The 61,961-nt window shown below is 56.4% G+C and overlaps 14 protein-coding genes across 14 annotated transcripts; 5 read left to right on the forward strand and 9 right to left on the reverse strand.

Moving 5' to 3' along the window:
* Positions 1 to 1,172: 1,172 nt before the first annotated feature.
* MYCTH_2294164 (uncharacterized protein) lies at positions 1,173 to 3,215 on the reverse strand. Its single transcript, XM_003658370.1, has 3 exons — positions 3,020 to 3,215; positions 2,526 to 2,879; positions 1,173 to 2,464 (listed from the first exon to the last, which is right to left on the reverse strand). The coding sequence occupies exons 1-3, from the start codon at positions 3,040 to 3,042 to the stop codon at positions 1,318 to 1,320; spliced, it is 1,524 nt and encodes a 507-aa protein (XP_003658418.1). The 5' UTR covers positions 3,043 to 3,215; the 3' UTR covers positions 1,173 to 1,317.
* A 55-nt stretch (positions 3,216 to 3,270) lies between these two features.
* On the forward strand, positions 3,271 to 4,196 carry MYCTH_2294165 (uncharacterized protein). Its single transcript, XM_003658371.1, has one exon. The coding sequence runs from the start codon at positions 3,459 to 3,461 to the stop codon at positions 3,837 to 3,839; it is 381 nt and encodes a 126-aa protein (XP_003658419.1). The 5' UTR covers positions 3,271 to 3,458; the 3' UTR covers positions 3,840 to 4,196.
* A 760-nt stretch (positions 4,197 to 4,956) lies between these two features.
* Positions 4,957 to 6,219, reverse strand: MYCTH_43356 (glycoside hydrolase family 5 protein; the record flags this gene model as incomplete). Its single annotated transcript, XM_003658372.1, has 1 exon — positions 4,957 to 6,219. One exon carries the CDS (start codon positions 6,217 to 6,219, stop codon positions 4,957 to 4,959), a length of 1,263 nt encoding a protein of 420 aa, XP_003658420.1.
* A 2,115-nt stretch (positions 6,220 to 8,334) lies between these two features.
* MYCTH_2294168 (uncharacterized protein) lies at positions 8,335 to 10,454 on the reverse strand. Its single transcript, XM_003658373.1, has 5 exons — positions 10,280 to 10,454; positions 9,973 to 10,211; positions 9,143 to 9,913; positions 8,942 to 9,086; positions 8,335 to 8,875 (listed from the first exon to the last, which is right to left on the reverse strand). Exons 2-5 carry the CDS (start codon positions 10,114 to 10,116, stop codon positions 8,601 to 8,603), a joined length of 1,335 nt encoding a protein of 444 aa, XP_003658421.1. The 5' UTR covers positions 10,117 to 10,211; positions 10,280 to 10,454; the 3' UTR covers positions 8,335 to 8,600.
* Positions 10,455 to 17,841: 7,387 nt separating this feature from the next.
* On the reverse strand, positions 17,842 to 18,693 carry MYCTH_2122013 (uncharacterized protein; the record flags this gene model as incomplete). The annotated part of the gene is made up of 4 exons (XM_003658374.1): positions 17,842 to 18,002; positions 18,079 to 18,180; positions 18,495 to 18,546; positions 18,652 to 18,693. 4 exons carry the CDS (start codon positions 18,691 to 18,693, stop codon positions 17,842 to 17,844), a joined length of 357 nt encoding a protein of 118 aa, XP_003658422.1.
* Positions 18,694 to 25,451: 6,758 nt separating this feature from the next.
* Positions 25,452 to 26,754, reverse strand: MYCTH_2294173 (uncharacterized protein). Its single transcript, XM_003658375.1, has 3 exons — positions 26,523 to 26,754; positions 26,251 to 26,420; positions 25,452 to 26,192 (listed from the first exon to the last, which is right to left on the reverse strand). Exons 1-3 carry the CDS (start codon positions 26,652 to 26,654, stop codon positions 25,748 to 25,750), a joined length of 747 nt encoding a protein of 248 aa, XP_003658423.1. The 5' UTR covers positions 26,655 to 26,754; the 3' UTR covers positions 25,452 to 25,747.
* Positions 26,755 to 29,901: 3,147 nt separating this feature from the next.
* On the reverse strand, positions 29,902 to 33,186 carry MYCTH_2294181 (uncharacterized protein). Its single transcript, XM_003658376.1, has 7 exons — positions 33,035 to 33,186; positions 32,406 to 32,964; positions 31,703 to 32,337; positions 30,773 to 31,651; positions 30,668 to 30,710; positions 30,458 to 30,613; positions 29,902 to 30,394 (listed from the first exon to the last, which is right to left on the reverse strand). Exons 2-7 carry the CDS (start codon positions 32,596 to 32,598, stop codon positions 30,291 to 30,293), a joined length of 2,010 nt encoding a protein of 669 aa, XP_003658424.1. The 5' UTR covers positions 32,599 to 32,964; positions 33,035 to 33,186; the 3' UTR covers positions 29,902 to 30,290.
* Positions 33,187 to 38,433: 5,247 nt separating this feature from the next.
* MYCTH_2294188 (uncharacterized protein) lies at positions 38,434 to 40,529 on the forward strand. The gene has a single exon (XM_003658377.1). The coding sequence runs from the start codon at positions 38,668 to 38,670 to the stop codon at positions 40,459 to 40,461; it is 1,794 nt and encodes a 597-aa protein (XP_003658425.1). The 5' UTR covers positions 38,434 to 38,667; the 3' UTR covers positions 40,462 to 40,529.
* A 382-nt stretch (positions 40,530 to 40,911) lies between these two features.
* On the reverse strand, positions 40,912 to 43,062 carry MYCTH_2294189 (uncharacterized protein). Its single transcript, XM_003658378.1, has 2 exons — positions 42,052 to 43,062; positions 40,912 to 41,970 (listed from the first exon to the last, which is right to left on the reverse strand). Exons 1-2 carry the CDS (start codon positions 42,878 to 42,880, stop codon positions 41,060 to 41,062), a joined length of 1,740 nt encoding a protein of 579 aa, XP_003658426.1. The 5' UTR covers positions 42,881 to 43,062; the 3' UTR covers positions 40,912 to 41,059.
* Positions 43,063 to 43,428: 366 nt separating this feature from the next.
* MYCTH_2294191 (uncharacterized protein) lies at positions 43,429 to 45,658 on the forward strand. Its single transcript, XM_003658379.1, has 2 exons — positions 43,429 to 44,749; positions 44,942 to 45,658. Exons 1-2 carry the CDS (start codon positions 44,268 to 44,270, stop codon positions 45,606 to 45,608), a joined length of 1,149 nt encoding a protein of 382 aa, XP_003658427.1. The 5' UTR covers positions 43,429 to 44,267; the 3' UTR covers positions 45,609 to 45,658.
* Positions 45,659 to 45,775: 117 nt separating this feature from the next.
* MYCTH_2294192 (uncharacterized protein) lies at positions 45,776 to 46,570 on the reverse strand. The gene is made up of 2 exons (XM_003658380.1): positions 46,357 to 46,570; positions 45,776 to 46,231 (listed from the first exon to the last, which is right to left on the reverse strand). The coding sequence occupies exons 1-2, from the start codon at positions 46,392 to 46,394 to the stop codon at positions 45,943 to 45,945; spliced, it is 327 nt and encodes a 108-aa protein (XP_003658428.1). The 5' UTR covers positions 46,395 to 46,570; the 3' UTR covers positions 45,776 to 45,942.
* A 562-nt stretch (positions 46,571 to 47,132) lies between these two features.
* Positions 47,133 to 49,706, forward strand: MYCTH_2294193 (uncharacterized protein). Its single transcript, XM_003658381.1, has 3 exons — positions 47,133 to 47,272; positions 47,443 to 47,745; positions 47,822 to 49,706. The coding sequence occupies exons 1-3, from the start codon at positions 47,215 to 47,217 to the stop codon at positions 49,453 to 49,455; spliced, it is 1,995 nt and encodes a 664-aa protein (XP_003658429.1). The 5' UTR covers positions 47,133 to 47,214; the 3' UTR covers positions 49,456 to 49,706.
* Positions 49,707 to 54,438: 4,732 nt separating this feature from the next.
* MYCTH_2051994 (uncharacterized protein) lies at positions 54,439 to 56,205 on the forward strand (the record flags this gene model as incomplete). Its single annotated transcript, XM_003658382.1, has 2 exons — positions 54,439 to 55,896; positions 55,975 to 56,205. 2 exons carry the CDS (start codon positions 54,439 to 54,441, stop codon positions 56,203 to 56,205), a joined length of 1,689 nt encoding a protein of 562 aa, XP_003658430.1.
* A 1,152-nt stretch (positions 56,206 to 57,357) lies between these two features.
* Positions 57,358 to 60,533, reverse strand: MYCTH_2294197 (uncharacterized protein). The gene is made up of 4 exons (XM_003658383.1): positions 60,068 to 60,533; positions 59,867 to 60,012; positions 59,261 to 59,804; positions 57,358 to 59,201 (listed from the first exon to the last, which is right to left on the reverse strand). Exons 1-4 carry the CDS (start codon positions 60,339 to 60,341, stop codon positions 57,487 to 57,489), a joined length of 2,679 nt encoding a protein of 892 aa, XP_003658431.1. The 5' UTR covers positions 60,342 to 60,533; the 3' UTR covers positions 57,358 to 57,486.
* Positions 60,534 to 61,961: the final 1,428 nt, after the last annotated feature.

The raw sequence follows: 61,961 nt of genomic DNA on the forward strand, positions 1-61,961 counted from the left end.
CCAGGAGATACCGAGTACTCCGCGCGGAGGAGGTATAATACTAGGCTCCCTTGTTGGCAAGCTGCTCATCGAAACCAATGCGCGCCCCAAGGAAATTGCGCCTTCTCCGGCTTGGAGACGGCCCGCCCTCCTGTCATCATCAAGCGATTCGAGAGAATGCGCTTATTTTGGGCGCCGTGCTTGTGCCAGAGTTGCCAGAAACTCGACCCCAAACTGACGGGCTGCAAGCTGCTGAGAGGGGACCGTATACTAAGACCATACATATATGTACCTGCTATCCTGATACGACGACAGCTCGCTGATATAAGAGAGAGCTTTTTTTTTTTTTCTCCCTCTGCTGCCTCCCTAGTTCCCAGACTCCTCGGCATTCGCGAGCCTGCTGCTGGATTGACGGCATCATATTATTATAGAGTGAGGGAGATAAAAGATTGATCGAAGTACCTGGAGAGGATATGGAGGCAGGACATATATATATATATAAGAAAGTTGTAGGCAGGGAAGAGAAGGGAAGGGAAGGGAAAGAAAGAAAGGATGGGAGGGCGGTCGTATATTTCTAAAATGCGGCTCAGGAAGCCTCACTTCGGGACGAGCAAGGTTGGTCTTGCAAAGGACGGCTAGCATCCCAACATCGTAAGAGAGACAGCGGCAATGATGTAGTAAAGGAAGGCAGCTTTTTGATGGGCTCGTCAAGTGCGTTATATGGTAATTACTATCTTTGAGGTATATCAGACATTGTCATGTGTTTGGCAGCCTCGACTTAGATAGTCAGGGGTTTCAGCCTCGAACTCCAGGAACCTGATTGCTTTCCTTCTAGGTGAGTGGTGGTAGAGAATACCTCCTCAATCACACTAACTTCCTCGCCGTTCTTCGAAAGAATTGAAGCGAAAAGAAGCAAACTCATCCTTGACCAGCGCCAGCAGCCGATGCATGTTCTACCGTACCGTACTAGATGTTCCTTCCTGTCTGCCTCCCTGCTTGCTTCACGCTTCCCCATCTCACCTAGTCCTCTGACCCCAGGAAAAGACATGAGTGTAAAGGAAGCTGAGCAGATAGGCTGTGAGGGAGACGAGCGTCACTCACCACCGCGTCCATCTGGCGGGCATCAATGAACCTTCCGCGGAACCGAAAATTTGATCGAACTGCTCCCTCCTCAAGAGATGAAAGAACCAAGCGCCAACCCCCCCCCAGGGTTCATCCTGCAAGCAGCCAGATTCCCGACGATCCCTTCCCGTGGTGGTCACGCGCAGCCGTATCCCCACGATACGAGCACGACACGCGGCCGCTGTGAACAAAAAGGGCAGGTAGTTCAACGCCGCCTCAAAAGATCAACAGAGCCTCGTCATCCTTTCCTCTGGCAACATCATACATGAGGATCGTGTGGTCCTTGTAGTGCAATATGAGCCGGTACACGGTCGATGCCGACGGCACGGACGCCTCGGTCTCCGGCCTCAGCTCGAGCGCCTGACTGCGCCGAGACGGCGCCGGCGACATGGCGACTCCAATCAGGGTGCACGCGGGACGTAACTTCTTGTCCTCCTCTTCCTTGCGAGGCAGGACGCACTCCACTCGGAACCCATGCCGTACGGTTGCCATGTGCAGCCGCCTGGCCGTCCTTGTCAGCGTCAACAGAGCGACGCGCCCCGTGGGCGAGCCGGCCACGACCAGGCTCAGTTCGGGCACGTGGATGAGCATGCTGAGGCGCTCCGAGTACGCCGGGTGGAGGTCCCATGGCGCGCCGGCGCCTCCAAAGTGGTTGCTGTGGGTGATCAGATACTTGCACTCGACGCAGGGTGCTTCGCGGTCGAAGGGCTGGAGCTCGACGTCAGTCGGCGAGGTCCGGAGTAGGCAAAAGCCCTTGACGACATGGCTGGGCAGGTCAGCCTTGGCGAAGTCAACGTGTTTCGTCCTGCGCTGCCTGTCGCTGTACTGCCCGTTGAAGTACGCATGCGCGGCGAGGTTATCGCCTAGCGGTGGCGTCTCACCGAAGCTGGGGATGATGGATCGGCTCATCTGGGTATCACCGGATAAGTCGTGAAAGCAGGAATCAGGAATCCCCACAGGCTGGGTGATGGTCAACCACCTGTCGGGCTCCTGGCCTGCGGCCACAGAATGCAGCGGCCCTTCCCCTTCGGCTTCCCGAGGGTCTGTCATGCAGATACCTTCGTCGTCTTCGGAATCGCTCACCCAAGCGTCCGTGAAATCGTCCTCTTGGCACTCGGATTTCGCGGCATGCGTCCTGGCATAGTCGAGCCGAGTGTGTCGCTGCCGAAATATGTTGTCCGGGTTCGGTGAGAACCCCTTGACGTAGTACAGGCTGCAGGTGACGTCGAGCCACAGCCGGCTGGTTGACTCGGACTTGGTGACGGGAATCACCTCCCCAGCAGGAAGGCCGAGCGCTTCACGGACCGTCTTCACGGGCTGGAAGCTGCTGTAGGGCAGGACCAGGACACCCCAGCCCCTCACACTGCAATGAAATATGTCAGCATAGCTTCAGGCCGAGCAGCCTGGCGGAGAAGCACGCATACCCGTGAGCCATCTGAGGTTCCCTCGTATAAGCGTCGGGCCACCGGATAGGCTGCGTGCCGACATTCCATATGTCGAGGATCCACACGGTGCCGATAATGTCAACAGCAACCACCTTGTCTGCGTTGCCGGTCTCGTCATCCAGGAAGCAGATGTTGGGAATGTTGTTACCCCCTCGGCCAGTTGGGAGAATGATCCGCCACGTCCTCGACCTTTGCTGAAGGTGTTTCTGCAGCTGGAGCGCGGGCAGGCCGGAGGTGGTCCTCGGGGAAGGCTCTTGGACAAGGAGCGCGAAGAGGTCTGTGGTGCGTGTCTTGAGAGCAAAGGCGAAGACGGTCACTTCGTGAAGGTTCGAGCTGACGGCAATCAGCCGTGACTTGGAGTGGATGGCAAGACCCCATGCCGACTTGCCCACGTTCTCGTGAAAGAAGGGTTTCGGGTGTGTCCACTGGCGGGAAGACGACGCGCCTTGGCTGCGCCCCTGGCTGCTGCTTACCTTGATGAAGCGGACGATGGCATGAGTGTAGTATGCAACCACGTCGCCGTCATCATACGCCATCAAGACGATCTCCAGATCCCCAAGATTTCCGACGATTATGTGGTTGATCTGATGCGGGAAGCGGCGATCCAAGGCTCCGCCGCACTGCTGGCCTAGCTTTGACTGCCGCGGGTGAAGGATCAACGACGGAGAAGGAAGGATCTTGGGCGCAGCTCTCCGGGGCTGGTAGACATAGATTCGATCTTGGTATGCCGCGAAATAGAGCTGTATGATCGCCCCGCCGGCCTCCCCCCCCCCACCCGGGAAGAAAACGCATCAGCATATCCAATCGCCATTTGTCTTCCGACGGGACATGGGAGGGTCTTACATTGTACCGTTGTGAGAGAGCCGTGAGATTGTTCCTCGTGGTCGCGATTCTTGGGAAGCCGTGCTGGGCATGGTTCGGGTCGGTCTCGAGTCCTTCCCCGGGGCCGGTGTCCCATTCGAAGGCATCCGCCATCGCGTCTTCGCTTTCGTCGATGAATTGCTCGTCATCTTCCTCGTCCACGTCGGACTCATCGTCTTCTTCAAACCCCATGTCGGCTTCATGGGGCACCTCGGAGACGAAGATTTTGAGGTCGTCGAGAACATCGGCGCCGAACTAGCCCAAGCAGCGAGGAGGGTCAGCCAACCGGGCCCACAGAGACGAGAGCGATGCGTATCGAGTCGTTGGTTCAAGATGTCGAAAGCAGAAAAACAACAGCTTGGTCCATCACCAAAGCTCGGAATGTTGAGAATTGACACACTACCAGAGGCATCCTCGATGTCTCTCGTGTGAGGCGGCGCAACAGACTTACCCTGCTCTCAGCAGTCTGGACAAAGCAGGTCGGGCTGACATAGAGTTCGTTGTGGATTTCACTGCCGGCTGCGGCTCCCGAATTCATCGTCATGTTCCGTTGACCGATCCGCGGGCGACCAGGAGAGCGCGGGACATCGTTCGCAGCAAGGCGGCGGCGAGGGCGATGGGCAGTGGTTCTTGGTGGCGATCACAAAGGTATTAATTATTATTTATCGATTGGGACCCGAGCGCGGGACCAAGCTAGTACCTAGCTTGAGCTCGCCAGCGTTGGTGCGAGCTACCCTAGGTAAAGGGTGCCTCGTTTTTTAACTATGAACGTTTGTTGGGCGGTCGGCGTGTTTGGAAGAAGTTAGGAGAGGGGGGATCAGTGAGCTCATCGCATGGTCAGGCAGGCAATAGGGAGTTATCGATAGGCGGGGAAGTGGGACTGCTTGGGCTCTGACCATGCACCTTGCTGGACAACCTAGGCCAAACACGCGATTGCGGGGGTTGTCTGCCTACATTACGTACCTCAGGTAGTTAGCTAGTTCATGTGCATTTGCGTATATGTATATACACACGAACCATATCGAACAAGTCACTATTAAACGGTTTTTTTTTTCAAATGGAAGTCTTGGATAAATTTAACCGTGCTTCACCATCAGCCATAATATAGGAGCTCCGACTTGGGCCGAGCTGCGAATGATATAAGGGAGCAACACGTGAAGACTGAGAAGAAGTTGGCATTCGACCAAAGTGATGAATGAATCTGATGAAAGATGTAACACTCCGAAGTGCGCAAGGTAGTGTTGGGATCGTATTCTCGCTGTATCCAGAAGACAAAACAGAAAAAGCAGCCTGATTGAAACGAAGAGCCTTTATCCAATATCCAATACGCCATCCCGTGTGTCCGATTTCATGGGGAGACCTGTCCCTATTTCAAACCCAACGACGCCTGTATCCTGTTGACCCGGCAAAGAGAGATCATTGAAGCGACAAACAGCACTGGACGAGAAAAGACAGAGAAGGGCGGAAAATTTAAAGCCGTGTTGTTGACCTGACCCAACTCCTGAGCGCCTTGCCCCATTATGCTCCTTTTTGCCATCTCCTCCTCCCTTCAGGTGGTGGTGCCAGCTCGCATCAGCTCGGTCAGGTCCTTCAGCCGGTAGTCCAGCACCGGGGTGACCCAGTCGTCCTCGAGGAGGGCGTACGTCTCCGTCTCGTTATGCCGGGGCTTGCGCGGGTTGAGGGCCCAGTAGCCGAAGTCGGCGTCGATGGTCTTGAGGTAGCGGAGCAGGTTGTTCCAGTAGTTGGCGTCGCCGCGGCCGGGCGAGCGGGGCGCGCCGAACTCGCCCACCCAGACGGGCGCCACGTCCCCCTCGACCAGGTAGGCCCAGTTCTTGCGCGCCGACTGGACGAAGCTCGGGTACGACCGGGTCGCGTACCGGCCCCCCCAGCTGCCCCAGCCGCTCCACGAGTAGACGTGGGCCGAGTAGACGACGCGGTCGGGGAGGTCGAGCACGACGGGCCGCGTGGCGACGCCCGTCAGGTCGTTCTGCGACTCGGTGCCGCCCACGATGATGAGCCAGTCCGGGTTCATGCGGAGCAGCCGGTTGCCGGCCCTCTCGGCGGCCGCCGCCCAGCGCGCCCAGGGCATGGTGCCCCAGAGGCCCCGGACCTCGTTGCGCAGGTCGGCGCCGATGACGAGCGGGTTGTCGGCCAGCCTGGCCATGACGGTCTCCCAGTGCTCGATCCACTGGTCCTCCGTCTGGCGGACGCGGCACAGGGCGGCCGGCAGGTGGTCGTTGGCCCAGCCGGCGTCGCAGGGGTCGGCGCCGCAGCACCAGGTCGCGCTCGTGATGTGGTTGTTGACCACGACGGCGACGCCCTCGGCCGTCAGCGCCTCGACGACGGCGACGTAGACGTCTAGGGCCCGCGCGCCCGCCAGGTCCGGGTTGGCGGCCACCAGGCGGGCGTCGACGGGCGGGTTAGTCGCCACCATCTCGTCCGAGTAGGGCAGGCGGACCGAGTTGAAGCCGAGCCGGCGCACGGCCCGCGCGATCTCGCGCCGGTGCCGCACGTCCAGCCCTCCCGGCACCATCAGCTCGTCGCTCGCCCCGTACCAGTTGACGCTCGCCAGCTTGAACCGCCGCCCCCGCGCATCCACCACATCGCGCCCGCGCGTGCGCAGCGGCAACGTATAGTGCGGTGATGACAGGAACGTTCCCTCGACCGGCGGTGGGAGCGGCCGCTGGGCGAAGAGGCGCGACGACCGGTCGGGCGTCCAGGGGGTGCGCAGACGCGACTCGGTACGGTAGAGCTGCAGAAAGAATAAGGCGGCGGCCCCGAGAGCGGCGACGGTCAGGAGAAGCGCGAGCATCGGCCGGCGATGATGGCGATGGTGATGGCGGTGGCGGAGAAATCGAGAGGGGGAAGAGGGGGAAGAGGGGGAGAGGAGGCTGCAACTTCGTGTTCGACTCGGTCCCCGTTGTTCTCGGGATGGTACCGGTGCCGGGAGCTGCAGCGGCGATGGCGGGTCATCGCTTGTTGTCGGGAGGGCGATCGGTCTGCTGCGCAGCGGTAACCAGAACATCCTTGTAGCGGGTCACGGCCGGGCCCAGAGCTCGCTAAACCAACTAAATCGGGTGCGAAGTTGTGGGCGGTCCCGTCTTGGCGCGGCCACCTCGTGAACTATGTACCAACCTAGGGAATTAATTAGTGGGCTGTCTGCGACTTCCTAGTGCAAAGGTAACTAATTAACTGAGGTGCCTGACTCCCGTACTTACGTAGGTAGATACCGTATATGCGTATTTGAGGTACCAATTAGTAGTGAAGGGAGATAGTAGTGCCTTGCAGCACTGATTCCGTGCAACAACAGTACTCCGTACTGGCTGGTGGGTGCTGATTCAAGCCAGGCGCTCCTCCGGTTCTCAAACGGGCTGACGAACGGGAGGTGTCTCGAGTTCTGGATACCTAGGTTTGGCAGCAACGTCTAGAGTAAAGACGAGCGGAAATTCGGGCATCAAGGCGGCCCGAGTGAGCGCCCCGAGATTTTCTCCTGCAAAGTTAGGCACAGCTGCAGCTTGGAGTGCAATCCCGTACACTGCAAGGCGATGGTATGTATGCTTTACACCTATCGATTTCTCAGCCAGAAATCCGAGGGAATGCCCGCCGTGCCACGTCTCAGCATTCCTTCACCAGCTGCCGGCATTGTCGACCAGCATCCCGCCCGCCGTTATCAAGTTGCAGCGCGGGAATCCCAAGACGCTTAAGATAGGACAAGCCTACCCGCATACTCTACAAACGGCCCGGAGAGGAGAGGAGGAAAAAAAGCAAGAGCTAGGCACCGACACCTTTCCCATAACATCGAAAACATCGAAGCACGAGGAATTAAAAAAAAAAAAGGAAAAGGGGGCGGGACAGGCAAGCCGAGAGAACGTGGGAAGGCCAGAAGTGCCTTACCTCGAGAAGAAATGCGAGCCTCGGATGTATTCGATGTTCAATGCCGACGGCGGGCGCCGTCAGCCAGGAACGAGCAAGAGCCGAGTCGGCAGATCCGTGGCGTAGTGCAATCGGCCGGCACCGCGTACACGACACCCCCGTAACGGATGGATCGTTTCTGAGGACCAATCAATCGCTTGCCGCCCAGTCCAAGTTGGTTCAATTGAAATGCCGTTTCTGGATTCCGTGCTCGGGGCCTGGCACCCAGTAAAAAAGCATACTTCCGAGCGAGAGACTGTGAGGCGATGAAACCAAATGGTGATATTGAAAACGGGTAAGAGAATTGGTATCTGAAAAGCACTTGCGACCGCCCTTCTAACCCAGCTTCAGGTCCTGTGGTGTAGATATTCCCCATCCAAGGTGGCCCGCGGTTTGCGAAGACTATATATACACATTATTATCGGACCACCGTTCAAAGATCCTTGCTCTGGAACGACCAATGACCCCAACTCCCATGCGAGCCATTCCCGGCTGTTCCGGACATCCATCGTCTTGTCGCGACAAACTTTCTTCGATTCCTGCCAAATGACGCCATCGCCGTCGGGATCATCGCGTGTCACAAAGTCCGATTTGAATGCCACCAATGAGCGACTAACGATGGCAGATGACGGGAACCTCCGGAGGCTTCCAAGGTGATGCCCAGTGTCCGGAAATATAATGCTGACGGGGAAGAGGGGGGCCAAGGTTGGCGCCGCGTTTGCGGAGAGCCACTCACGGCACGGCTCCATTCCGTCGCATCCGGCAGTTCCGAGACAACCGAGGGTTCCACAACCGGCCTCTGGTATATCAACCCAGCACCAGACAGCCCATCCGGGACGCAGTTGTTTGGCCGACCGCTAACGTCCCAAGGCTCGATGACGGCGCCCTCGCCGAGCCACCACCTCGTCACCCCAGGTCAACCAACGCAGCCAGCCTGACCGACCGAATCCCACCCTGAGCCAGAACTCGTCGTGCTTAACCATGCTTGAGTCAGGACTCGTGGCGCCGTATCGAGCGACCCACACGACCGAGGCTTCCGCAAACCTGCATTCGACTGCTCGTGTGGTTCAGGTATCGGGACTCACGTGGGTTGTCGAGGTGCCGTGATTCTTTTTTACACAATGGCCAGCAAGGCAGTCGGCGAAGATTTGGAGGGGCGGTTTTGAGTGAGCTCCTTCCATTAACGGCTCGGCTCGCCTGCCATCGCTTGTAAAGTAGCGAAGTGAAAGGTAAATGAAAAGAAAGAAAGAGTGTTGGTGTTTCGTGTCGTCGTCGTCATTTTCATATCCTGTTCATACCCAGCGGGTTCATGTATCGATCCTGCTGCGTGTACGGCGACGTCGGCCTTGCGTAGGTTTCACGGGCATCCCATGTCACCGTTTGTTGTTGGGGCGGCCGTGGGCTCGAAAATGACCTCGCGGGGGTGTGATACCGGGCGGTATTGCCAAAGTAATCCGGGGTCCGGCGCCCATCAGGGGTGGGCATCTGAACGTACTCATGATTTTGCGGGCTCCCCGTCGTCGTCGATCTCGCCTGTATCGGGGAGATGGGGGTCACTGCGGAGGGTGTTACTGAATCGTCCATGGTCTTCCCGGTATCCCGGGAGAGCATCTCGTACGAACGTGTATCTTTCTTGAGATCGTCCAGCCGCGCATCGACTGAGACAAATTCCCTCTGGCTCCGCTTGGGAACCGAGATCAACATGTCGCGCCAGCCGGTGACCATCGACCAGCGGCCAAGCAGAAGGAGGAGCCAGATTCCGTTCATCTAGTCGCGTGACAGTTAGCAACCCGACTCTTCAGCAAGGGAGGGAGGTGGTTTACCCCTAGGAGGAACAGAACGGCGCCAGTCGTCGCCATGTTGACAGCGAGCGCGCTCGCCTCGTCCAGACACGGAACTTTGTCGCCGCCATTCATTACCAGACACGAGACCCAGTCCCACGCGAGGCTCTTGTCTCTCATCACAGCTTCCACCGTATTGTCCTGGAACACGAAAACAATCGAGAAGAAGATGACGTCGGCGACGATGATGAGGACAATGGCAATGCCTCTCCATTGCAGAGCAATGACGCGCCGCACACGTCGGTACGCCTGCTTGGGGGTCATTGTTCGGATGCTGTTCGTGTACGAGGGCATGCCGGAGCCTTCGGTTGAGGCGCTGTTGTCGGCAAGCGAGGCGAGGTAGACCTTGATGCAGTAACCAAAGGTGGCGAATTGGATGACGATGGTCAAGGACGCGAAGACCAGCAACGGAATCCAGAGGTCCGCCAGGCTGTTCTTGTGGTTGATGTGACATGTCGGGCCAAACCTGAACGACACGCCGCTGAGGATGAAGGCGATGATGACGCCAATCACGGGAATGCCCCAGCCGACGGCCTGAGCGAACCACATGAAATTGCGCCCGACGACGAGCTGCCAGCAGATCTGGAGATGGAGAGACAGTGCGCGCAGGAAGACCCACATCACGCCTGCCCAGCCGCCAAAGATGAGGAAGAAGCCCGAGGCCGCACAGATCGATCCCGTCGACATCGAGTTGGGTGTGATGTCGTCGTAACATTGCGGCGGGTTACCGGCGAGTGGAATGACGAAACCGAGCTGGCGGGAGGTTATCAGTATCGACCCTTGAGAGGCTAAGAGTCTGCTCTCCAACCTACATTCATGCACACGACGCCGGCGGTGAGGCTGATGCTCAGATAGTGCCTGTATGTCTTGTCGACCGGTAGCACGGCCCACGAGAGCAGCAGAAAAACGCAGCAAATGGTGCTCGCCACAGCCACCCAATTTGCCGCCGTTGTCATGTCCCGGAAGCTGTCGGGGTACGTCCAGTCCGTAAAGGGGCATGGCAGACAGCAACTGACGCCGAGAACATCTTGGCATATTCTTCCATCCACGACTGGAGTGCAGTGTCAGCAGCAGCGGGTTGTTGGAGGCTGCGCCTCGTTTTCGTCACCGTCCACTTACAGCCGCCATCCGAGTATTTTGACTCGGCGAGGAAGGGTAATGGACAATCGAATGTCGCGTTCGCCATCTTGAATCTCCTCTCGTTCCGCTCCCTATATCAGGATTCCGTTCCGCGCCACGCCACGCGGCGGTCAAATGCCCCCTTTTTCCCCGGCCAGAAGTGTTCGGACACAGTAGTGTGGTAATACGCCGTTCTCTGAGCGCCTGCTCCAGAAATCCCGGTCTCGAATGGGATCCGTCTGTTGTGAAATATATGATGTATGAGTGCGCACAACGCACAAGGTTATGGGCCCATTGAGTCTCGGATACCAGTCCTGGGTCTATATGGTCGCTGAATGGTGGTCTGTCTCTGAAATCCCGGATGTGATATTGTAAGCCAAACGTGTCGAATCAGTATCGATATGAGCGAGAGAGCGTAAGAGATCGAGTGTATCCAAGAGAGGTTATCGGAGTGCGCAAGGCGAAGTCTCGAACAAGGAGCGGGTTCAAGACGAGGGTCAAGGATCAAGAAAGGAAACAAAGACAAAAAAAAGGGGGGGAGGGGGCGGGAAACTCTCAGAGCGCGAGAACGAGGGACAGCGTAGGGCAGTGGACGGTTGTGGAACATTATGTAGTGTACGGAGTAGTATGTCCGCGGCGCAAGGACAGAGAATCGATCCTGTCAAGATCCGCCCTCTCCTCGACGGGCCCCTGGCACCCTTGGGGGGCGAGGGGAGGCGTGGTGTGGCCGGGGGTCGGGGAGGGGCAAGGATGAGGGTGAGCCGTTTGTTGCAAAATGCAACAGAACACGGAGCGCAGAGCACCTCGCATTCTGCTATTTCGCAAGGTGGGTCCTGAAGCAGAAGGGGACCAACCAGTTTAGCCAATTGCTCCAGAGCAGGCAGGCGGGGCCCAGCGTGGATGAGATTGTGTGCGGCCCAGAGGATGGTCGCTGCCCTGCAGCACTCCGTCAAGAGGTCAACCTCCCGAGGCTGGCACGCTGGACCCAAGACAGCGGGCTCTCATTGGGAGACGAAACTCTCCAATTGCTGGGTCGGGAACCGCCAAGGGTCCAGGACTCGAGGAGGGGCGGAGGGGATGGCGGAACGGCCAAGACTTGCAGGAAGCGGCCAGTGGAAGCCACAACCCGTGCCTGTGCCGAGCCATGTTCCTGAGTGCCTCGCTGGGACTTGGCTGCCTGCTGCCCGGCTGACCCGCTTTTTGCAAGGATGCTGTTCTGCGTCGATATGCTTGGCGCGTTTTCCACCTCCTACGCTTTCGCACTGTCCGATGACTCTCTCCCCGCAGAAAGCCACAACAGCATTCAATATCCCCGACGATCGACACTACTAGTACCGCGAGTAGTGTTTAGTAGTCTAGTGCGCTCCAATCTACTCCGTACGACCTCACCTTTCGAACCGCGTGAGGCGCACCGAGCAAGGCAACAACCTGAGCGCCAAACGACCATCAGTAGATACGTTCTCCAACACATGTTTAACTACACTTGTCCGTATAAGAAAGCGCGTTCCACGATAACTCTTACCGATAACCAGAAAATGAATTCGGAAGCCGATGGCTTTGATTACAATCGGAGACAGGTAACATGGTTGCGTGGCGCTGGGACAAGATCTTGGAAGCCAAAGGGTGTTTGAGGCCGCTGCTTGCCGTGTCCCTCTATGCGTGCACCAAGCGAGAGTTGACAGATCAGCCATGCATCCAATCCGGCGCTTGTCAACTGACATTCTCGAAACGCACTTCTAACCTTCATCGGGCCCGATTCTGATCAACATGTCTGTGTTGAATCTAGCGCACGGTCGCAACGCAGTGTCGCAATATCCGGATGAGAGAAGAATGGAGGGCTGGAACGCCCTGGGCGTTTTGCCAGGTTCGTCAGGACCGATCTGCCGTCCCACATCCACAGTGCGCTTGTTCACCGGGCGCTCGCTTGATATCAGCCGGGTGGAGCTTCCGCTCAGTTTGAGGTGTTGGTTATTCAAAATGGCAGCGTGCAATCGAGTTCTGGTGATCCGCGTGGCCAGGGCGTCATATGAGACAGGCCGCCGCGGACGCCATCGAGCCTAGTGTAACAATGCTCTTCGCTTGGGCATGCGTATTCGGTGTTAGGCGAGGGCGAGGAAAAGTTCTCTGCAACGGATTCGGAAAGCGGTCGCCAGAAATGGAGTCTGTTGCACGACATGATCAGACGCCGTCGCCTCTGCCGAACCTCCGGCGCCGGAACCGTCTTTTGGAGGGCCAATATGCCGCGAGTCTCGTCTCATGCACGGATTAGCTGCGAAGGATTTGGTAGTACGATGCATTTGCGAAGCATTGTTAACCAAACTCAAGGCAGGCACAGGAAAGGCGATGCTTGACTCGGCTGATTGTAAGCAAAGGTGTGGCCGTTGTCCGAGTCAACTGACTGCAGTTGTGCGCGGCCTTGGGCCCCGAGCATTAACAATCTCTCATGCTGTGCAAGGTAAGCATTGCTGATAGGTTGGTTACACATCCTATCGGCGGCGGCGGTTGGTAGGTTGGCCGCGGGTCGCACCGCCTCGCACCCGGTTACCGACTCCGATGCCATGCTGCGGTCTCGCATTGCGCGGGCACCGTCTGCAAGACCTCCCAGCGCAAGTTCTCTTTCTAGCGGTCAGGCTAGTCTAAGAGAAAGGTATCGAGTTGCAGACAGTCTAAGTCAGCTCAGCCACCGCAAAAAGATCGTCTGCTGCTTGGGTACTAAGGGTGGCTCGACATATCAAGGTCAAGAAAAACATCAAGGTTCGCACATGCGAGGGCCGATCAAAAGTGACACGGTGCACCCCGCAGACTCACACTGTCGACACTTGTCTAACCACATAGCTTGGCGGCATGGTGTGCTTCATTTTCTGTCGACCGTGGATTTCCGCCGAGAACTTGAACCCTTGACCGAGCCGCTTGGAGTGCAGCATCTGGGCATACTTCTACCCAACCTTCCAAATGACTACGGATAGTATAATCCGTACAGTCGCGGAGGTGTTTCGACCTGCACGGATGGTCTCCGGAGCGCCACTCAAGGTCGGAGCATCGTTTGCTTGTCACACCACCAACTGATGGTTGAAAAATGGCGAGGCCGGGGAGGTTTCGCCCTGTTGCAAGCGCTGCGTCGTCTTGGTGGCAGGGTGCTTGGACGGCATGGCGCTTCGCATCGCCGAGAAATCGGCGCGCGGTGGCCATTGGTCAGTTTCCTAAGCTACTTTGGAACCATGGCACGATTGTCTGGAACGATGTGTCAGAACCGCTTTTCATGTTCCATTGCATACTCTCGCATTGTGTATAATACCAAGTACGAAGCAGCACACTCTTAGTAATCCGCACACTTCATTGCACTCCACGTACGGGAAGACTTTTCTTTCTTCACAGCATCCAGCCGGTTTGGGCAGACGGCAATGGCGTCTACTTGGTACGTAGTAGTGTCTCTCAGGTATGTACATACTACGGTAGGTATGCACTCTGGTATGTGTATACAATACACCTACACACAGCATAAGGTGAACGGTAGCAACAAGCGGCTGACCAACCCAGCCGCTCTTGCACCAGACGAGATTGGTTTTTTTTTTTTTTTTTTTTTTTTTTTTTTTTTTTTTTTTTTTTTTTTAAACATAGTACATACATGGTCCGCGCTTTGGTGAAAGCGAAATTCAGGCAACCGTGACGGGCAATCCCCAGATTCCCCACAGCGGAATCACAAGATGGCGGCCAGTTGGTGGGGCCTGCCCTCTCTCTTATCCGTAGTTATTTGAATATCAGACCATTCAGTCTGCGACTTGGCAAAGCCCATCATTTCGGTGATGCCCCAAAGAAGATAAGCGAGAGATGGGAAAACCTTGAAAGAAGAGAGAGAGGATAAAAAAGAATAATTAGAGTGCGTTTGGAATCTACCGCAGACACGGCGATTGAGATGAACAACGGCAAGTTCCCTTCCTAGTGTACTACCTAAGACTAGCATAGCCCGTCTCAAATTTAACAGCATGGAACGTTGACTGCCTGCGAACATCTCAGGAAATTGGTAACATGCGGCCCGGGGTTACCGAAAGCGTCGAGGTGTAATAAAAGGCGCCGCCCAGCATGAGATAATCAAGATTAGCGAGAGAAAAAAGCCGGTGGAAGAAGCCCGAATCCTCAAGGAGCGCTAGCACTCCAACTAAACAACTTGGAAACGATGGCCAGACACGGTGCCGCAGAGGAGAACGGGCACGCATATGGATACCTGTCACTACAATCCTCCACACCTAGGAATGAGGGGCTGGCACTACAGAGGAGTGGCCCCCTGCCTAATTCGTCCACCGACCCCGAAAATGATTCCGTGAAACTCTTGACGACGGCATACTGCGATATCTCAACCGAGTTATCATCAAGTCCACAAACAACAATAGCAGCGAAGCAAGTGCATGATGTTGCTGAGAGCGATCCCGGAGCGAACCGAGCGCACGGCCCGAGCGCACAGTTGCTCTCGCGGTCACTACACAAGATCTCTCAAGCTACCTGCCGTCAGTGGCGTTCGTTCGTTCGTTCCGCGTCTTCCGTCCCCCAGGCCGCCCTAACGAGTTCTAGAAGGTATGTCGAACGGCCGCTGCACCCGATCGCCTCGAACGCCTCGTACGACCGACCAGGCCTTGGGTTCGAGAGCCGTGTCTCGGCACAAGTCCTAAGCGAACCGATAATGCAGTGCACGCCTGTAGTATTATATCAAGCATACCAACGTAATGCACACATACGCGTTCCATAGTTAGCAGTGTACAGAGTATACACGGATTACGCCACAGTCAAAGCCCGCCGAGTCCACTTCGTCTTTCAGCTCCCGAAAGAGGAAGGCCATTGCGGATTTGACCAAGCATCGCCACCAACACTCCCAGCCCAGCAAGCCCAGCAGGTTGGGACTTGGGAAACTCGTTACCGGCAAAAAATCCGGGCCTGTGGTTGGTCAAAAAAAAAAAAGGAAAAAGGGGGGGGGGGGGGGGGGATATTAAAATATCATCGCTCCCTTCCAATTCCTCGCCCGACATTCATCGGTTGTGCGCAATGGCAAAGGCCTAGAAAAAGATGCTCGCTTACCACGCTACATGCATACAGAGTACAACTCTACACACAGAAATACCTTCCCACCTAAACTACGGTGCAAGTATGCAGCAACTACCGCGTTCGAAAAAGGAACTTTGGTGCGACAGGAGAAAAGAGACGTATACTAAGTGGTGATGATGAAACTCGAGTAATCAATGCCAGACATGGGGTGGTGGCGTTGGTAGTGGGGGAAAGGGGGGATGCAAAAACAATGTCGTGATGGTCCCACCACATCGGGCCGTCTGCCGGGTCTCGGTCAGCGGGAGGAAACACCCCCACAACCGAGACCCTGACAGTGAATGAAAGGGCGCACATACACACTATACATACACAGTAGTAAGTAGGCACAATGGAACAAGAGACCCGAAAGAGATAATGCCCCGATATTGATAGATGGGCTTGGGCAAGATCCCTAATTATTATAATCAACTATGGAAAGGAGCCGCAAAAGACAAGAGTTTGTTTCGCGACCCCTTCCCTTGCCCCCCGGCTCCTTTCCCGACAGTTTGGTTACTCGACACCATTTCGGCGCATCGAGCCGCGTGGGCGTGGAGCTCCTCTCTGGCCCTGTCTCACACACAACACGGACGGCGGATTCTTTCTGTGCAGTGCGTCGACGGGTCGCGGAACTACTGTGTAGAGGAAAAGAAGAAAAAAAGAAAGAGAAAACCACCAAGCTGGCTAATAAAGACTGTCTTGTTTCTTGGTTTCTTTGAACAGACGTACGGCCGGCAGATGTGTTATACATACCAGATTGTTATTCCGTACAGAGTATACTCCGTACTCCGTGTATATATATATATAAATATATATATAAGTATATATATATGTGGGCAGCAGGAAAGTTCCTCCACATGGAAATGATTCCTGCAGATGAAGTTGCAGCAGCGCGTTTTTCTTCATTGTGCGCCCTTGCAGATCCGTGTCGACCTTCTTTTTTTTCGCGGCCCCCGCACGAGATTACGACGCAGTCGAGTGTAACTTTACCGACACAGTACGGAGGTACATGTAATCCGTATAGTGTATATACTCCTTACGCGACGTAGAAATGTGAAATCGGTATAGTTATACTGCGTACATAAGTCCGTACTACGTACATTAGGCTCGTTCAGGGCCGAGTCACAAAGCTCTTCACATATGCAGCTCGACCCTCTGCAACCCAGTCCGATGCCACCGCGAAACCTCAGTTTACTGTTTTACTGTTGTTTACCGGCCGCAGCTCGTCGGGTCAAACCTGAGCAGAGAGTGGGATAACTACACAGTACGCACTTCATCTGTGCACATACTGTACAAGACGGAATACGGTTCACTAGGATACACTAAGAGTACGCCAAACACTTCCTCGCGTTCGTCGTTGCTGTGTATAGTATGTACAGTACCATTTCCGTACGTACGGACGTAGGGAATTCGGAGCTAGCCCCTACCAGCACGTACACAGTACGCTACGTACTCGCTGATCGCAGCGAGCAGAGCTCAGCCAGGGTTAGATTCCGAGACCGAAGCGGCCAACAAGTGATCCCAGCCCCTGCGCTCAGGGGCCGGCGGGACGGGGCGAGCTAACGGCTTTCGGCTGCATCTCCGATGCCGTGCGGTGGGGCCACGAGCAGCCGGGGGGGCAACTTCACTACTGTGTAGTTAGTTGTATTGCGTAGTGTGCGTACTGTACGGATTACACACACACACACTTACTACTTGGTCCGAGGAACGAGATTGGGGACGGAACGGGAACCGAAGAGACGTTGCAGGAGAAGCGAGGTTTGTTACCTCGTCACAGCAAATAAACACCCTGTTTCCTCTTCTTCCCTTTTTTGGTCCTCTAAGGTAGTGTGTGCATCTTTTGGGCCTGGCAAGTTGGATTTGGCTAGAGCCCGTTTCCGACAACGCCCCGCCCCTCCCCTGGTGCCTCGTGGTCATGGTCGCGTTAGCGTCCGGGGTGTGTGGCCAGCCTCAGCGGACCCGGCCGGTACACTACCTAGTGAGACAAGGGGCCCTCAGGGTGTTCTTGTTTTGGGGGGCGACCTTGGGATCATAGTGTAGTTAAGCGAAACAACGGATTCGCCTTGGGGTGTTTGGTTCTGGCGGCGCTGGCAAGGGCTTCTTGGGTACGGATTCCGTTCCTGATGAGGCTCGCTGCACGAAACTGTTCAAAGAAACGCAGTTGAAGCACTCCGTACGGACCCGCACGCTTCACTTGACACACTAGTGTACGGGAATAATGTTGCACGGCTGAGAGAGGAGGGAAGCGAATTCGCGGTGTTCGACCCGGATGCTACCCGCTGTCAAGGTGTTGGGCATCAGCGATACACTACGCGACTTGCTGGGAGCCCCGAGGTCTCCTTGATTGTCTGTGATCTGTGTTGCTGTTGCTGCTGCTCTCCTTGCACGACCTTCCATGCTGCCTCGCTGCCGAGAGTAAGGGGAATGTGGTGTGACTTACGCGGCTGGCAACTTGGTAAGGGATTCTGGCGAAACCTGATACATAACAATACCTACACCCGCACACTGGCAAACTCGGTAGTGTTTGAAACCGGTTCCGGATGTCGTGTGGGCACTTCGAAGCCGGGCCATTCGGTTCCAGCAGCAGCAGCAGCAGCAGCAGCAGCAGCAGCAGCAGCATCATGAGTCATCGTCGGCTCGCATTGCGGGCGCTCTCGAAGCCGATACGGTTCCGGATCCTGACCGTGTCCTCTGGGACAGGACTTCGTAACTACTCCGTACACGGTCACTATCGAGACCCGTGTTGGACGAGGTCTCCGCGTTGTCCGGGATGACACGTCCGGCTCCCGACCCGAAATCGAAAATGAGGCGAGCCATGGAGCCGGACTCGCCTGACGGTTGTTTGGTACCGGTCATGGCTAAATACCTGGGTACCTATATTGAGGGCCTTGGGAAAGCACGGTTCAGGGACCAATGCAACGGTGGCTGTTTCTCGGTGTCAGTGCGCGCGGATGTTTCGCCGGATCGATTCAAGGGGCGGAGATGGCGCCGTCGATGCTTCCCAACAATTTCTGTCAAAGAGACAACCATCGGCCTAATACGGGGTACTCCATCCTTCGTAAGTGCAGTGTGCGACAGCCGGACGAAGCACAACAACTAGGAGCTCTCTCTTCCCTGTCAACAAACCTTTCGCACACTGTGCGACTCTGGGTCTCGCCCTCCTCCTCCTCCTCCTGCTGCTGCTGCTGCTGCTGCTGCTGCCACGCGTGTTTGCCGCGCTCCGGTACAAGTAGTGTACTGCGTAATATGCCGTGGTGGGTCTGGCTGTAACCTCAGAGATGTTGTATGAGGAAAGGCCGAACCATGTCGGGTACTCCGAGACTTTTGGCTCTGCGTAACGACATGACGCCAAGAGCGTGACGCTCTCCTCCCCTAGCGGAGGGCCAGAAAGAAACAAGTTTGTTTTATCAGTGCTCCGCGTAGTGCAATGTGTTTTGAGGGGGCCAGAGTACTACACCGTAATACGGATGTGCATTATGGGTCCGACTCTTCGCCGGAGCCGTGGTGTGCCCGCTAGTTAATCTGGGGTCGGTAGCGCGCTGGAGCGGACTCTGCAGAAGAATCTGGGGTGCATCGTCGACCTCCGCAGTTTGCTCACGGCGAGCGTCCAGCTAGCGCGCGGCGCGGACGTCGCACAATCACAAGCAGGAAGCTTGTGAAAGGCCGCTTGAGAAACAAAGGTTGATATGCCGAGGCACTTGAGAGGTCCCTCCCCTCCCGCAGCTGCAAATCCCGGCGGGATGCAGTCCCTAGTGTGGGGAAGGCTGCACGAGTCCAGGGCAACCTGGGCAGGTGCGCGACGTGAAGATCCTGACCAAGATGGAAGGAGTCCTTGTGATGCCTACGGAGTACTATCTTGGTAATTGTGCCTGCCGCACCCTCACATGCAGGCTGTCGCCGATTCGGGGAAGAGCCTCGCTGCTAGCTTCTCACGTCGTGACCGAGCCGCCCACTTGAACCTTCCAAATAGTGGCGAACCAGCACCACTCCCAGCGACTCGATGCGTTACTAGCGCCTTCCAACACTGTCCCTCGGTGAGGGAGGCTTGAGAACCCTACTAATCGTCTAGTGCGCCACCGACAGGTCGAGCCGAGGCAACGAGCTGGCTTCGGTGCTTGTTTGCACGCACGTGGATGCTTTTCTTGCACCAAAGCTTCGCCTAGTCGGCGAGCAAGCGCCTGGCTGTTCGCTGGAGGACCTTGGGGAGGCGGAGGCGGGGGAAGAGGAGGAGGAGGAAGAGGAGAAGGGGAATGACATCTTGATGGCTGTCACGAAGAATCAGCTGATGCACAGCCAACTGTCAAGATTCCTCGAGTCGATCGTCATCAGCGTGGATCTAGTGATAATCTTGCGGAAACCTTTCACGCATACTAGTTGATGGTCACTCTGGGAACGGTCCATGCAGCATGTTAAGCCATCGGCCGCCCGTGTGGCACTTGACTGTGTCTCCAAACACGTCGTTGGTGGGAACGGCGCACAGCGACGATGATGTGCTAGGTTTCGGGCCATGATTCTCTTGTACTCCATGGGATGCTACCCAGCTCAGAGGTGCCCCCTGGTCAGTCGGTCAAACGCCTGGAGAGATGTCGGAAGGTGCTGGTGTAATGTAGTCACATCACAGTTCGGGTTGCCAAGGTTAGTAGTCATGGGCGACTTCGACGGCGAGGGCGACGAGGATACTGGGGACTACCTCCTTATCACCAAAAGAACAGAATACTAAGCCCACAGAGTCCAAATACCTCTTGGCCGTCAATTACACAGAGAGTACTCGTCCTATGGGCAGATCTGTTCTGGGTTGCTCGAAACAGGCCCGTCATGACTTCTCAAGCAACAGGAGGATACTATTTCAAATTCCCTATATATATAGTTTCGAGTGCTCTTCGCTTCAGACACACCTTCCCCTGAGTGAGGATCCATTCAGTCTTACCTCCTCCAACGATAAACACAGGCTTGGGAGAAGAAGGGTCTTTATGGTACGAGCCCTCCCCCGTTTCTTGAGAGCCGTGGAAGAGAAGAACCAGGTAGCTTGGAACTTGCCAAACCAAGCATCTCTATGCCGCATTGAGCCTCTGGGATACATTGACTCTGGTACCTCGCAAGTTGTCGGCAAGGTAGCCTTTCATATCTGCCTCTACATGGGTTGTCGGTGTTGAAACAGGGCTCATCTTTTTCTGAGCAAAACCGTGCCGGATGAAGATGTGAGCAAGTCATTCTCGCATCCCGAGACTAACAAGCTCACCCTAGCGAAACAAGGTTAAAGGCCACATGCCATGCATTACAATCGATGTCGAACTCGACCGTCGCAACGACGGCTCGACCATTGGATGACAGCAAACTTGAAACAATGCCCTTCTACGAAGGAGCATTAGAGCACCAAGACGCAGAAGATGCTGTGTTTCTTTTTGGTTGCAAAAGATCCAGCAACAGCGAGGAGATTAGAGTTTACTCTACAACGTTGAACGGCCGAGATTGCCTCCCCTACCAGGCCTACCTACAACCCATCAAGTGACGGGATACGTTTCGACTCGAGAGCTATGGTGTAGCCAACACAATGTTTATTCCGAGTTATAGACCCGGTGCGCCGGATTTCGTTTGGGAGGATTGATGCGCCGTTGCGAAGGACAGATGCTGCCCCTTTACGAAGTCAACAAGGGCCCGAGAAAAAGGGGGGAAGGGGAGCCTAGCAAAACACACAAGGACACTATCCAAACCAAACAGTTTCCGGAGCGACTAGCATCAGTTTACGCAACAAATTGCACTTGGAGGCTCTTGGTACTCCGTAGGGACCTATTATACGTGTTTTGTACAGACATGTGCGTATATAGATACGTGTGAGACATGCCGCCCGTTGTGCTATGACATCGCTCGAAAGCCCTGTCGCATCTCCTCCACTACCCCCCGACAGTAGCATACCAGTATACGGAACAGCGTAGTGTATACGCATGAATGTCTCACTTCTTGTTGCAATGCATGAGCGAGAAAATAAGAGGAAAATAACCAATTGTTTAAAGGGGGGGGAGAGAGAGAGAGAGAGAGAGAGAGAGAGAGAGAGAGAGAGAAGGACAAGAGAGAAAGGGCAAAGGAACGGAAACAAAAAAAAAGGTTTCAGGCGGCACACATAAGAGACAAGACAAGATCTCACCTCGTCACACACGTCGTTGACTCTGCCGTTTCCTAGAGCGCATACACGTAGACGGCAAAGACCCCTAAATATACCACGCCCAATCAGTCGCTATCCCCACTTCGTATCGACTCATCCTCCCCACGCCGATCGGTGCCGATGAAGAGCCACGAAGGAATAAGAAAAGGATGAAAAAAAAGGGGGGGAGGGGGGTTTGGGCGCCTGCAGGCCGGGACTGGTGATGAGTCTCGACGGACGAGCTCGGCTTCCGACTCCATTGGATGTGTCGTACGAGAACCGTTGGGATTCTGGTGCCACTACTGTGGTCGGTTTAAAAAAAAAGAAAAGAAAAGAAAGGAAAACATAAAGGATTTGACGTAACCAAAACGGAGAACCGGCTCCCCTTAGGGAACCTACGCCAGAATTGGGGGGGGCGGGGGTATAAGGCCATACAACAGGATTAGACAACCACCGGCCAGCCTGGATGCCCTCGGTGGGCATGATTGTACATACAACACTAATGTGATCCGTACATAAGTAGGTAGGTGTGTATACACACACAGCTTCCTACCAATGTTGTGTGCCAAAGACTGCCTGGGTCGACGGGGTGGTCCTATGCTCTTCCTAGGGTCGTGTCTCGGTTTTCGCTTCGACCCAGGACGGGTGATTGCCGTCTTTTAGGACCCGAGGGAGAAGGCCGATTCCACTTCCCGAAGATAGACCCGGCCCGGCCCCTGTGGTCAGGGCTGCCTGGTTGTCGGTGAAGTGCACGCACGTACTGCAACACTGCGGAGTACCGTATGTACATCCCGTGGTGTAAACTAGACAGCCTCGTGTATGGACGTCTATACACGTATCTACACCGTTCTCACTGGGTAACCTATTCCGGGCCTCGATTCTGGTGAACGCAGGGCTATAGTATAGCAGTACTGAAGGTCAGTCAGTCAGCAAGACCGTACTGGACGGTAATGCACCAGTCTGGTCTCCTTGCGCAAGTGGTCGTTCTCGCTAGACAAATACTGACAGTTGTAATGGGGCCCCGTTGAACCGACGGAGGAGACGACGTCTCGGCTTTGGATGGGAGGACGCAAGACATGTCCCAGATCTACGCTTTGAAGCGGTTGTGTATCCATCTGTACTGTACCGTACATACCTAGGTATGTATGTACATACACAAAGACCATTGTGAGTGTTGGCGCCAAATGGTGTATCTTTGCCCAATCAAACTCCCCTCCGCGTCACAAACTTGTCGCAGCACAACGAGTCAACTTAGGATCACTTTCACACCAACCGGGCATTGAGTGTTGCGCGCGAGCAGTTGCCTAAGCAGACGGAGCTCTCTGCTCGCGTGGACCTGAGACATGCCCCGATGCAACTCAAAAGTACGCCAATCGATGGCCAGGTCTCTGGGGGTTGATGAGAGCTGAAAATCGAGCAACGCATTAGCGTGATGATGACGGTTGTGTCGAGAGGGTCTGCACAGGAGCGTGGGATCCGAGGGTTCCGTGTGCGTATGGACGGAGAAATCCGTAGGACACGCAACGCAGCACATACACTCCCAAAATATGTACGTATGTACTTCAAGGTCTCACATATTCTCGAGCAGGGACACGCCACATGGCTTCCGACGGACCTGAGACCTTGTGGCGTGTCCCTGCTCGAGAATATGTGGCTTGCCGGCCGAATGTGCAGTCGTATAACCTTACTATCGCGACCCGGGGTGCTAGGGGAGGGGTAGATCGATAAATGAGATTGCAGGGTTGTGGTGAAAGCCCTAAGAGTGATGCTTCTTTTCCACCACTTTGATTATTTCCAGCCGCTTCCGGATCTCCTACACGACACTAGTGTAAAACCATCGACAGAGACTTATCCCCGATCGGCACCCCAGTTCAAAGGGCAGGCCAACGGGAGCTGGCCATCGAAGCTTTGTGTCCTGTGCCGCTGACGACAAGTCGCAGCACCTCGGCTGTCCTGGTGTAGAGTTGGCATGGATGAAAGATCGGCAGGGTGGGTGGACGGTCCGTTGAATGGGTAGTTGAATGGGTAAGTTGAAAGCGGTGTGACGTGACCGTGGTGTGGTCAAGTGTGAGTGCGGTACTGTAGTGTATGTATGTATGTACTGTACGGATCCGTACATACAGTACATAGACTAGGCCTCTGGAGCGGTAGCTTCGTTCGCGAAACCGATCATTGCCTAACTCACCGATACGAGCGGGTGGTGCGCAACAATGGCAATCCTCGGATTTCCACACACGGCAGTGACAATTTCCCTCCTGCCTCTTGTTCGAGAAACTGTGATAGGAAAGGAGGAAAAGCTCACCGCTGATTCGGCTGCTGTGTTCCAGCTGATCCCCACTCCCCGGTTCCGTGCCACTGGATACGCCCGTGGGCTCGCATGATCTGCCCGACCTAGAACTATCCGGAGGAGGCGGAAAACCAGAATGGTGTTGTCAAACAAGACGGCGACTGCCATTTCTGTGCACTGCGCTACGCTAGTGTAGTTAGTCTGCTGCGGGGGATTTAGCTGAAGAAGACAAGTGGGAGGAGGGGAAGGGCCCCCAGGACTCTGGGTGCGAGGAATGGGAAAGATGATAGAAAAACGGCACACAGATCAACACACTATTACACTACACTACACTAAACTACGAAAGAAAAAAAATGCTTTTGCCAGCCACAGTCGCTCTTGCTTTGAGTTGGCTGCCTTGTGGGTCACGGCGGAAGCCGCAAAGGATCATAATCGGATGATTAGAGGCTCCGATGCATGCATGGGCTTGGGCTCCAGAGGATCATGGAAGGTGCAGGTGATGTGGGATCCAAAGCTGCCCCACATGCCCAATTTGGTCAGCCCGGCGGATCCCTGAGGGTCCGGATCTTCGGGGGCCCACCCGGGTCCGATCGAAAACTTGACACCGGAGCGAAGGCCGGCGGGGCCCGGGAAGAGACAAGCCTGTCCTTTGGTTAGAGCAACCAGTGCCGACTGATCTTTTCAAACAAAGGCAGTGCTAGAGTGTTCCATGATTTTCTGGAGGTTTTGATCCTGGTCATGGTGCAATGCATTTGATGACGAAAATGGATGCCCCCCACTATCCCCGGAGCCTGGGACTGCTCGGGCCGCTGGACTTCGATGGCGCAAGCCAAGTCTTGCAGTCTCACACACCCCGCAATCTGACCCAAGGGGCTGTCCGCAGAAAGCAGCCGCGCTGGGCAAACCGAGCGTACGAAGTAACCAACACGTAAGGGCATCCCTGTTGTGTGTTGATATCACGCCGGCTTTCTCTTTATGTATAAGCGAGACTCCGAGTTGAACACGCCTGGGTAGAAGCATCGCAGTATCACGACATACCATCCGGTCCTTTTTCCGGAACAGCATTCCTGAATTATCAGTTACACAGCTATGACCAGCTCCACAAAAAAAAAAAAAAAAGGTCCGACCCTAATTACCTATTAAATCCTCTAACTCTAACGATTCGAGATATTATCTTAGGTTATTAAGGTTACTAATTTAATTCGATTTACTAATATAATGACCTACTAGTGGTAGCAAGAGTAGCTCTAAGATTTATAACCTCTATTTACTAATTATATACCTATTATAGAAGGGATTGGTAAAGAGCTTTCGAGTTTAAACGAGTAATAGAGAGTTAATATTACTCTTTTTACTAAGAACTCTAGGAATTATATAATGCTCTAGAGCTAGATCAAGAAGACTATAGAACTATATCTCTATTATACTATTAGAGCTAGAAAGGAAAGGGGTATAAACGATAATAAGGCTATAATATAAGTGCTTTAAGATATAATTACTCCCTTAGAAATAGGTATATATATACTAATTATAACTTAGTATATTACCTGCCTAGATACTATTAAGCGCTTAGGAGTTAATCCCTAGTACTAGCTTTAGGAATTTAGTCTTATATTTAAGTAAGCGCTTTAATATAATATTCTAAAGGTAATAAAAAAAAAGAAAAGAAAAGTATAGTAAAAGCCAAAAAAAAACACCATTCTAAAGGGGAAAGGAAGAAAAAAACACAAATGGAGAACAAAATTTCCTTTCTTCCAAAATCAATTAACCATGTGGATACAGTCTGTCGGCATACCCCCTTTTATGACCCAAATTGTAAACATTTCCGCACCAGAAAACCATGATTAAGCAGAACCGATGCCGAATGCCGAATCAGATGCCATGCCCAGCCTTACATGATAACGCCTCGAATGCAACGACAAAAGGGCGAAAACAAGGTACAAGCGCCGGGAAGGAATTGTCTTCCGTAATCTTAGTTGGGCTGGTTGCGCATGGGGAAAAAGTACGACGGCATGGGCTCCACGTGCCAGTGCTTGACTCCGTGCTTCCTGAAGGCCGCATCCCACTCTGTCTCAAGCTCGCGGGGGATCGGCCATCCCTTCTCGGCGCTGCGGAGGCGCATGCGCACCAGGTGGCGTTTCTCCGTGGGTGCCTGCCCGTTAGCAAAACCCTCGCGGCGGTGCAGGATAGCCAGGTTGTTGATGAAATGCATATCTCCTGCCTGCGTTTGGATCTCCAACTGAGTGGCTCGGGCAATCGCTTCGATGGCATCCAAGGCCTCGATCTGACGCGCCGACAAGGATGGCAGGTTCCGGGGTCGAGGATGCGCTTCGCTCCCCATGAGAGCAGCGCGACCAAAGTTCATAATGAGCTTCGAGTCTTGGTAAAATATGACCGGACGGCATTGAAAGCGAGGCCTGGCCGAGTCCACTCAGTTGCCGCCCTCGGTGTGCCGGGGTGGTCAAGCAAACTTACAGAGCAAAGGGCCAATCAGACCGGGCCAGTGTACGGATCACGTCGGGTCTTGTAGCCGTCAGGACGTTGTAAACCGTATAAGCCGAGGCGATGATGCACTTGCCGCCCGTCGCGGCTGTGCTGCGCGTCAGCCAGCTAACGACATCGCCGGCCTCTTCGTTGTGGAACGTCTTTAGAAAGTAGTCATGTGTGGTTAGTAAATAGGCACACCCAAGACACACACTCGCGTAGATGAGACGCGGGCCTATTGGACGACATAAGTGACGACTCACAATTGCTTTGGTCGAGTGGCGGTGGTGGTTGGCCGCTCGCTTGGTGCTGTTGTCCGCGACGATATGGACTGCGCAATCATCAGCAAGGCTCGCTGAAGAGAGAGAGAGGACGCGTTCTAACTCACCAAGCATGTTTCCACGCTTGTCCTGGCGCCCACGCTGTTCAGCAATATACGATTGGACGCCGAGGTAAATCAGAGTCAAGTCCTCCACGCTGTACGAGGCAGGATTGATGCCACGGATAACACAGAAGCCCTTGCCGTTGTGAACGTCATCGCTGAGCTCCCTGAGCTTTGGACCAAGGGTCGGGAGCGGGAAGTTGGCAGCTTCCACAAGGTCACCGTCCTGACCGAGAGCTGGCCAGACGTGTTAGCGGCAGACGAAACCAGTCGGGAAACTGAGGGGGAAACACTTGCACTTGTAGCTCTCGAGGGCAGACTTGATCTCGGCAAGGTGGACATCACTCAGGACCATGATATGGTCGGACGAGCCCTTGAAGTCAGAACCGGTCCAGGCTAGCTTGTGCCGGAGCTGGTCTGGGAAGCCGGCCGGGAGAGCGGGAGCATCCGTATTGGTCCTGGCGAACAAGGCCAATCCGGGAGCGTCAACGACCGGAGCAGTCACCACGGTGGACATGTTGATGATGTAATCCCTATTTACAGGTCAGAACGTTGCAACAGACGGGGCGTATGGGCCACTAGAATTGATAGCAGAGAGCGAAGCTCGCAGAGACACACGAGATTCTCACCTCGAAACGAGAAGGTAGTGATCGGCAATTGGGAAGATGCGTGCGCCGAGGGAACCGTATTAGTTTCGTGTCGCAATCTGGCGGACAACTTCTGGACAGAAGAAGGCCTGAAGAAAGAGTGGACGGACAGAACGAGACTTGGTTAGAGTAGTGTGAGTTTTCAATGCCTCATGGTCGAGCGGAAGACGGGAGCGCCAGCCGGCTTATGTAGGCGTCGAGGGATACCCTTCCAGGAGCAGCAAGACAGACCCCCCGGTAGGGAGAAAGAGCAAACACGCGAGTTGTACCGGCAACTACCAGCCCGCATGCCGTCCTCTTTGTTGGCTGGCGAGGACAAGTGCAGACCGGCTGCCAAGGACGCGCGAGATAGACAGGGCCGTTCCGCGCAGTCGACCGTACGGTAAGAAGAAAGAACGAGTGGGATTCCAGCTAGCGGTAACACTGAAAAGGCTAGGAGCAGCAGGTACCCAGGCCAGACGGGAGGTAACTCTTGTCCCCCTCCCCCTGAAGAGAGGGTGTAGAGCTAGGTTCCGCCACTCCAGCTTCAGCAACCGACTCGGGACGGGATGGTACGGCGGGTAACCAAGGTGGTAAAGGGCAGTCCCGGGTTCGACAGCTAAGACCAAGCTCAACACAGGAAGGCGGTCGTCTCAATAGGGTGGGAGTCCCGAACGCGGGAGCTTCCGTCACGGACCGGGGGGGAAAGGAGAGACAAATGTCTAGGAAGGCGGGTGTGTAAGGAGAGAGGCAGCGAGACGGATGGCCACACCCATCAAAACTGCCGTCTCGGCTAGATGCCTTGGTTTTTCGCGCCTGTGTTCTGCGTTGATGGGGTCACTGACGCGGAGGGGGGCTAAGGGAGCAGAGAAGAAAAAGAACGACTCAAAGGCGAAGGGATGGGCGGTGCCATAGCATTCGGGAAGTACCGTGACTTCTCACATAAAGTAGTAGAAGTATCAGGCACGAGCCTGGGCATCATGGAGCGGCAGGGGACTAGGTTTGCCATATACCACCTAGTCCAACTAATGGCGTCGGCCTGCAGCAACATCAATCGCCCGGGGAAGCGGGAGCAAGATCGAGACCCGCCATCGGAGACACTAACGTGCCAGGTAATGCACTGCCTGCATAGGGCGGCCCCAAAAGGCCGGGGTTGGCATGCCGATGACGGGTCGTACGTAATATTGTAATGAGACCGAGATTGAGAAGCACCGCTGAATGGATTGGACCCAAAGCTCTCAATGCAGTGATCTCGGACGTTATTGGTGCTGGAGAGCGCGTGGCGCGAAAAGTCAAAGATAGAAAAAAAATGGAGAACTAGGGAAGAAGGAAGCTTCAAAATTGCGGTGGACACAGATGAATGCGCGGGCCGGGAAGGGGATCGATTCGGCGAGCTCTGTCATACCACAACAAAGGCAACACCAAGGGTACCCAAAGAAAGGAACCTAAACAACGTTGGACGCAAATGGAAAAGACTGGCAGTTAAATCTGCAAGCACCGGGGAGAGGCAAACTGCACCCTGGGGTGTGATTCGTCGAGAATTTAGGTTGTGGCTTCCTGGGTCAAGACCATCCACCACCAACGCGTTCTGCAGGATAAAGCACACGGCAGGTGCAGATGTCGATAGTGGGACAACAGGATTCATTGGCGCGCGCATGGCCCAGCTGCAACGGAACCGAAGAGAGTCTGATGTTCGAAGAAGACCCTCCCTGCCGTTGGAAAAAAAAAGGAAAGAAAAGAAAAGCAAAAAGAAGTCTGGCTCGGGAGAGGCTTGAGAAGCGCAGGGGGAAGAAAAAAACTGAAAGATTTGATAGAACAAAAGCCTCTGGCCACACCCGAGCTATCTGACCTCGCAAAATCTCATGGAGGATACGGACGGAACGGGAAGGGTCCATACCCAAAAATTTTCCCGTTGCGCTGCAGGTGGTTTTGTACGACAGAGGAACTGCCCGAGCGGCACACCACTTGCAGGATGTGAATAGGCGACAAGCACACAGCCGTTGCCGAGTGATGCTCTTGGATGCGCTTGCTCTCGACCTCAAGATAGCTTCGCGCGGTAGCTGGCCACGTGTGAGAAAAAAAGAGAAAAACGATTCCGCCTCGGTCGCGGTGGGACAAGAAAATGCGTCAAAAAACGATCCGATTGTGGTTAGAGAGAGAGGAGTCGGTCTGGTCTGGGCAATGGGTTGAGGCGGCCGGTGAACGAATGAGACGAGAATGGAAAGAGAGAGAATCACAAACGTAACTCGAAATTTCACATGGGCTCGGGATGCCTTTTTGGCTATCTGCCGCCAGCCGTCGTTCGACTCAACTATCGACGACGCTGCGCTGCGAAGTTCCAGCCAGCCATTGAATATCACACCAGGGACTGGAAGCGCAGATCGGAATCGGATGAGAGAGATCTGTGTTCCCTCTCCACAAGATCCCTGACCCCGGCTTGATGGACGAGCTATGCAACTCGAAGGGTGGAGTACTGTACAAGCAACAAGACGATCTGCACAGTCGCGTTCCGCTGGAGCAAGACGCCGTTCCGCGATTGGTTAGCTGCGGCTTCGCAGCACGAAGGTGCGCCCCAATGCAAGCGGGCCTGCAGGCCAACGATTTCCGGAGGGGGCTCGAATGACTTGGTGTGGAGTGTAGCGTTTCCTCGGGCGGGCCCAAATAGAGACTCGCACGACACTCTCAGGCAGGTTGTACGATTGTGGGAGAGGAAGATTGGGGAACACGTTGGATTCTGTCAGGTATGCACTCCGTACAGTACATATCTCGTATCTCGCGGCACAACCGTCGTGCCTGGAATCCAGTTTGGGAACCATCCCGGCTGCCAGCGACCGCTTCTCTCATCGGACAAACAGCCAGCGCCAGAACCTTATGTTGCTACCACTTCCAACCCACGAATGATCCGTTCAGGCGACTCATCTCACGACCCTCTCCTTCGGAACTCCAACACCCACCCAACAACCGACACCATGAGGCCAGACGGAAAACCGCACCAAACGCCTAGTCTAACCCAAACGGAATATTTATGCCATAGTTCGTGGTTGCCAGTTGTGCTCAAAAAGCTGCGACACGTAGTAGTACTCGTGTTCGTATTCGTCATGAGCCCACAACTTTTCCCACTCCTCCTCTAGTCGAAGCACTTGCCTTAGCATCGTCCTCAGTGTGTTATAGCCAAGTCGAGCTGACTTACTCTTCTTTGCAACCGATTCCCTGACGAAGTGAACGAATGCGAGCGCCTCGTCGTCAAGTTCCGCCAGAGTTTGCAAGTCCTGATCTTTGCACTCGCGAGAGAACGGGTATATAGCTTTGTTACAGTAGTGGAAGTAGGCAAGCAACGTATTCGCCCCTACACACCGTGTCAATATCGAGCCATCGCAGCACAAGCGTTGCAGGTACTTACCCAGGTTATATTCCTTAACATTAGCCTCTCGTGCAAACCGCGTCTGCCGACGGTGAGTGTTGGCTATGTTCTTCGCTTAACCTTTAGAACGTCGGGGGAACTCACCGGTAGTCCATGCTTTCTGGCATAGTCCGCATCATGCTTGGTTATGAGGGCGATGTTGTGCAACAGGATAAACGTTACCAAAAATGTCGTGAGCCACGTCTTTTGCTTCTTTTCCTGCGTCATCTTCTGCAGCTCCTCGAGCGTCTTGCGGCGAAGACGAGGCTGAATCTGGTGGATGATGACCGAGTCGATTTGCGCGCCCATTACGGGTGGGAGAGGGATCTTCCCGTGCAGCGGGCTGTCCTTGTCGTCGATAATGTTTCGTGGCATGCCCAGGGTGTCATCGCCGACGATTTCGAATGATTTCGTTGTCAGTCGGACCGACATCCAAAGTTCGAAAGTTGCGACCAGCAGACTCCTTTCTGACTGCGGCGTTGAGCGGTTCTGCGCCAGTTTGATGGCAAGAAAGTAAGTTCTCGAGAGGAGTTCGTCCCGTGAGCTCAGCAGGTGCTTGCAGCAAGCCCCTAGACTCGTCCGAATGTACTTGTCGAAGCTGGCCTTGGCGTCATCCATGTTGACAATGGCATAAGTCGGGATCTGAACTTCGTGCCTCCGGCCATCTTTCGACACCCAGGACCTCTTGACCTTGTCGCCCTGCTGAGGCTTGAACTGCCGAACCTGCAGCTCCACTGACCGGCCAGTGTAGCCCTCTGTGACCCGAATGACGCGCGGCTGTGACGGTTCCCAGCTGCCAATGTCGTCCATCACGCTATCTTTCCAGCGACTGGTCCACTCCTGTCCCTTGACTTGACCAGGCTTAAACAGCTTCACGTCCGTGATTTTCAGCCGTAAACAGTTCAGCCGGTACACCTTGGCACTGCTGGCAATTTTCTTGCATGACAGACACGGGCCTTTCTCGTTTTCCGGATCAAGGTTGCACTATTGTGAGTTAGTTCGGACATCTTCTCAAACGAGTGCGAATTGCCTCACTCGGATGCGCTGCATTCGGCAACGAATGCAGCTGCCCATCTTTCTGGTCAGGGCTGTTTTCTCTCGGGAATCTTGGTCCTTGAAAGGCCCGCGCTTGACAGGTGCCGTTCTCTGGGCAGGGAAGAAATCCAGAACGGGAGAATCATTCTGTGTACTCGCATTCTCGATCCTCGACACAACATCGAAGCATTGGACTGAATGGAAGCGCGGCGGCGGATTCATGACAATACCGTGTCCATTGAAAGGCGAGGCGTCACTGCTGCCAGCGTATGTGACTGGCACGGCGCCTGTCTGCACCGGGGCATAGTGCTGAGGTTGACCTCTAAGGGCCGAGACGCAGTGAGCACCGTCAGCGTTGCCGGCTGCCGACACGATCGGGTATATCATCTCTTCCCGACTGGTAGCTGGCTGCAGACCTGTGATCCGCTCGGGTTGTAGCGGAGGATAGTTTGGGAGGTACTGAGCCATCAGCGCGGGATCATCGCATGGGAAAAGGGAAGAAGGTTCCGAAATGACCGGCGGAGTGACCAGAGCGACCTGGGCTTGAGGTTGCACCGAAACCACGGTAGTATCCAAGCCCGGCGACCCATTATCATCATACTCATACGACGTACGGGCCAGCAAAGGTTGATATGCTGATAACCGTAATTAGCAACACAACTGCATGATCCTGCCACGCAGCACGACGCGTGAGAAAACCTACAAGATTGAGGCTCAAACGGGGGGCACATAGAGAAGCTCGCAAAACAGTCAGCTAGCCGCGCACCAGTCCATCCTGATCCAGAGTCTGTGCCCGGAAAAAGGCCTTGGGATCCGCATCCTGAGTTTAAACCATCGTCTGCCTGGGCGACCGTCGTGTCCTTTTCTTGCTCGTCGGAGTACGATTGTGTCGGCATCTGGCTGCTCGAGCTCAATCGGGGTTTCTTTGAGAAGTGATGAGGGGTATCCTGATCCAAGTGCTGTGGTGGGTTGTTGTAGTACGGGTAGTGATGGTTGCTGAGATCCAGGAGAGCGTCTACAGGTTGGTTAAGTATCAAGGCCGCTTGTTCTAGGACATACTGCTGAGCTTCCGGTCGTGTCAGAGAGAGAGGGCTAGAGGGAGGCAGCACATATGGTAGAGAGCCTTGATCCAGTATATACCGGTGGTCGGCTGGCAATGAAAGGTTGTTCAGTAGGGCTGGCGAGTAGGGCAGGCTATAGAACATAGACTCCGTAGGCGCCTCCTCGTGCCCGTAGGCTCGCCGTTTCCTGATATTTGTGTTCTAGAAAAGCATGGTCAGTTCACCGCACCCTTGGCGAATCAGGGGGGAAGGCTGAGGACGGGAAGCGGACCGGTGAGCTAGGTTGCAAGAAGAGATGGCAGGACGGGGCAGGGAAGAGAAACCGGGGAGAGCTGAACGGGGGGTGAACAGTGAAATTGGGTGAGAATATGGGCCGAAACAGCCACCAGGATGATCGTTGAATGCTGCCATGCACGATGCCGCCTAGCCCCGAATAAGAAAAACAAAGTCCTTACCATGGTGAAGACGTGCCGGGGTTGCTATATCGGGCAGGGTGGCAAGGCTCGAGAGGAGCGTCGACCGAGGGTGCACGTGGCGGAGAAGTTCCCGGTCTGCAAGGGGGAAACAAGGGAATGTGCATAGCCAGCACCCAGAGAGTGTTTTTGGAACGACGAGAGAGCGAGTCGCTCCGAAGTCACAGCCGTACGGAGAAGGGGGGGAGTGAACAGAAGCCCAGGCCCGAGCATGTCACAGATGCGCCATGGCAACGAAGGAAGCGAGACAGCCTGGACAAATGCGTGCGAGGGCGGAGCAGGCGCACCTGAGAACGGTACCTGATGCAGTTGGGGGGCGGCAGACACAAGCTGCCTGCGACGAGGCGGCGAGGAGGGGTGGGGTTGTAGCAAGATCGGGTCGAAGCAGGGGGGTAGGCACAGGCCAAGGAAACGGCCGGGAGACGGGCAAGTAACTAGCGTGAATTGCCCGCTGCTCGAGCTGCCACCACACTCAGAGCCGCGCCCAGCCTCGGAGGCTTCGGCCAGTGGCTGCGGCTGCTGATGGAAGTCGGATGCCGTGCCGTCCCGCGCCCGTGCCGGACGAGACGCCGATGTGTTCGGAGCAGGTAGGAGCTTCGGGCGATTGCTGCGACAGGTGCCGGGCGACACGACACTGCGGCCTAACGCCGAGTTTGAGATTGACTCGGGCTGCGGCGCCGGAAGCTGGGGCTGTGGCCTCGGGCGGCGGTTGACTGACTGGCGAGCAGCTCTGGGCAGTTTGACCGGCCCAGTTCCAACAATGGAAATGAGCTATTTCGGCAGGGAAGATCCGACTCCGTTGCTTTCGGTGCCAGGTGCCCGCTGCCCAGCCGCTGCGCGTTGCGTGTTCAAGTTGCGTGTTGCCCAATGGTGGCTGGTTGCTGCGGCGCGAGGGGAAGCAGGTAATACGGGCGATGTCTCACGGCACAGGCCGAAATGGGACGGTGACTGTTGCGCAGTGGAGTCCAGAACAGCCGGTGAAGAATGCTATTGTCTTGTTTGCTGGCAAAGGGAGCAATCGGTGAGCGTTGCGACGAGATAAAGTAAAGAGGAAAGATTCACCGGTCGTGGGGAAGGTGCGGCCTGACCACGACTTGCCCCTTCACCCTTGCCTGTTCCTGGTTGACGAGTGGCAGGCGCGGCCAGTGAGGGGAGCAAATCTGACCAGGGGAGTGCAATTGCGGCAAAATGAGGTGCGACGGGTACCTGGTCTGGGCTCGTCTCGCAGTCACAGCAGAATTGGTCACCAGGCCACGGAATGGAACGTTCGAGCGTCCAGTTCCTTTCTCGAGTCGCACAACCTTGCAAGGCTATCAAAAGTACTTGTATGTCCGTTGGGCTGTCACTCTCCTGCCCACCACACTCGGACTGATTTCGTCGGTCTGGTTGGGACTCGATTCGAATCCAGCGCTGGGTGCCGGACACCCCCACTTCTCCATGCGCAGTTGCTTACCAGCAGAAGCAGGTATGATTGCAGGACGGCATGCCAAACGGTGCCGCGAAGGTCGTGAATCTGGCCGACTTGCCAATGAAGTCGCTTTTAGCAATCGTTGCTTCATGGTCAGATACTCTCCGTATCCCGGTTAAACCGACCGCGCGGGACCTTTATCCCAACCTCGCGACCAATCGCAGGTTTCGGAAGCAGCGGGGAAGCTTCTAGCGCGTGGGCTCGGTGTATGTACCTCACGCGCTGGGTGGTACAACGCGAGCTCGTGCAATGGACTTGGCGACAGCGGTTTCCCTGCCAGCGTGATCAATAAAAAAGTGTCGAGAAGTGCTTCGTACCAATTCTTGGACTGATAACCATCTTACGGTCAAAGAGGTTTGATGGCAAAGGGTTGCGCACACTTTTCTTCCCAGACTCTCACGGAGGGCCAACGCTCACACCGCTTAGTGGAGTCGCCATCTGGCACTCAGGAGAGCAAGCAAGGCGGACCGGTTACCCGGGGCTTTGGAGCCCAGCTCCCGCTCGATGTTGCGCTCGCGAGCATTCCAAAAGCTCATCAACGTGCACAGGAACGATATTGAAACTTCGCGGTCTCGCCATCTCACCTGACAGCCACACATCCTTTCGTGTTTTACATTCTCGGGAGAGATAACAGCTCCGCTCTCACATGGGTGCTGGCTACTGAGCAGGGCAATAGGAATTGTTCCGACTCAGCAACGGATTATGCAAGACTGACTTGCAGCAAGAGATGCGTGGCCGCAAGGCTTTCTACTAACTAGCCGACTACGGTTAGTTACCGGGACCCCCACACTTCGCACGTCCAAAGGACCCGGGTCTGACGCCATCGGATTGTGCTCAGCCTAACATTTAGACGTCCGCATAACTTCGTCTCCACCAGCCCGTACTTGAAAAGGGAAACCGAACCAAGCCTGGCCATTCGCACAAAACTAGGCTGGACGTCTCTCGTTTGATGATCTTTGGATGATCTTTGGCTGGGTACGAAGTGCCTAAGGTGCTTACTAGGCCGAGTTTTTTGTCCGCCTGGATAGATAGTGTACGGAACACGGAGTACTGGACACAACACCCACCTTCGAGTTCTCTTCAGGTCGTCTGATATATATGATCGGACCGAGCGGTTCGGGCTCGGGATCAGGTCCATCCGCTAAGACAGCCAACGGCCTACGGTTTATATAAGCGCAGACCACCTCCTTCGAGACGAGAAACTCCGTCATCCCTTGAACTTGCTGCCTCTCCAGGTTCTGGTCTTGAAAGGGCAGGGACCGGAATCACACCGATCACTGATTCGGCGTGAAAGAAAAGGGCGGGAGTGCCGACCCTGATCCTAAATGTGCCATTTCGACGTCAACGGACGAGGGAGCGCAGCCGAACTCCGGAGGAGGGGAGGAGGGGAGCCAATAGTTATCAGTGACGGGCGCTTTCATTTACCAATCCGACCACTCGACCGAGACCATTTGAAGTGCTGTTTCTCTCTCTCCACCCCACTACAATGGTTGGTGCTGACACCCCCAGGACCCTGCTCACCGGTCAATATAGCCTTGCAGATATAGCGGGTCCTGCCTCACTCGGGAAACGGGTTCTGCAACCGACAACACAACAAGTCCTGAAGTGCACAGATTACATACACCGGTGCGTGTGCGCCCGTATGTCCAGATTACATAGTATATACGGAGTACAGTACAGACACTTCAATCTTTCATCCACCATCCCACGGCTCACCTTTCCGCGCGGCCTTGGCGGGAGTTGGAGGGGGCATCAGCCAGTCCCCGCGCACGAGCACCGACTACGGGCGCTCCGGACGCCTTCGAATGGCGCTCACTCACCAGCCTTAAAGCATGATACGAAAATCGTTGTTTTGCTCCCTGTTCTCGGCCAAATGAGTAGTCAGTTCTCGGCTGCGGCTCTCGAAAGGAAATTGATCGTGCGACAATGGGACTGTCACAGGTGACTGGGGAGCTCTTTCTGCCTTTGGAAGTGCGGATGCCGTTGATTTTGGGGGGGGGGGTTGTCTGCAGATTGTCCTCTGGGGCCTGTCTGGCTCTTGACAGGGCACTCCTATTTTCTTTAAATATGCAGTGAGCCGACCCTGCCGCTGTCGGCGGTTTGGTTGCCAGCGTTCGAAGCAAGTAGGACCATACCCGCAAAGTGTGTTGTCGCTCAGCCACAATCATATAACTCTCGGATCCTCAATGGCTGTGAGTTTTAGAGCATCAGGCCGTCATGGCTCGAAACAGGAACCCAACCCAAAAGGTAAGGCATCGTCATCCGGTCCTCCCGAGCATGATTTGACCCCAAGAGCTCAGTCAATGCTGCCATCATTTTTGGGTCTTGAGAATCGCAAGACAGTCGATGTTTCTCTGCCCGTAACCCTGCCTTTGCTTTATGCATGGCCGCAAATGCGTTTCGCGGTCGATCGTGCAGTTCGGGGCTGAATGATGTTCTTGGCGACTAATCGTTGAGACAATGCATTCCGAGTCACTTGTCTCAATGTACTAATTGCCTCGGGAAGGGTGACAGAGAGCCTCCAGCAAATTACTTCACTGCGAGCCAGCATCCCCGCCTAAGCACCTCTGTACTGCATATGCACAGTACATACGGTATATGCCACATGGCTGATGGTAGGTTAGTCGATGGTGAACACACTTCCTCCACCGGGGACGAAATCGGAGGGGGCAGGAGGGGGCAGACGCATTGACGAATGCAGGATGTGGTTTCCTTCTCATGAGAGTATTTGGAGCTTACGAGACGAGTACACAGTGACGCTCCAGCGGCAACTCTGATTACTTTTCTCAGGTTCTTTCGTTCTCTCCGATGTTCAGAGCTGTGGCGATACAGGCAGGCGCGTGCCGTGCCCGAACAAACTACCCCGTACCATAGTATGCTGAAAGGTGCGAAACCATCGCGTTCTCCAAGCAGAGATGCCCGAGCCCAACTTTGCTTTCGCATCTTTCCCAACTTCCCATTCTCAAACAACGGCAACGCTTTCTGTTCCATGCGGCGAGCACGAAAAGCACGCCGCTCTGCTTCGACTATTATAGGATTTGGGTTGCTGGGCATGCAGAAGCCATGCAGCAAGCAACCTGGACCCGGAACTGGCTGCCCAACTTGGCCGATCATGTTACTTCTTTATGCGAGGAGGTGGAGCGGTGCCTGCCAACTGCCTACAGGGCGCGTTAGCGCCCTAAGTTTTCGAAGTTCAGACGGCCATCTATCGGCAGAGAAGTCGATCATTGACGTACTAAACCCCTCGCAGCATCTCGAGCTAACCTCCGGCCCGATCTTGCCCTGCTACCGGACACGGACTGCACAGCCAATCATAATCGGGCAAAGTATTTCTCGGTTGACTGGCTTGAACTATTCATCAGGCCATAAAATAGAAAATTCTTTTTGGTTATTTCGAAGTTCAATGAGCGCCCGAGGTGGTCAGACTCTACCTTATTCAGAAGGCACTCCCACGCGGATTTTCGTTCTAGGCTTGAGCTGCTGCGGTTCTGCATGACGTGTTGGGGTCGAATGGAAAGCGCGGACAGGCCTCCATCTTTGTCGTTCAGAGCAGAACCAGCAGGAAAGCGCGCCGCGGGGGCGCCTGTGTTGAGACCGTGCCGGTCACGGTGTCTGCAGGCGGAAGCCGCGTCTATCAGTCCTCACCTGCCGCGGCATGACTACCGTGGCCCCGACGGAAAGTTGCAGCCCTGGCGAGTCCCCAAGGCAGCCCACTCGACCGCTCGGGAGGTGAGAGGCATAGCGGGCACTCAACGCTGGGCATCGGGCTGCTTCCGCTACAAGTTCCTTTTCTGCTCGAAGTTGTGCCGTATTTGCGATGAGAGCCACGACCCGTCGTGCTCACTGGCTCGCTTTCTCGTCGTTTGTCGAACCGTCCCTCCCTCTCCAGCCAAGTCGTTCTGCTCATCTGGCTCGACTTTTTGCAGGCCCTGACTGGCTCGAAAAAAGCCTTGTTCCTTGGCCATGGAGTTAAACTCGGCCTTGATACACGATGTGATCCATCCCACGGCAGCCTTCACCCAGAACCCGTTGGTCAAGGACGGATCTAGGGCGCGTCCCGAGTTCGTCCTATGGGAGGATTCTCAGCTTAACCCAAAGAACCGGCTCGATAGCCTCGAGTTCCCTCAGCCTGCCCTGTTTCGGATTGACGGCTGCACCGGTCTGGGCACCCAGTACTATGCCGTGCCCCTTTTCCTCTCCCACGTGCCACCGATGCGCCTCGATGTTTTCATTCCCGAGCAAGCAGTGGCTTCGCCTGTCCTTCGCGAGCTTCTGGATCTGAATGTCGCCTTCCATACCAAAGACGCCACAAGACTCCGTCGACTTGGGATATCCAGATACATTGTCCGCGCCCTGCAGAACTGGATCGCAGAACGCGGATATGACACGTACTCGTCGCTGGTTCCGGGCCTGCCGTTTGGCTCCCGCATCATCTTTGAAGCCCTCCATTTCGATATTCGCAAGACAAAGATCTCTGTGGTGCCGACGTACTACGTGGAGCGACAGCTGCTCGGGGTGGCCAACCTGAGCGAGAGTCTCGGGCTTGCCCCTGAGCTCCTCCCTGAGGCCGTCGACATTGCGAGCTTGAGCACCGTCCAGGAGCTGTACGACAGTGTGTGTCTTGTGCGCATGCGGAAGCGGAAAGCGTGCCAGGGGGGCGACGGCCTGTGGATCTTCAAGGCCCTAACCAGCAACACCAAGTATCTGTTCGTCGAACTGCGGAATCTCCTGCTGATGGAACCCCATCCAAACATCATATCGCGGCCCCAGTATCTTGTCACCAAGCGCTGTTTGTTCGGCGGCAAGACGGCGGTGGCTGGCTTCCTTGTGCCGTATCATGAGCATGGCAGTGTCCGAGACAAGCTCCCCCTGATGCGAATCCATGGTCATCTCAAGCTGGAACAACAGGTCAGATGGGCGTCACAGCTAGCCTCGGCTGTGCTCCACATTCATGAGCGCGGTGGCATGTTCTACTCAGACTTGCGGCTCGATAATGTCGTCCTATCGGCCACTAACGACCTTGTCATGATCGATTTCGAGCAGCGGGGCGTCTGGTGCGAGTTCGCCTCCCCCGAAGTCAACGCCATCGAGTACGTTCGAATTCTGGCCAGCGACGAGCCGGATGACGCAAACCCGGGCATCCCTGAGGAGACTCGTGGCCACTTCGCCGCTCGACTCAACCGGATCCTCCCCGATTGGGATGTCTTGCAAGCATCAGAAGACTATTCGGCTCCGCGCCCGCACGGGTATTCCAACTACAACATTGCCTGGCTTGCGCTAGATGAGGCCGAGCAAGAGTCCTCAATGGTGTACATGCTCGGCCGCGTCTTGTGGTGTATTTTTGAGGGTCAGAGCGCGCCGAACAAGGCCGCCGTTTGGCAGTCGTACCGCTACGAGCCGGACATCGAGTTCCCCTCGTTTCGCCTGACGCCAAGCGGGTTGAGGGACCTCATTGATCGTTGTACGAGGGGCAGGCGTGAGGTGCTCTCCAGCTCGATCGTGAGGCAGGCTGGCAGACTTGTACTGCGGGGCAAGGAAAGCAGCACCGCCGAGGACGTCCTCAGGGTGGCTCGAGAGTGGTGGCAGGCTGAGGTCAAGGCAGCGGAAGAGTTTCTTGACATGCGGGAGGAGCGGAAAACGAGAGGGACATGGGATGGCAATTACTTTGGACGGCCCAAATTGAGGGAGGTATTGGCCGAGTTGGAACGGTTCCAAGAAGGGTACGACGCTGCCTCCAGGCCGGCCTCCCCCGACTGAAGGGACTCGACATTGTGGGCGAACGCTCGATGTTCGGGAGCATCAAGGCCGAATGCGAGAGCGGTAACGACCAGCGTTCAGCAGGCGTGCCTACAAAATCCTGACCGGATGTGCCTCGAGATCTCCAGGGTGTAGCTTTATGCAGAGAGAGGGAAAAAGGTCTCCAAAAAAGGCATGTGTACCCTCTGAACAGCTGTTCCTTGGCACCGAGGGCTTCCTCCCCAATCGCCGCGTTTTCGTATGTCGGTCGGTATACCGTAGAATAGGGAGGAACCGAAATAGGTAGGTGGGCAGGCGCGCATAATCCGCCAGTGCTTCGAGTTGTCGCACAATGCTGCTTGGATCTACGCTCAGCTGAAGACAATGTTCAGCGACTTTGCTTATTGTTAATGCTGCTCGAATGCGCTCTGGTCCCAGCCCTATGGCTGAGCAACCGACCGAGTTATGTCAAGCCAACACTCTTTGAGAATTGACTGCTGGATAAATCACCGAGTTGTCTGCCACTTAAAGTACACACCAGAAAGCCACAGTTAGAGGTATAGAAGAGAAAGAGAGAGGGAAAATAAAAAAGAAAAAAAATACGACGTCCTCACCGACTTTACCACTCCTCCTCACCCGCGTCGTCGGCTGCTTCCCCGCCACCGCCACCGTCTTCGTCGCGGCGCGCCTCCAGGAGGGCCCTCTTCCGCGCGTTTCTCACCTCCCACTCGAACTCGCGCAGCGCCTTAAGCTCGCTGCCAAAGAAGAGCAGCGCCATCAGCCCGTCCACGGTGCCGGCCACCAGGCCCAGGGCGGCCACCAGCGTCAGGATGAAAGCGACGTAGGTCTTGCCCGACGGGGTGAACCAGACGCCGACGAGGCAGGCGACGGTGACGAGCAGGGAGAGGAAGAAGTGCCGGGCGCGCCAGGTCCGCTGGCCGCGGGAGCGGGCCGTGTAGGACGCTATCAGGGCCAGGATGGCGTCGTAGGCTGCGGGGGGCAAGGAAGAAGAGGGCGGGTGCTGCTGTTCCGTCGCGTCGGCCGCGGCGGTGGCGGCGGGCCCGGTGGCGGTGGTGATGGAGTTGTGCAGGCTCGGTGCCGGCGAGTGCAGTTGCAGGTAGGCGCCGTTGTGGAGGGCCGAGTCGGCTTTTCGGGCTGCCTCTTCCGGGCTCGTAGGCGGCGTGGGTTCGTCAGGCGGTTTCGGGATGCCGCCTACTCCTGCTCCTGCTCCTGCTCCTGCTGCTGCTGCTGCTGTTGCTGCGCCAAGGGTAGATCCGCCGTTGGAGACGGTGTTGTCGTTGGAGCCGGGTTCAGGGAGTGGAGGTGGCGGAGATGGGGACGTGGAGGCTTGTCGAGACGGGTGGAAGGCGAGGGTGGCCTCGACGGCGAAATGGTCGCTGAGGGAGCAGCCCAGCTCGGGATGCCGCATCATCATGCCGACACTTGCTCGCTTGACCACCCAGGCGCCACCGAGTGCGAGGACATCCCCCGAGCTGGCGAATATGTAATCCAGCCTCTTACCGAGAGGATCTTTTGGGGAAGAGCGGAGTCAGTTAACGACAGAGTCAAAGGGGGGGGGAAGGGGGGTGTGTTAAGGAAAGACGGTCGTACCAGGAGTGTCCGGAGGCACTGTGACGGGGTCCTTGCCCGGCCCCAGAAGCTTCTGTTGGGCCTTGGTCCAGCGCCAGGTGTTGTAGGGCCCATCGGAGGTAGCACCGTTCTCCAGGATGTTGAACTCGGCGGTGGGGATCGGACGACGGCGGGCCTCCTCGGCAGGGTGGTAAGCGGGACCCACCGAGCTGTCCGGGTGCAGCACGCGCCAGACATCGCTAACGGGAGCCAGGCCGGTGATGAGCTGGTACTCGGGCGACATGGGGATCATGTTGAAGTCGCCCATGGCAAGCACGAGGTGGCCGCGCTCGGCAGCGCCGCGGAGCAGCTTGGCAATCTCCCACGACTGGGCGGTGCGGTGGCAGAGGTACGAGTCGTCTGGCTTCCCGGCCTCGTAAGGGGCGTGCGTGTGGGTGTTGAAGACCTCGACGACCTGCTTCGGACCGGGGCCGTAGCGGATCTTTGCGCAGGCGACGCCCTTGCCGACGTACCAGTCGCCGCGCCAGAAGGCAGTCGGGCGGCCGTTCAAGGGGTAGCGGTACATGGTGCTCTCCTCGATGGGCCAGCGCGAGAGGATGGCCAGGCCGCCGCCGAGGACGGCGCTGTGGTAGAACTTGCCATAGGGCAGGATGAAGCGGGTTTGGCGGCGGATGCTCCGGTAGTCCTCCTGGGTCCAGCATTCCTGCAGCGCGACGATGTGCGGCTGCGGGCTCGCAATCGAAATCTGACGGCCAATCTCTGCCAGGCGTTCGCGGCGGAGCTTGGAGACGTATTTGAGGCCCCAGCAGTTGAGCGTGATGAGGTTGATCTCTTCCGGTCTGTCCCACATGGTATGTACCAGGGTTCGGAACCAGAGGATGAAAGGACTATGTACTCTATATCAATCTGCCCGAGATGAGATTGAGATCTGCTTCCTGGATGTTTCGAGTCGCGTTGCGCGAGGGAATTCAAGACTGCAGCGCAAATGTGAACGATGATTGCCTTGAATAAGTTTATACGAAAAAAAAAAAATAGAGTTGAAGTTATGGCCACATTGGACAGCCACTAACGTAGACACGCTCTCGCCGACGAGAGGTCTGACCAAGTTGGGCAGAATTGAAGAATTGAGTGAGTTGCAGATCGTCGATGACTGAGTTCAAGCAGGAAGCTCCCTTTCATGATGGCCCCTGGCTTCAATTGCCCCCGACCGCGCGCCTCTGCATGGAGGATCACTCAGCTAGCTATTTAATCGGAAAGTTACAGTACCAGTACACACGCTTGACGCTGCAAGGGGTGAGAAGGAGCCAAGCTAGGGCCCCACTAAAATTTAGTGTAGTGTTGCTTCACGCTGACCACCCCCGGCATCTCTCGATTGAAAGTTCCCCGACGCGGCGTTCCCAAAGCCTCGGACAAACTATCACCAGCTTGCACCCGACAGGTGCACAACACAAGCCATGTCTGAGCCCGACTCGGCATCAGGGATGCCAACCGCAGAGCCGCCATCAAAACGGCGCAGGGTGCACGACGACAGTCTCGAATCCACGCCGCGATATGGATCGGCCGCCGCGGGCGGCGCACACCAAACCTCCCCGCGCACCGCCGGCCGCCTTTCCGACCAGAGCCTCTCCATCCGGCGCGGCCCGCCAAGCAGCCGCTCGCGTAGCCGTTCGCGTAGTAGGGACAGAGACGGAAGCGCTGTGATGGACAATGGCGACACACGAAGACGGTACCGCTCATCGCCCTCGCGATCCCGCTCGAGGTCTCGCTCGAGGTCTCGCTCGAGATCACGCTCGCGGTCGACTGCCCGTTCCTCCCGATCGCGTTCCAGACTCCGTTCCCGCTCCCGCTCCCGGAGCATCTCCTATACCCGCTCGCGCTCCGATTCCCGCAGTCAGAGTCGCTCCATCTCGCGGAGTCGGAGCCGCAGCAGAAGCAGAAGTCGAAGCCGAAGCCGAAGCTCGTCCTCGCCCTCTCATCGCCGATCGACGACGGACGACAGATCCGATGACCGCCACCACCACCACCACCATTACCACTACCATCGCCGCCGGCGTCATGAGCAACCGCCCATCACCCCCAATTACTACCCACACCTGCTCCTCCTGGGCCATAGCCGCGCCGTCGCCCAGGTGCGCATCTCCCCCGATGGCCGCTGGATCGCCTCGGCCTCGGCCGACGGGACGGCCAAGATCTGGGACGCCTCAACCGGCGCCCACCTCGAGACTCTCGTCGGCCACATGGCGGGCGTCTCCTGCCTCGCCTGGGCGCCCGACAGCAACACCCTGGCCACGGGGTCCGACGACAAGTCGATCCGGCTGTGGGACCGCGTGACGGGCAGCCCCGCGCATGCCGTCGCGCACCGGGAGACCGCGGCCGTAGACGGCATGGGCGGCGCCGACGTGGCGGCGTCGTCCCGGGGGCCGGCCGGCCGCGGCGCGGCGAGGAGGGCCGCGCGCACGGGCGTCTCGCCCGACGGCGTCCGGGGCGGCAGGACGGGGAAGGGACCGCTGCTGGGCCACCACAACTACGTCTACTGTCTCGCCTTCTCGCCCAAGGGCAACATCCTGGCGAGCGGGAGCTACGACGAGGCGGTCTTCTTGTGGGACGTCAGGGCCGGCAGGCTGATGCGCAGCTTGCCGGCGCATAGCGACCCGGTAAGCGGCGTCGACTTTTGCAGAGACGGCACGTTGGTGGTGAGCTGTTCGACGGATGGGTTGATGTGAGTGTCTTTTCTGTATTTTTTCTTCTTCTTTTTTGCTTCTTCTACCTCCCATTTTCCCCATTTAGTAGTGGTGGTAGTAGTAGTAGTGGTGGTGGTGGTGTGTCTTGTTTCTTTCCCTCCCTCATTATCCACCCAACTTTTTTCCCACCCAAACTGCGCAACACGGAGGCTGACCGCGCTGGCTCTTAGCCGCATTTGGGATACCTATACCGGCCAGTGCCTGCGTACACTGGTACACGAGGACAACCCCGCCGTCACCAACGTCTGCTTCAGCCCAAACGGCCGCTTCGTGCTGGCCTTCAGCCTCGACAGCTCCATCCGGTTGTGGGACTACGTCTCGGGGTCTGTGAAGAAGACATACCAGGGCCATACGAACCAGAAGTACTCGATCGGAGGCTGTTTCGGCGTGCTTACTGACCGCGACGACGACTTGGCTGCGGAGGACAACGCAGACGGCGAGCATGTCCGGCAGCAGGCCTTCATCACATCTGCGAGCGAGGACGGCGACATCGTCATGTGGGACGTAAAAAGCAAAGAGGTGTTACAGCGCATCAAGGCCGCGCACAAGGGAGTGTGTTTCTGGGTGGACGTCCACGGCGGCACAATGGTCAGCGCCGGCCAGGACGGATCGATCAAGGTGTTCCGGCACCGCCCGAGGAGGGGGGGACATGTCAAACGGGAGGATGGCGATTCCGACAGGTACGGCGCCGTCAATGGGCATCTCCTGGACGGGGAGATGCCGGATGCGGCCGCGGCGGATGAGGAGCTGCAACGGCAGGTCGAGGCCGAGGCCGAGGCTGCGGCGGCGGCGGCGGCGGTGTCGCCGGGACAACACGTCAAGGAGGAACAGTTGTAACGGGGGGGTGTTAATTATAAAGGACGGTCACATAGTACGTGAGATGACTGGGTTCTTCTTAGCTGCGCGAACAGCTTGAGCTTGCGTCACGATACCCCTTTCAATCGAGATGTTTTTTTCCTCTTCCCAGGTCGCCATGGGCTCGGAGAGATGTGTGCCCCATGCTGGCCGGGTCTTTATGTACGGGCGCAGTGCTTGCTGCTCCCTCTTCCCGCGGAGCGGTGTGATGTGCTCGTCCCGATGATGCGCCAAACGCGACAAGAGAATCTCTTACAAAAGGCGCCGGAGGGTGGGGAGGTTTCATATATTTCGAACCCGCCTTATTCTTCAACGCTCATGCACTCGTTCCTTGTCGCCGTCTTTGTTCTACCGCATCTACGTCGAGCTCCTCCTGGACCTCCAATACCAAGGCCAGGCTGTCTAGGAAGGAGTTGACGGCGACGCGCAGCATGCGGTTGGTCGCGGCTTTGTATTCGACTCGAAGAACCGTCGGGTCTGACGACCCCTCCGTGGCAACAGCTGAGAGCTCGCGCCGCACCAGCGACGAAAGCTCCTTGTCAACCCTGAGCGCTTGCAGGGCGACCGAGGCGAGGCGCGCGTCGGGGAAGGGAACGTCGAGGGTCCTGCGAAAGGCGAGAGAGCCATGTCGAGGTTAGCGGGGTAAGTCTCTATCTAACTTTGATCCATGCGCAAAAAGTGTCAAGCCGCAGGTATGGATCCTTGTAGCAAGTCCGAGGGCGAAACCTACAGCGCGCAGGGGAACCCGGCTGACGTGTCGGTCGCCATGTTTATGTTGGCATCAACGGAAGAATCTTTTGGCCAGCGGTGCGTCTTGGGGTGGTTTCCTCGAGTCACCTCTCGTGCTTTTGAAGTGGAATGAGTGACGGAACATTGGGAATGATTTCCCGCGTAGCGTGCAATGGTGGGGCAACGGCCTTGCCTACAACATGCTGCGATAAGATAACGCCGCCTGAAGCTGCAGGAAGGGGCGTCAAGAGGGCGGCGGCGGGCCGGCCCCTGTCCAACCGCTCCAACGGCTCCACCGCCCTAACTTAACGCCCTGGCCCAGCTCCGTTGTCATGGCGACCAGGCCCCAGACGCAGAGTCTGCAGTGCTGATTGGCTGACAATGTTCAGCACTGGGGATCCCCGAAGCTGGGTCATAACAACAAACTCCAAATCAAAAACACCGCCCCGGCATCCTTACAAAACCGCGCCCTCATCACACATCGCCTGCCCGCATCTCCTCCTTCCCTGTCGCATCTGTCATTGAAGCAGGTCGTCATCTCGCCAGCCTCGAGTCTCGAGTTCCGCTCGCACCGGTATCCGAGAGGAGTGCATTCGGTTCCTTCCCGATTCTCAGAAAACATCGCGTGTAAACACTCAGTCAACTCTGTACCTTCCCGTCTCAGTACCTTGCCGCTTGCGCAAACAGCTGGGTAAAGTGCAACCAGAAACAAGGCTGCTGCATTCCCTCGTCACTCTAGAGAAGCCTAGCGAGCAGGCAAGCTTGGCTTGATCGCTACGGTACATGCCCACGGGCGCGAGGGCAGCACTTTCTCCCTCGACCTCTCCCAATTCCAGCGGCATCGCGGAGCCTCGACGGGATGGCTCCTTCGGCTCGATACTCCAGTAATCTGGGGCAGATCATCGAATATATTCCCGGTATGTCGTCTGTCGTCGAATTGGGCACCCGCCTCGCCCGCTCCCCGGTCGAGTTCTTGTTTTTTTTTGTTATTGCTAGTTCCCCCGCCCGGCAAGCATGGGTCTCGGTCGCATTGTTGCCCAACACATCCCCCCCTGCGCCTTGCCCAGCACGTTGCTGACCGTCACAGACCGCCTCTACCTCGCATCCTACGTCGAACCCCCCGATGCCAACACCGTCTTCCCCTACCCCGACCCACCTCCGCGCTCGCCGAGCAAGAGGTCCCAACGGGCGCTCGAGACGCAATCCCGCCGGAAGCAGCCCTTCTACTTCACCGTAGACGACACCCTCCTCTACAATGCCTTCCACCACGACTTTGGCCCGCTTCACATTGGCCACCTCTACCGCTTTGCCCTGCAGTTCCACGAGATCTTGGGTGCCGAGGAGAACAAGGACAGGCCAATTGTGTTTTGGAGCAGGGCAGACCCGCGTAGTATGTGCCCTCTGCTTGCTTGCTTGTCTGCTGGGATGGATGGATGGATGAATTTGCTGACCTTGGGGGTTCTTAGGCCGTGCCAATGCTTCTTGCTTGCTCGCGTGCTATATGGTTCTCATCCAGTCGTGGCCACCCCACCTCGCGCTAGCACCGATTGCCCAAGTCGACCCGCCGCTGATGCCCTTCAGAGACGCTGGCTATAGTCAAGCAGACTACGGAATCACCGTGCAGGATGTCGTGTATGGAGTTTGGAAGGCGAAAGAGGAGGGATGCTGTGTTCTCGAGACCTTTGATCTCGACGAATACGAGCGTTTCGAGCGTGTCGAGCAGGGCGACTTCAACTGGATCACTCCCCACTTCCTCGCTTTCGCCTCGCCCCAGAGCACGCCCTCCGCCCGCACCATGGAGGGAACCGAGGCCTGGGAAGCGCTGCCAAAGACGCTGGCCGCAGTGGATGCTCACCCAACGCTCGGCCAACCGTTCAAGAACGTTCTGACCCACTTCAAGGAGAGAAACATTGGCCTCGTGGTGCGTCTGAACTCAGTCCTCTACGACGCGGCGTACTTTGAGGCGCTCGGGATACAACATGTCGACATGATCTTTGAGGACGGCACCTGCCCGCCCCTGTCGATGGTGCGTAAGTTCATCCGCATGGCGCACGAGATGATCACGGTCAAGAAGAAGGGCATTGCGGTTCACTGCAAGGCCGGCCTCGGGCGCACCGGCTGTTTGATCGGTGCCTATCTCATCTACCGGTACGGGTTCACGGCCAACGAGATCATCTCGTACATGCGCTTCATGCGCCCCGGCATGGTCGTCGGCCCCCAGCAGCATTGGCTGCACCTGAACCAGGGAACCTTCCGCGAATGGTGGGTGGAGGAGCGTGTCGAGCGGAAGCTCCGCAAGGAGGCGGCCCTCGCCGCAGCAGCCGCCCAGGCCAACGGCAACCACCAGCCTAGCACTCCCGTTCGTGCGATGCAAAAGACGCACCTCGGCCGCAGCTCGAGCAAGAACGGGACGTCAACGCCTCCCAACCGGGGTGGTGTCCGGACGCCGCTTGGAGAGATTGAGCATGACCAGGCTCGTGACAACAGCATTGGCGTGCAGGAAGACTACCTCCCCGCGCCGACACCGGGCCAGCCGCGCAAGACCCAGCGGGGTGGCGTCGATCGCCATCATCCTTACGGTCGCAGCACGAATGCGGTGCCGACGGTCGAGGAAGAAAGCGTGGATCACGAGATCGAGCCCGAGGTCGCGTCGTCGACACGGCGCTCGCATGCAGCCGAGTCCGACGAGGAGTGGAACCTGCGCATGCGATCGCACCGCAAGGCTTCTGCCTCGGTCTCGCCGGGACGCCGGGAACGGTCGGTCAGTCACCACACCACTACCATGACAACGACGACGACTACGACGACGACGGCGACGGCGACGGCAATGTACCAGGTCATCGACAACGACGCGTCCAACGACATTGAGAACATCGGCATGGCCACGCCAAAGACAAAGTCGTATGATCAAGCCCAGCGCGCCACCTCGGCCTCGGGAGTCCTAGCCAAGGTTCGAGGGTCCAGCGGCTCTCCCAAGCGTGCCGCCGGCGGATCCGGGGTTCGGGAGGCCGGTGTCCGCAAGACCAGCGGCCGCGTCGGGAGTGTCGGTAATGTCTCTCCCATGGCGGCAACCGCACGCAAGGTCAGCGGGGCGCAGTAAGGCGGCAGAAAACGGAGAGGGGATTGTGAGCATATCGAGTCACGGTCCTATCTCTGCGCACGCCAATGCCCCCTTTGTCACGACGCGACTGTTGTTCACGAAGTTTATGACGACCATGATGATCCTGGGCATCTTTTACATTCTCCACCAACCTAATCATCTCTCCGACTTGTTCCGTGGTTGGTTATGCGGATCGAATCCTACATTTGCTGCATACCTGGCGTTGCGGAAAAGGGTGGTTTGAAATGATGAGCTTTTCGGGTGGAGTTGAGCGTCCATTCTATCGTCGTATAATGCATACATCTTTTGGCAGGAATCTCGTCGCCTTAGCCCGTTCTTTTTTCGATCCATGACGACACCCTTACCTTCCCAAGGCTTTTACGATGCTCTTCCCGCCGTGGTCTCTCATCGTTAGGTCTCGGCAGTTGAAGCTCACCTTCTTGGGCTACTTCATGTTCTACTACCCTCCCCTTGGAGGCGGTGATTCGCCACAGTCTGATAGATGAGTTGGCTGTGGTTTGAGGAGATGGCTTCTATCTGCTCGCTGAGCCGGGCCAGTCACGATACACAGGGGAGAGGGGGAAATGGGAAAAGGGGGGTTAGAGGGTGTTGCTTGATTTCTTGTGGTTGTCTTTCTGTCTTTGAACGGGACCGTCGGCGTTCTGGGTTTGTTTATGGCGTGGAAGGGAGGAGAAAGGGTTCCTCTTGGAGACGTTCCCATGGGCGGGCGGCCTGGGTTTGGGTTGTTGTGTCGACTTCCTCGTGTCGTACTAGTGCTGCATTTTTTGATGTGCTGCCTTGTATTGGGGGGTACGGTATTGCATTTGGGTTTAGCTTGTGTTTTTTTGGCTTGCAGCAATACGACAGTATCGACTCAAATCCTTCTTCCGCGTGTCTGTCTGCCTGCTACGTCGTTCTTATTCGAGCGTCGGACAGTAGTGGTGGACGGATGATATGTTTTCTGCTCGACCAGTCAGCGCCTGTCCAGATGATCTGGCTCATAAACACCGACTCAGAATGGTGCTTCTCAAAACAGAAATGGGCGGAGCAGCACTGAACTTCCGAGCAACCAGGGAGATTTCAGCAAGGCAGCAACAACGTGAATCAATGCCATTTCTCGTACGTCAGTGCGACTGTGGAACCGGAGTGATGATATTGCATGAAAAATCGCATCATGAAAATACGAGAAGAGAGGCTATGCTTTCTGCCTGCTTCGCCTCTCTCTCTCTCTCTCTCTCTCTCTCTCTCTCTCAATTTTTTTTAGTTCTGTTTATCTAAGAATACTTTTATCTCATTTTAGTTTAGTTTTTTTTTTTTTTTCCTTGTCTGCTCACATTCGTCCCCTCGTCCCGATCCCTCTGCAGGGTAGATAGGATAGTAGAATATGGGTAGACTTGCAGATTCACTGCCACCCAATCTTGGCCTTTCCCTTTGGCCCGCCTCCCACGTTCTGCCAACAGCTATATGATAACATTGTCAAAAAAGTGGAAAAGAAAGGGACAGGAAAAAAAATAGCCGGGCTGACTTAGCAGCAACATGCCAGTGAGGCAAGGCGTCTTGGTCTCGCTGGAAGTGACCAACCCGAGAAGCTTCCAGTGGCACCGTGCGTCCTTGACAGAAAAGGGGGGCAGCAACAGATGAGTTCTTGTTCTTGACGACCGAAGAGAACTGACTCTGGGAGCGATGCAAATCTCATCACCATCGGCGTCGGTGATGCTGAGTGCACAACCACGATCCCCCAAACTATTTGCTCTTTACGACTCCCCCATCCCCGACACAACCTCCTTTTCTCCATACGCTCACACCCCTCCTTGATGCTTCGGTAGTGAGCTGGTCATTTAAGAGAAGGGGCAAAAGGGGGGGAAGGGAGTGGTGTGCTCCCCCCCCCCCAAAAAACAAAAAAAAAAAAAAAACCCTGCAGCCTTTCCGTTCGGCTTTTGCGGGTTGAATCTGTGGGTGTGAATGGGTAGTGGTGGGCCGCCGATAGTAGTAGTACAATATACGTATGTAGGTATGTATGTATGTAATCCGTACATACATGCATAAAGTTAAGTACGGAGCTACATCCGGCAACTTACCGCGCCGCCGGGACCGGCCGAGCGAGGCGACCGGGCCTGGGGGATCGGCCTGACCTACCTTATTGGACGGCCGTACGCAGGACGGGATAACCCCCCCGTTTTAATCCCACCCCGTGCGGTTTCTGGCCTATCAGCGGCTTTCTTCTCAATTGGGTACTGTACTGTACATGATCCGGACAAACAGCTCGACGGCTACCACGAAACGGGAGTTATACTCCCTGAGAAAGCCTAGCCACGACTCTGAGCCAACTCGTAGTGAAGAAAAGTAATCTATACGTCTGGAATACTTATAGTCTCTTCAATTGTACAAGAACATGTTTAATAGGGCTTGTATCTTCCAAGTACCATCAACATGTACACTATGATTGCTCTTAGTACTTTGTACTTAATCGATGCCTCCTTCGGACAGAGACAGGTAAATGCTGTCTTGTTACGTAGCGGTTCGATGATCTCCTGCTCATCTCAACGCAGAGAAGGCTGACTGGGCAATTTTGACGCGATAAGCGACCCGTGTTACCAGGCCCTGGGGCGACCTGACCCAGGGCGCCAACGGCACGGCGCGGCGCGGGGACGCTGGCCAACGGCCGGTTGCAGTGCGCACCAGCCTCGTCCGCTCTAGCACGAGTATGTGGCATGGGAATGCAGCTGACCAGCTTGACGCCTTCCCGAGAATAGACAGGCGACCTGTGAGCGGACGCCGCCGCCACAATGACCGCTTTCCGCCGGTGCCAACAGCGGCCATCTATGCCCAGGCAACTCACAGTGACTAGTTAGAACTTAGCATCTTGGTGAGGCGAAGCCCTGTATGTACATACGATGGTGGCGACCCGGGTCCCGAGTTGCTTGTAGGCGTGCACCTCGGGTTACCTCAAGGGGAGCGACGCTGATGTAAGAGCCAACCGAGACTGCGAGGTTTTCGCAGTGGAGATCACGGAGAATGTGGGCCATGGTAAGCGTGGGGCTGTCGCTTGATCAAAGATGCTGGGCAAGAGATGTGCCAAAGAAATGTCTGGAGAGCTGGAGGGTTGGTTACCGAGCTGGACCAGCATCGAAACAGTTTTGCGCCCCCCCCCCCCCGGCCCCATTTTCCCTCAACCGCTTCGCGTTTGGATGATGCGATGACAAACGAAACGGTGATGAAGCTAAGGCAGAAGACCTAAGCTCTGCAGCCCGAGAAGATGGGCGAAGCGAATCGAATGCGCGAGGATGGCAATGAACTATGAAGTTGGTACGATCGAGGGCGACCAAGTGATGATACCTAGACACGGTCGCAGGAAAGCGGCCGCATCCACTTTCTTGTATTAGGGGGGAAGAATATCATTGACCAAGTAAGGCGTTGGGCCGCAAGGCTCATTTTTCTCATCCTGATGGCCAAGGCAGAGACGAGCGAGTTGCTGACGGGAAGGAGCGAGGTCGAGATGCAGGTAGTAGTAAGGTAAGTCGGTCAGTCGTGCCTGGAACGGTGTGGATGCAGGAGAACGCCGCAGGGCTGAGGTTCCACCAACTCGACAGCCAATCATGGAGCCTCAATCTAGGTGGCGAAGTTGATGCACAGACCAAATGCGGTCTCGATAACGGGCCTGGCTGTGGCCTTATATGTAATCCGTACAGTACATACATATTCGAGGAGGGAAGCCGCAGCCAAGAAATACAGAGGGGCGCCTGGAAAGCGTAACTGAGAGCGAACAGGTAACACAGTCAGTCATCCGTCAACTGGAACCATGCACTCTCATCTGACTGAGGGATTGAACCCTGCATCACGAACCCGGCGAGCACGGTACCAGAGGCGCAGCTTCTTGTGAAGGCCAAGGTATACTCGCTTCCTGCGACGTTTACTCCGCCATTGTAACCCATCCCCCAAGACAAACACGCCGTGCACAGATTTCGAACGGTTTGGCTGTTCCCCCCCGTCCCCCAACCCGCGCGCTCGCCAACTTGGAGCTGCCGAATCCGTCAGTCTCTCACGTCGCTTGTTGGTGGTCAGCCGAGGGGGTCAATCGCTCAAAAGACCAAAGGGTCAATGGCCCAAAAAGGTCCGAAGCATGGGCACGGCCGCGATGGCAGTGACGCCATGACGTGCTAAATGCAGACAGCGGTTCGCCGCTAGCAAGATCCCCCCATGTGCTTCGCCTGGCGTGGCTTTCCCGCTCTGCCGACCGTTTTTTTTTTTTCCCGCTAACCCACGCCGCCGACCACCTGCTCATCTCGTCTTCGGCCAATCGACGTCTTTTTTGGTCGCGTGAGGACGAACATGTTGGGCATAGGGAAAAGCCCCAATACGGCTGCACCCGAGATGTCAGACAGTCACCACCCGCTCTCCGATACCTCCAGGCACCCCAACCGTGGGCTCCCTCCGGAGGTTACCAAGGTAATCTGAAATGCAGGGAGCTATAGGAATAGGGGGAAACCTGCAACAAGATGCTCGATCTTTGGTGCCACTACCGGTTCGACCTGGGCATTCCCGTGGCTCAGGCACACTGCAGATCGACCCAACTGGTGACCGGGCCACATCCTCCTCGATGATGTCGTCCGTTCAACCCTCCCCGCGCGGCCACTCAATGAAGACTGCCAACCAACAGCCCCCGCGCCTTGTCCATGGCCGCATCCTGTCCTCGTCCAGCCCGTTGGGCCGGCCAGGCACTCGGGTTAGTCGTCACGGACCGCCCTGGGTGTGATGTGTGTACCTATGTAGGTATATATATATGTATGTACTACTGGTGGCCCACCTCGCAGGTCATATATAAGGCATGCTTCGCTTGCATTTCGGTGCCCTGATGCTCCCGCTTGCGATACACCCTGATTCTCTCGGCTCCGGCTTCTGCCACGCTATCTCTGCTGCTTTCTCGTCTTTCTCGTCCTCCTATTCCTCTCTGGGGGGCCAATGTCCGTCTCCCCAACTACACGAATGAGCAGGCTTTCTCTCGAGTGCGCCGCCTCCACCACTGGGTCCCAGACCCGAATGCAGTCGGTCCGCGCAAATACCCCGATGCCGTACTCGGAGCATCCCTCCGACACGAGCGACTGGGAGATGGAAGGGGACGATGATGAAGAAGAAGAAGAAGAAGAGACAGACATTGTGCCGTCGCCGACGGGGTTCAGGTACAACATCTCCCGCCTTTCGCCGAGAGCCCGGCAGATGGTTAAGGGGCTGTTCAACCAGGCACGGGTCAAGGAGCCACCTCAGATCTCGCTGGAACTCTGCGGCATCAGGGAAGAGGATCCTGAAGGCAACGGCTTCTTCTATGCCTTCCAGATGCACGAGGTGGTGCCTTGCTCCGTCCGGATCGGCTCCCGGAGGAGCGGGGAGTTCTCGACCCCGCGGTGCGAATGCCCCGATGCTCGGTATCAAGGAGCGCGGCCCTGCAAGCATCTCGTCTGGCTCTTTGACAGGATCTCGAAGCAAGCGCTTTTCGACCACGATCCTGACTCGGAGCTGATGCTGACCGAGTTCGGCTACCCCGAGGAACTGGGAGACCCCTTCGACCAGATATCACAGATCGGACTCGACATCCTTGCCGACGATCTCCGCTGCGACGCGTCCGAGCCCGACAGCGACGTGATCGCTCCAAATCCCGCTCGCGTGCGGGAGGCTAGGGAAATGGTCGCGGCCGTGGCGGGCATCCAACCCGGCGAGCTCGACGAGTACAGGCCGGACCTAGAAGATTCGTACAGCCGGGACGCTCTGATACGCCGTGGCGATCTGGGCGCGACCCTGTTTTCCCTAATCCTCGCCTCCCACTCCCTCGCCGAGTGGGTGCGCTCCGAGCTCAACCCATCCGACCCTGCTGTCGACCCATTCCGAAGTATTCAACACCGAGTGATGCACATCATCCGGCAGCTGGACGCATGCTCGAGCACCGGGGGAGCCCCAGAAGAAGTTGCCGAGAAGGGGTGGTGGAGACGCGCAGATGGACCCCGAAACGCAGACTGGGCATGTGTTCAGATCCAGCGCAGCGTCAAGAAGATCGAGAAGCTCGTCTCCCGAGGCCCCAGTCCACTAACCGAGTCGGCACGGTCGTCCGCGGCACGGTCTCTCGTCGTCATCCTGAAGGCGGTGGTCAGCCACCGCGACCTGTACGCACCCCTCATCGGGGACCGCGACACGGGCTTCGTCCACTCGGCGCTGGACATGCTCGCCGACCAGAGCCAGTTCATCGACGCGCTCGAAGAGATCATGGACCGCGTCGGCGTACGCGGCGCCCCGCCGTCTTACGTGGCCAACATGCGCCGCCTGATTGAGCGCATGCGGAGCCATTGTACAACCGAACAACATGTTGACGAAGCAAGCGGCCTGCGTGGCGTCAGGCGCAGCGAGACGCCGCCGCTTCTGCCTCCGGACCAACAACCCCCGCCGCCGGGAATCGTCCAACATCCTCCCACCGAACCGGGCGGCGGCGGCGGCTCCAGCAACACTAGCACCAGCAGTAGCAGTAGTAGTGAGAGCGGCAACGCCAGCGTGCCATTTCTCACTCCCGTCCGGGCGGCGAGCACTATTCGCGGACGCGGAAGGGGTGGTGGCGGCAGCGGCAGCGGCAGCGGCAGCAGCCAGATCGGAGGTGGCGGCCGTGGAAGGGGCGGCAAAGGGGGGAGGGGCGCGAAACGAACCGTCTCCCCGAGCAGCCCGCCGCTGGATGGCCCCGAGATTGCCGCGAAGAGAGCTCGCGGTTCGTGAAAAGTGGATGTGGACGGCTTGTTCACCCTCGCTTCCACCCTACCATCCACCCATCCATCCATCCATCCACCCACACCGAACGAACAACCCCTTTCGTTCAGTAACTTGGCGAAATTTTCCCAAGCTTTCCAAGCAAGGCAATATCAGGAGGAGCGGCTGGTTCCCTCCCCCCCCCCAAAAAAATGGTTTCACCGGTAAAGAGCAAAGCAAGGATAGCTAGCTATCTGGATGGCGTGATGCGTCTTATTGGCATTTTTTGTGTGTGTTTATCAGGGGTTTCTCGTACATACATAACCACCATATCACCACCATACCATCCATCTCACCAGTACTCACCAGTACTCTACAACACATCCCTCCCCCCCCCCGGCGGGGGGGCTCAGTGCCTTTATCTTAGCTAGATACCATTCGTAACCTAGAGGCCGCATTGGTGTAAAAAGCGAGGTGTAGTGTTTGCGTGTGCTCGAAGGAGGCTTCTGCCTATTGCCTTGCCTGCCTGCTTCTCTGTCGATCTGTCCGTCTTGCCGAGGACCGTACGGCGGAACAATTTCACTGCCTTGACTCGGCCGGCCTAACTACGAGTGACTGGCCAGCTGAAACTTGTGACAAGATGAGGGGAATCGGATCAAAGCTCGAAAATACCAAGTCCCTGGTCAGACAGACTTGTTTATTTGCACGACTCAAACGGTGAAAATTGACTCGAGTACTCTTTCAATGTCTATGGTATCAACCCCGCTTGTCAGAAGAAGTACTCCTAATATGAAATATCAAGGCCTCCTCAACCCAATAGAGGAGGGACTCAATCCAACAATCACTTCAGTATGATATGGCGAGAGCAACATCGGATACTGATATGCCAAGTGCTCGGATAGATAGTAGATATTTGCATAAATTAAAAGAGGAAACTCGCCCTCCCTATGCTCTATGGGGTATTTCCAACCAACCCAAAACCGTTACATGTCATGCAGACACTCCTGTCCGTCCAACCAACCAACCATCTAATCGAACATCTAACCATGCCTGAGCCAATGCGATGTGACTTATGATTCGCCCATGCGACAGCCAAAAGCATACACCTTTAACGCCCGCGCTTTATGTTTTTTTTCCTCTCCCCTTCCCTTTTATGATGAATTAGAGCCCCGCCCCTCCACCCATGCCCTTCCCATCTACCAGCAGACAGGAAGAAGGGAAAGGGGAGAGGGGCGGGAGATGCGAGAAAGAAAAAAAAGAAAACAGAAAAAGAAAAAAAGAACGCGTTCGAGTCAAGCTCGCTCGCTCTCGTCAGCGCGGGGAAGAAGTCCCACTCCCGCCGCTCGTCGTCACCATGTCGCTGTCCGCCTTGGCCGAGGCGGCGGCGGCGGCGGCGCCACCGTTCTTGCCGCCGGCGCCGCTATCGGATGAGTACTCGCGGCGCGCCTCGACGTTGGCGATGGCGCTCTGCAGCGCGCTCGTCAGGTCGACGTGGAACAGGGGGCGGTTGATGCCGTGCACGGCGACGGTGCGGCCGGCGTTGAGCGCCGGCGTGCGGCGCGAGGCGAGGTTGACGGCGCCCACGGCGTCAGCGGGCTCCTCCTCGTCGGCGCCCTCGGGGACGGTGGCCTTCTTGGACAGCGCGGCCTCGAGGTCGTCCGCTGTGGTGGGGTGGTGGTGGTGGGCGCTGGCGTGGCTGTGCGAGTGCAGGGTCTCGAGGCGGTTGCTGCTCTCGAGCTCCTTCTCGTTGTCCTCGAACTCGGCGGCGGCGGCGGCGCTCTGGGCGCCGCCAATCTCGGCCACGCTGAAGATGCTCTTCCACCGCAGGTGGGGCACGTCCGGGCGCATGGTCGGGTAGCCGAAGCCGGCAGCGGCGAGGGCGCGCTTGGTCCAGCGGTTGCTGATGCAGGCAATGTGCCAGTCGACCGTGTCGGGCGCCGCGTAGCGGTCGAGCTGGTTGCGCACATCGATGAGCTGCTGGACCGAGGTGATGTCCACGTGGTTGACCGAGCTGAAGTCGAGGATGATGGCCTTGAGCGTGGGCAGCTTGGGGTCCACGTTGTCGGCGACCGCGTTGGTGCCCGCGGCGGCGGCGGCGGCGGCGGCCTTTAGCTCGCGCCGGGACGGGCCCGGGTTGTTCCACGGGCGGTCGCCGGGCCGCTCGAAGCTCGCGAGGTTGGTCCGCCTCGTGTGGGCAAAGATGTAGTCGGTCATGTAACTCAGGCTGTGGCTGGCGTTGGTGTAGTTGAAGCCCTCGCTGAAGCGGTAGATGAAGATGCCCGGGTACGGGTTGTCGAGTTCGACCTCCGGATTGGAGCCGTCTGCGTGGGTGATGGGAAGGAAGACGTTGCGGAAGGGGGCTTCCGGAGTTCCCGTGAATGTGCCATACTCGGCCCCGCGCTGCGTGTCGCCGCCAACGACATGGTCGCCGAGCATGGACGCCACCCTGACGCGGCCGAGGAAGCGGCCCTTGGACCTGAGAATGCGGTACAGGAGCATGGCGGCCGAAAGACACACGGTGCAGTAGATGCCGTTCTCGATCGTCGAAAACACCGTGACGATAACGCCGACAAAGAAGATGAAGACCTCCAACGGCGAAACCAGCCAGAAGTGGTAGACGGTGTTTGGTGGGGTAATCAGATCGCCAACGGCATGGATGATGACGGCAGCGAGAGAGGCGTTTGGGATGTAGTAGAAGACGGCCGGGAGGGCATAGATGGCGAGGAGGACGACGACGGCGGTGATGACACCGGCGAATGGTGTCCGGACGCCGGCCTTGGACTTGATGGCGGTGCGACTGAACGAGCCGGTAGCGGCGTATCCGCCCAGGAAGGGCCCGAGCATGTTGGTGACGCCGATGGCGACCATCTCCTGCGAGGGGTTGATCGTGTAGTTGTTCACCCGCCCGAAAGACTTCGAGATGGCGATGTGCTCAATCAGGAGGACGATGACGGTCGCTGGCAGGTAGCCGGCGAGATTGCTGGCAATGCGCTTGTTCAGCACTGGGACCGCCGCGTTCTGGAAGCCTGCATCGCTCGGGTTGTTTAGTCGCAAGGCTAGAGCACGGCTCAGGCGCGAAACCCACCTCGGGGAACGTGTAACAGGATCTTGAACTTGACCTCATCCTCGGGAAGACCCCTGTTGACAAGCCAGCTGATCATTGTGTACAAGAGGATGACGAAGACGGTTCTCAGGGTCGAGAGGAAGAAGAACAGGCGCTGATGCTGCGGCCACCGCTTCGCAGAGTACGAGCAGGCCGCCCTGAGGAGATAGAGCATCGTAAGAGCGGTGAGACCCATGGCAGCATCCAGAGTCGTGCGGGGCAGGCCCTGAAGGGTGTGGATGAAGACGATATAGGGGGCTTCGCGGGTTGAGAAGCCCGTGATGCCCATCATGGTGGGGATCTGTCCGACCAAGATGTTGATAGCCGATCCGGTCATGAAGGCCGAGAGCGCGGTGAGCGAGATGACGTCGACAATCCATCCGCAGCGGATGAGGCCGATGAACAGGACAATGGCTCCCGCCAGGATGGCAAGCGCGGAAGCGATAACATGGCCTGGGACGTCGGGTAAAGTGACGGCCAGATCGGCAACGATGCCGCCGGTAAGCTGTGACATGACGGCGACCGGCTGCGGCGTTATCAGCGCTCCATCAGATTCTGGGCGGAAGGGGGGGGAAGAACCGGGCTTACACCGATGGTGATGTCCTTGGATGTGGCAAAGAACCAGTAAATCAAGACGCCCATAAAGGACGAGTACAAGCCAAACTGGACATCGAGGTTGGCAAGCTTGGCGTAGGCCATGCCCTGGGGAACGACGACGGCACCAATCGTGATGCCTGCGGGCGGTTAGCGACTATTGTTTCGCATTCAGCAAGGGGCAGCCGTTCTTACCAGCGACGAGATCTCCAATGAACCATTGCAGGTTGTAGCGCCCGATCCACGAGAGGAATGGAAAGAGAGACAGGATGTAGTCGTAGACCTCCTTGCCTGACGGGATGAGGTCGTTCAGGTACTCGAGGACATTGGGAGGCTCCTCCACAAAAGTGTGACCAGTCTCGTTGGAAAGCATAGAGGCCCCCGGCCTCTCCAGTTCCTTGAAAGGGTCATTTTCCTGGAGTTTGATGCCCAGCGCCCTGGCCACAAAGCGGCCGGCCTTGGGAGGCATCACGCCGTCCGTACTCAGGTCTGGCGAAGATGCGGCCTGGATGCGTCCGTTGAAGCGGCGCGACGAGGAGGCGCCTAATTACGGACAGGAACGAGCTTAGAGGACCCGATGGAGCCGAGAGAATTGTGCCAATACCGGGTTGATAGGACGAAACCAAAGCAAGAGGAAAAGAAGCGCCCCCTTAGATATGAAAAGTAGAGCTGAGAATGTCCTCGACTTGGACTCCGAATCGCAGTTAAGAGGGTTGACCGGGGCTTGCCCGGGGCTTGCCCGTAGTGGTCCCGAGATCTGAAATCAAAGGTAGCGGATCCCTGGAGATGCGGAGAGCGGGCTTCAGCCGGATGGCGCAATCGCTACATTGCCTATCACAGCTAGCGGCGGGAGTTCAGTAGTGGAACTCGGCATGGGGACCAGCATCACATATTGCTCGTTGCGCGCCTAGAAAAACTGGGTTTTCTCTTCTCATTGGAGTTGGCGACAGGTGAGGGGGCGAAAGACGAACCGTTTGGCAGGGAAGCCGTAAAGAAGGTGCCATGATCGAATCAGGTGAACATTCGGTAGCCCCGCGCCTACCTAAGTAGGAGTATGTACAACTGTACCTCTGCGATCTCTTCTCAACGCGACTACCCAGTAAAACAAGCTCAACGTAAAGTGCGCATACGGATTGTAACTTGCGGTTTGGGGGTTGAGGTGCCATTGCAGGAGGGCGTTAGGTGTGCCGTGCCAGGCGACGAATGGGACTGCTAGGTGGCGATGATGCAATCGGGCCCCATTGATGATGTGCTCGCCAAGTTTGTAGCCTCAAAAGCTTGACCCCCACGCCTGCCACGCTAGCACACCTGGACTACAGTAATCCGTACTCCGAGCTTGCCGAGCTCGTTCGGCCGAGGTGCTTTTCACGACCTGGGGCGATACATAACTGCAGCTCTGTAGATTTTATTTATTGTCTAGGCTCTTCCCAGGTCCGGTGGTCTTCCTACATCGGTCGCCTACGTGTGTGTCATGACTTCGCGGTGAGGGGCGAATGCACGCTCCGCATTCGCTTCTGCCCAGCCGCTCACAACAGCTTATCCTTGTTTGAATTCGGACGATGGAAAACCTAGGCCCTAGATTGGCCTCCCCAGAACAAACGGGGACGAAGATGCAAAGAAGATACAAAGTTGAAGAAAATGTATGTGAAAAAGGGCAAATAGGAGAGACAAGTTTGATGTGGCGGGACCAAAAAAGCAAAAAAAAAAAGAAAAAAAGAAAAAAAAAGATAATATGCAAGAAACATAGTATTCCACGGCATCATTAGGAAAATGCGCGCGAAAATGAAAATAAATGAATTAAATGACGGGCTGTGTAATGTACGGAGTACAATTAGTGGTCCGAAGCATTGACGCGAGTGCGCCGGCTCATTTTCCCATCGTTCGAACGTCAGGATACTTTAAGGCGGCGACTGTTGTGCTGTCAAACCCCAAGTTGGAGTGCGCTAGGTCTACCAGAGTAAGGCGCCAATTGAGTAAGGGTGCCCTCTACTACGAGGGTATGCCTATGTATAGGAGAACTTTGCACTTATTCTTATAGAGAGAAAAAGAAAGGGGATAAGGAGGGAAGGGAGAAAAGGAAAAAAAGAAA

The sequence above is a fragment of the Thermothelomyces thermophilus genome, chromosome 1 (genome assembly GCF_000226095.1).
Source record: "Thermothelomyces thermophilus ATCC 42464 chromosome 1, complete sequence".
In the NCBI taxonomy this organism is placed as follows: domain Eukaryota; kingdom Fungi; phylum Ascomycota; class Sordariomycetes; order Sordariales; family Chaetomiaceae; genus Thermothelomyces; species Thermothelomyces thermophilus.

What these genes read in the sequence shown, in the direction of transcription:
- MYCTH_2294189 (XM_003658378.1), bottom strand. Translation starts at nt 42,880, where the DNA reads ATGTGGGACAGACCGGAAGAGATCAACCTCATCACGCTCAACTGCTGG. An exon ending in AGTGCCTCCGGACACTCCTG is followed by an intron (nt 41,971 to 42,051) that starts GTACGACCGTCT and finishes CTTCCCCAAAAG; the next exon opens with ATCCTCTCGGTAAGAGGCTG.
- MYCTH_2294181 (XM_003658376.1), bottom strand. Translation starts at nt 32,598, where the DNA reads ATGCCGACACAATCGTACTCCGACGAGCAAGAAAAGGACACGACGGTC. An exon ending in CCCGTTTGAGCCTCAATCTT is followed by an intron (nt 32,338 to 32,405) that starts GTAGGTTTTCTC and finishes TACGGTTATCAG; the next exon opens with CATATCAACCTTTGCTGGCC. An exon ending in CCAGAAAGCATGGACTACCG is followed by an intron (nt 30,711 to 30,772) that starts GTGAGTTCCCCC and finishes CACCGTCGGCAG; the next exon opens with ACGCGGTTTGCACGAGAGGC.
- MYCTH_2294168 (XM_003658373.1), bottom strand. Translation starts at nt 10,116, where the DNA reads ATGACAACGGCGGCAAATTGGGTGGCTGTGGCGAGCACCATTTGCTGC. An exon ending in CCGTTCTGTTCCTCCTAGGG is followed by an intron (nt 9,087 to 9,142) that starts GTAAACCACCTC and finishes TCACGCGACTAG; the next exon opens with ATGAACGGAATCTGGCTCCT. An exon ending in CGATCTCAAGAAAGATACAC is followed by an intron (nt 8,876 to 8,941) that starts GTTCGTACGAGA and finishes CACCCTCCGCAG; the next exon opens with TGACCCCCATCTCCCCGATA.
- MYCTH_2294192 (XM_003658380.1), bottom strand. Translation starts at nt 46,394, where the DNA reads ATGGCGACCGACACGTCAGCCGGGTTCCCCTGCGCGCT. An exon ending in GCCGGGTTCCCCTGCGCGCT is followed by an intron (nt 46,232 to 46,356) that starts GTAGGTTTCGCC and finishes CGCCTTTCGCAG; the next exon opens with GACCCTCGACGTTCCCTTCC.
- MYCTH_2294188 (XM_003658377.1), top strand. Translation starts at nt 38,668, where the DNA reads ATGGAGTTAAACTCGGCCTTGATACACGATGTGATCCATCCCACGGCA.
- MYCTH_2294191 (XM_003658379.1), top strand. Translation starts at nt 44,268, where the DNA reads ATGGCGGGCGTCTCCTGCCTCGCCTGGGCGCCCGACAGCAACACCCTG. An exon ending in TGTTCGACGGATGGGTTGAT is followed by an intron (nt 44,750 to 44,941) that starts GTGAGTGTCTTT and finishes GCTGGCTCTTAG; the next exon opens with CCGCATTTGGGATACCTATA.
- MYCTH_2294197 (XM_003658383.1), bottom strand. Translation starts at nt 60,341, where the DNA reads ATGCCTCCCAAGGCCGGCCGCTTTGTGGCCAGGGCGCTGGGCATCAAA. An exon ending in CATTGGAGATCTCGTCGCTG is followed by an intron (nt 60,013 to 60,067) that starts GTAAGAACGGCT and finishes AACCGCCCGCAG; the next exon opens with GCATCACGATTGGTGCCGTC. An exon ending in CCAAGGACATCACCATCGGT is followed by an intron (nt 59,805 to 59,866) that starts GTAAGCCCGGTT and finishes ATAACGCCGCAG; the next exon opens with CCGGTCGCCGTCATGTCACA.
- MYCTH_2294173 (XM_003658375.1), bottom strand. Translation starts at nt 26,654, where the DNA reads ATGCTTGGTGAGTTAGAACGCGTCCTCTCTCTCTCTTCAGCGAGCCTT. An exon ending in GCCACTCGACCAAAGCAATT is followed by an intron (nt 26,421 to 26,522) that starts GTGAGTCGTCAC and finishes TACTTTCTAAAG; the next exon opens with ACGTTCCACAACGAAGAGGC. An exon ending in TCTGATTGGCCCTTTGCTCT is followed by an intron (nt 26,193 to 26,250) that starts GTAAGTTTGCTT and finishes GGACTCGGCCAG; the next exon opens with GCCTCGCTTTCAATGCCGTC.
- MYCTH_2294165 (XM_003658371.1), top strand. Translation starts at nt 3,459, where the DNA reads ATGGTTCGGGTCGGTCTCGAGTCCTTCCCCGGGGCCGGTGTCCCATTC.
- MYCTH_2294164 (XM_003658370.1), bottom strand. Translation starts at nt 3,042, where the DNA reads ATGCCATCGTCCGCTTCATCAAG. An exon ending in CCATCGTCCGCTTCATCAAG is followed by an intron (nt 2,880 to 3,019) that starts GTAAGCAGCAGC and finishes GATTGCCGTCAG; the next exon opens with CTCGAACCTTCACGAAGTGA. An exon ending in GAACCTCAGATGGCTCACGG is followed by an intron (nt 2,465 to 2,525) that starts GTATGCGTGCTT and finishes ATTTCATTGCAG; the next exon opens with TGTGAGGGGCTGGGGTGTCC.
- MYCTH_2294193 (XM_003658381.1), top strand. Translation starts at nt 47,215, where the DNA reads ATGGCTCCTTCGGCTCGATACTCCAGTAATCTGGGGCAGATCATCGAA. An exon ending in GATCATCGAATATATTCCCG is followed by an intron (nt 47,273 to 47,442) that starts GTATGTCGTCTG and finishes TGACCGTCACAG; the next exon opens with ACCGCCTCTACCTCGCATCC. An exon ending in GAGCAGGGCAGACCCGCGTA is followed by an intron (nt 47,746 to 47,821) that starts GTATGTGCCCTC and finishes GGGGGTTCTTAG; the next exon opens with GCCGTGCCAATGCTTCTTGC.